The sequence below is a fragment of a genome, unplaced genomic scaffold (assembly GCF_019419815.1).
Source record: "Pyrus x bretschneideri cultivar Hongxiangsu unplaced genomic scaffold, Pyrus_bretschneideri_v1 Contig31, whole genome shotgun sequence".
NCBI classification, from domain to species: Eukaryota; Viridiplantae; Streptophyta; class Magnoliopsida; order Rosales; family Rosaceae; genus Pyrus; species Pyrus x bretschneideri.
This window is the reverse complement of record NW_025999624.1, coordinates 1160178-1232266: the sequence shown is the minus strand read 5'-3', so window position 1 is coordinate 1232266 and position 72089 is coordinate 1160178. Positions and strand designations below refer to the sequence as shown.

General features: G+C 37.4%; 1 protein-coding gene, 1 long non-coding RNA gene and 1 pseudogene across 3 annotated transcripts; 2 read left to right on the top strand and 1 right to left on the bottom strand.

Moving 5' to 3' along the window:
- Positions 1-40532: 40532 nt before the first annotated feature.
- Positions 40533-42629, top strand: LOC125480073. The gene is made up of 2 exons (XR_007260481.1): positions 40533-41124; positions 42310-42629. It is a non-coding gene; the product is annotated as an uncharacterized LOC125480073 (long non-coding RNA).
- A 2926-nt stretch (positions 42630-45555) lies between these two features.
- Positions 45556-48098, top strand: LOC103942225. Of its 2 annotated transcripts, none has more exons than XM_009352425.3 (7): positions 45556-45717; positions 45818-45949; positions 46180-46406; positions 46506-46649; positions 47033-47247; positions 47392-47650; positions 47790-48098. In XM_009352425.3, exons 1-7 carry the CDS (start codon positions 45642-45644, stop codon positions 47916-47918), a joined length of 1182 nt encoding a protein of 393 aa, XP_009350700.1. In that variant the 5' UTR covers positions 45556-45641; the 3' UTR covers positions 47919-48098. The 2 variants fall into 2 exon arrangements, with proteins under 2 accessions (XP_009350700.1, XP_009350701.1); XM_009352426.3 differs by having other exon boundaries at positions 47392-47690; positions 47790-47930.
- Positions 48099-48881: 783 nt separating this feature from the next.
- LOC108866840 lies at positions 48882-51418 on the bottom strand (annotated as a pseudogene).
- Between the last annotated feature and the right edge of the window lie 20671 nt (positions 51419-72089).

Below are 72089 nucleotides of genomic sequence, written 5' to 3'. Positions count from 1 at the left end.
TTGTTTTAAATTGATTAAATGAGAACTAGTAAGTAATGATTATGATTACGTATGTGCCTAAGCGTAAGGATGACTAAAATCTATGTGAGTAATGATCTTGAACATGTCATGTGCATTAAGAATCCCTGAGACCATTGTTGGAAGGTTTAGGTTTTGTTTTGTTTTTCCGTTTTGCTTGAGGACTAGCAAAAGCTAAGTGTGGGAGAATTTGATAGGAGCATATTTATGCGACTTAGTTTGCTTGTTTTTGTGTATTTATGTTATTAATTCTTAGTTATTTTAGTTCTTTAAGCTTTTTTTGTGTGTTTTCAGGTTCATAAGACGTATTTGGCGAAAGGATGCATTTTGGAGCCTCTTGAAGCACTTTTGGGCACAAATTGGATAGCTTATGCTTGGAGCAAAAGGAATGGACGAAATTGAAGAGTTGATGTCGCAAGGATTCCTACTACGACAAGGATTCCAATTACGAGAAGGCTTCCAAATTGAAGGAGGTTTCCCACTCACATGAGGATTCCTAGTTGGACGAGGATTCCTAATCACACAAGGATTCCTACTTGAAGTAGGAAAGTTAAGCCAAAGTTTCCTATTTTGGTTGACCTTTCCTAAATCAAGAACGCTCTAAGTTTTAGCAACTAAGATGGCTCCCGAGCACCCTTGGACAACAAACAAAGGTTCTTTGCAACTTTCCCTTCCTTGCCGTGCAAGGAAGGTTGTTTCCCTTTCTTTGTGTAAACTTCCCTATTTTCCATCTGTGTTAGGACCTTTCCCTTATTCTAATACCTCTTGCTTTGTGTCTTACCTTTCCCTAAACTATGTGCCGCACCCTTCCCTTGTGTTTCCTGATTTCAATTTCCTATTTCCTAGTTTAATTCACATTCCTAGTTCTAAAACTTTCCCTAAGTCCTAATTTCTGATTTCTTGCAAGGAATGGATTTTTCCTTCCTTCTTTTGCACCAATTTCGTACCTTACCTTAAATTCCCCTTCCTTGCTGTAAAAGAGGTTTAATTTCTGATTCCTTGTAAGGCAAGGACATTCCTTACTTGTTTTAAATTCGTGCATTCCACTTTTCTGATTTTATTTGGACTTTATTCACTTACCTTTTCTATTTAGACTAGGAAATCAGAATCATAACTCAATTAGGTATGTTATTAACTTCCCAAAACACTTATAATCATCCCTTGGCTGAACCCTAGAGATGGACCACCAAAAACTCGTCCATTCACTCCCACACACATCAAAACATCCCAAAACACCATTCTGCAACCCAGAAATACAACCAGCCGCTCCACCTTCTTCCACCACCATTGCCGAGTCTTCCACCACCTTCCAACCATCAAACCCTCATCCACACTCAACCTACATCCCTTGCCGTGCCTTTAAACACCCCAAAATCCATTCTACATCATCAAAACAACCCAGAAACCATAATCACCCAATCTGCAGCAAGCAAGGGAAAGGAGACAGATTCACTCAATTGTTTGGCTCTTCATTCTGAGTTGTTGAACAATTTTAGGTGTATTCTATCTTATATGTCAATGTCTAATTCATGTAATCTTTGTTTTGCTTTGAGTATGATTGGCTAACTTCGTTTTGGCTAAGGGTGTATTCGAAACCATGATTATATATGTGAAATAAGTTGATTACTTCCAGTTATCGTTGCATAAGTCGTGAATACAATTTGCTTAACCGTTTGATTTAGAACTTATTCTTGTATGTTGATTGAGGGTGCACGCTTAATTTCCATGCTTGAATTTGGTGCTAGGGTATAAGTTTGTTTCTCCTAATCGTTATGAATTTATATTCACAAGTAGTGAAGGTCGCTAGTCACGATCGCGTTAAGTAAATTCCTGGCAGGAGTATCATGCTTTTTATAGTTACAAATGCCTTGTCGATGCTTATGATTTCCAAAGAACGTAATGATTCTAACTTGTGTCTTTATCATGCTGTTCATATAGAGAACTTGTTAGGAATAATTTGGTTGCAATGCATATTCATCCAATTCAATGATTCTAGGGAAATCTGAAGGTTAATTTAAGCGGGCCTAATTAACTTGGAGTGTCGAGGTTATAACTTATTGAATTGATAACTGGAAATTGATTTACGTTGCATATATTTCATGTGTGGAGAAGAACCCCTTAGCTATTCCATTATCCATTGGTTCATCACAAATTGTTTACAATCTGTTTTTCTTTACAATCTGTCTATTTAATTTAATTTCGTCCAAACACAATCCCCCCATATTTTGTTAAGTCTTAGCCATTATAATCTGTCTTATTTTGTGTTTTTAAGTATTTTGAGTCACAAGCATGTTCAAATTCGTCCAAATCAAGTTTTAGTTTCTGTTAGAGTCAATTGGCAGTTTTGAGTGTTTCAAATCTGTTTTGAGTCATAGTAGTCTAGTTAGAGTCTTTAAGTTTAGTTTTTGTGTTTTTAAGTCAATTTATATTAGATTAGCACCCCTACTTAATCCCCGGTTAGAACGATCCCTACTTACATCATTACTACAATTGTCACAAATAGGGTTTAATTTGTGTGTCACATTCGTAACGCATCAATACACTTCTTCAGTTACTTACCAATTTATCTCAGGGGCAAGAAAATCAAAACAAAGCAATGCAAAATCAAGAAAAAGCCATGCAAAACCAAGACAAAAAGGTGGACCACTTGGAGAAGCAAATTGGGCAGATTGCGGAGTTTGTCGGACAATTCCGAGACCAAGGCAAGCTCCCTAGCTCAACCATTGTGAATCCAAAGGGAAGCTTTGAAACCGCCAAGGCTATTACGTTGAGAAGTGGTAAGGAGGTTGGAACCACCCCAAAACCATCCAAAACAAGTCAAAATGAGGAAAAGCTACTGCAAGAAGACGAAAAGGGAGCAAAGGCCACGGCAAGGGAATCCAAAACCTTGCCGCAACCCCTTAGTGCACCAAAACCATCCCAAACCACCAAGGTAAGTCCAAATTCGAATTTGTCTAGTTCTATTCCACTAAATGTGCCCTTTCCTAGCAGATTTATGCAAGTTAAGACAGAGGAAGATGAAAAAGACATCCTGGAGACGTTTAGGAAGGTGCATGTCAATATCCCGCTCATTGATGCAATAAAGCAAATTCCAAAGTACGCTAAGTTTTTGAAGAAGATTTTTACAACAAGGAAACGGATTCGGGAGAAAGAGGTGGTACATGTAAGTGAGAATGTCTCTACAATATTGCAAAGAAAGCTGCCACCTAAATGCAAAGATCCAGGTAGTTTCACTATCTCTTATATAGTTGGTAATACAAGGTTCGAACATGCTATGCTAGATTTAGGTGCATCAATTAATGTCATGTCATAGTCTGTTTATGCATCTATGAATCTAAGAGAGCTTAAAAATGATGGTGTTATTATTCAATTAGCCGATCGATCTAATGCATTCCCGAGAGGAGTTTTGGAAAATGTTTTGGTGCAGGTAGACCACTTGATTTTTCTTGCAGATTTCTATGTGCTTGACATGGAGGATTCAACCCACTCTCCACCATCGCCACTCTTACTTGGACGATCTTTCATGAAGACAGCCCACACCAAGATTGACGTGGCCAAATGAGCCTTAACTATGGAGTTTGGTGGTGATATGATTAACTTTAAAGTTTCTGAATCCATTGAGAATCCTAATGATGTTCGTTCTTGTTTTGCCATTGGTATAATTAAAAATATAGGGTAGGAACGTTCAACACTAATCAAGAAGGATGCATCTAGAACCACCATCAAGGAAGGAATTGGAGTGGAGCACAAGGAGCACGCCACTACCCTAAAAACACCCAATATGGTCGTGCCTAGTGATAAAATTGGCGAGATGATGGCTGCCCTAGGGGCATTGCCACAACATCCTAGTAAGTCTCCAATCCCAATTCCAATCCTCATTTCAACTAATAGGTTGTTACCTTCTTTGGTGCAAGTTCCAAATCGATTTCAAGGTGGTGGGAGCGTTTACATAGACTATAGGAACCAAAACACCACAATCAGGGAGGATCATTATCCCCTCCCATTCATTGAGCCATACTCTGAGAACTTTGAAGAGCGTGTCGTGGATGGTGCAAGCTTTCATGCCATGGGCCCAAATGAAGCTTAAGACGAAAGATCGTCCGACTGGAAGACATTAAAGCAAGCGCTTGTTGGGAGGCAACCCATGCATGCAAATAAAGAAGGCCTAGGAAGCTCCAACACTCCATAACCAGATTTGCGTTCCTAAACCCTACTCTTCATTGCTTTTATGTTGCCATGTTTGTCATGTTTGCTAGTTGTGTTATTTGGTTGTGTTTGTGAGTCTATGCTTAAAACATTGAGGACAATGTTTGGTTTAAGTGTGGGGGGGGTAAACAAAGTGTTTTTCATGCAAATTCGTGGGATTTTATCACCTATCATTTCTAAAGTTGTTTTTCACTGTTTTTAAGTGTTTTTAGTGTGTTTTGAAGTGTTTTTATGTGTCTTAAACAGAAAATCCGAAAATTTGAAAAACAAATCAAAAAAGAGTGTTTTGAAAACCCAAAAAGAGTTGTTTTTAGAGTCGTTTTGTTTTTGTGTTTGTTTGTGTCTTAGGGTGCCTTCCAACACAATGATGAGGATTTGGTTTTTAATTGCATGACTATTAAAGAAAGTTACAAACATGGATGGAAGTTTGATATGCTCTTTGGTTTATGCTTGGTTATAGTTGACATGTACAAATTCACATGTAATCACAAAGAAAAAAAAATCAGTTTTTGTAACATGCTTGAAGGAAGAAACTCAAACTAACGCTACAACCTTGAGAGATTTGAGCCTAAACATTCTTTGGAGAGTTACTAATCTTGATTTCTTGTTTTCTAAAGTCGTTGCATGTTCTCATCATTCTTTGCTTGGTTAATATTTAGAATGCGTTTCATCACTATAGTTCCAAATACTAGAACTCACGCCCATTTCATTCAAAGCATAAAATTGATTAGCATAACAAATAATAAGATGAAGTTGGTTAGTTTAAACCCAGAGCCAAAAAGCCTTACCCCTTTGCATATGTATTGTAGGTTTAACCCCTTTGAGCCTTATGTAGCCTATTTTCTTTGTTAACCATATAATCCTTACCTAGCCTAGATTAGGACTATCCAAACCCTTATTCTTAAAGGATAGTAAAGCATGACTTAGAGGGAATTCCTTTCGATCTAAAAATTGCAAAAAAACAAGTGTGGGGGAAGGGATTTTCGTAGGAATTTATGAAGTAGTATGTTTGTGTGCCAAAGAAAGAATAAGGCACGAAAAAAAAAAATCGTGAAAAGGAAGAAGAAAAAGAGGAAAAGGAGTTGAAAATAATTGAGAATAAACTCACAAGTATTGAATGTTGAAGAAAGGGTCCAAAAAGTTTGAATTTGACCCTAAGTTTTGTGTGAATCTTCCCTTGGTGTTCAAAGTTGATTTTTGCATTCAAAAGTGAATTCTAAGTGTTTATTTCATTACTTTGCTTACTATTGCTTTAAGAACATTTGTTTATCTTCCCTTTCTTTGTTAGCCAACACCTTAGCCCCGTTACAAACCCTTTGACTTCAATCTTGATTGTTATGTGTTTCAATATGTAGAGTTTAAAATTGGTTTGAGCATATGGTATCCCAAGTTCTCGCGTCTAAGTAGTGGTATTCCATTCATGAGATCATATACATGTTAATAATTCCGGAAATTGCCTTCTTTGTTATGACATATGTGAGTATTAGTTTACATGTTTACATGAATCCTCTCACATATACCTAGTGTAGGGAGTGTAGTCAGAAAATCTGTGTGAAAATAGAGTGTATCCAGTGAGGAATTGGGGGATTCTCTAAGGCATGTTACTACATTCAAAATCATGTTTTAATTGATTAAATGAGAGCTAGTGTGTGGTAACTATGGTTAAGTATACGCTTGAGGGTAGGGATAACTAAAATCTATGTATGTGGTCTTCTTTAATGTGTCATGTTCATTGGAAATCCCTGAGGTACATGTTGGAAGGTCTAGATTGTGTTTTGTTTATTTCGTTTTGCTTGAGGACTAGCAAAAGCTAAGTGTGGGGGAATTTGATTGGAGCATATTTATGCTACTTAATTATGTCGTTTCCTTGCATTTAGTGAGTTAATTACTATTTATTTTAGTCTTTTAAGCTATTTTCGTATGTTTTTAGGTCCTAATGGCAAAATGAGCAAGAAAGAGCATTTTGAAGCTAAATGGAGCAGTTTTGGGCATGGATTGGATAGCTCAACTATGGAGCATAGAGGATGGACGAAATTGAAGTCAAGAAGGGCTAGGAAAGGCTACAAATCTGGTGGATGAAGTCCTAATGCAAAGAAGATAAGCAAATAGCAAGAAATAAGGAACCTTATCCAACCTTATCTTATCCTATCCTAACCAACCTTATCCTTTCCTAACTCTAACATTGTCCTATCCTATCCTATCCAAATCAGGTTAGGACTTAAATCTAGCTAATTAAAGGGGATTAATTACACATTTAAACACCTGTTTCAGTTTCTAGAAGCCTTATCCATTTGTTTGCCGCATGTGGACCATTCCTTGTAGGTTTAGGAGTTGCAATCCTTCCTCTACACCTATATCATAAGTCCTTATCCATTTTGGTCCAGAAATCTACCCTTTATCCCTTCTAGAAGTCTAAATTTTGCCAAAAAATACCTAGTTTCTAGAAGCCCTTAATTTCTGGCGAAAATTCCCTATCCCTTCCCCTTTTGGTTTCTACAAAGACTTAACCCTTTTCCCATTGGATTGTACAATACTTTTCCTTCAGAAATTGTGCATAAATTAGCCTATAAATACAACCTTATGCCGCACTATTCAATCCATCCATTCACTCATTCATTCATTCATACTTTCAGCCATCAAACACCATAATTCACCCTACACCACCCTAGTGCCGCAAGCAAGGAAGGAAGGAGAAGAAGACTTGTGAAATCTGCCATCCAAGGAGGGTTCGAAATCTGCCATTGGAGTGTGGAGCGTTTCTAGGTGTATTCTATCCTTAGTTTTAGTTCAATGTTTATATTAATTTGGTTTTCAATTATAATGAACATGTGGAACTAATTTCTTTTTAGTTAGAGGTGAATTCGAAGCCATGATTATATGTTTTATATGAATTGATTACGTCCGGTTATTATTTCTTAAGGCATGAATGTGATTTGCTTATCTAAGTTATTAAAACTGGTTCATGTATGTGGGTTGGGGGTTAACACTTAATTTACATGCATGAATTTGATGCTAGAGTATAAGGGGGTTTCACGTAACAGTTATTCACTTATATTCACAAGGAGTGGAGGTTGCTAGTCACAATCGCGTTAAGTAAATCCTTGGTATGAGTCTCATGCGTTTCATAGTGATGAATGCCTTGTCAATGCTTATAGTTTTCACAAAACTTAATGACTTTTGATATGTATCTTTGTTATGCGTCTCATATAAAGAACTTGAAAAAAATAATTTGGTTTAGATGCGTATTCCATCTAATTCAATGAAATAAGGAAAACTTGAGGGTTAGTCGTGCGATGCAACTAATTTGGGGCGTTGTCATTCATCGTCTAAAGGAATAATAACTGGAAATTGGTTCGTATGCATATATCATGTGTGGAGAAGGACCCTCTAACTAGCCTTTCACCCATTTATTTCACCTAAATTCGTTTTTCAAAAGTGTTTTCTATAGAGTTTTTGTTTTAAGTTTGAAATTCGTCAAAAACAATCCCCATTTCACTTAGTCTTCATATTTGAGTCAAAACTTGTTTTCCTTGAGTCTTTTGAGTCAAGTCAAGTCCTATTTTCGTCCAAAACACTTATTGAGTCTAAAATTGAGTCTTTTTGATTATTGGTTGCTGTTTTAGGTGTCTAAAGTTAGTTTTGAGTCTATAGAGTCTAGTTTAGTATTTTTGAGTGTTATGTGTATAGATTAGCATCCCTAGTTAATTCCTGGTCTAGAACGATCCCTACTTACATATATACTACAATTGTCACAAATAGGGTTTAATTTATGTGTCAAGTTAATTTTCACATCAGCCTACATGTGAAGAAGAGGCCAAGATGATTGCTGCACTCGAGTTGTTGCCACAACACATTGGTAAGCCTCCAATCCCAATTTCAATTCTTGTTTCTACTAACAAGTTGTTACCTTCGGTGATTCAGGCACTCATTCTTGAGCTTAAACCATTGATGAATCATTTGAAGTATGTCTATTTGGGAGAAAAAGAGACATTGCCCGTCATTGTCTCTTCATTACTCATGGCAATGGAGGAGGAGAAATTGGTTCGGGTGTTCAAAGAGTACAAAACAGCCATTGGATGGACCTTGGCTGACATTAAGGAAATTAGCCCTACAATATACATGCATCGTATACTTCTAGAGGAGGGGGCTAAACCAACTCGAGAGGCTCAACGTCGACTCAACCTTCCAATGATGGAAGTTGTGAAAAAGGAGATTATCATGCTTCTTGATTGTGGAGTGATTTATCCAATTTCGGATAGTCGTTGGGTTTCACCGATTCAAGTTGTTCCAAAGAAATCTGGAGTCATTGTGGTAAAGAATGCAGAGAAAGAACTTGTGCCCACTCGTATCCAAATAGGTTGGAGAGTTTGCATTAACTATAGGAAGCTCAACGCCACCACAAGGCAAGATCACTTCCCCTTGCGGTTCATTGATCAAATGCTTGAAAGGTTAGTCGGTCATCCTTTTTATTGTTTTCTTAATGGTTATTCGAGATATAATCAGATTGTTATCGCTCCAAATGATCAAGAAAAAACCATTTTTAGTTGTATATTTGGTACTTTTGCTTATCGTCGAATGTCATTTGGTTTATGTAATGCACCAGCCACCTTTCAAAGATGCATGGTAAGTATCTTTTCAAATTTTGTTGAGAAGATTATTGAAGTTTTCATGGATGATTTTAGCGTATTTGGTGATTCGTTTAATGATTGTCTAGCTAATCTCACTTTGATCTTGAAACGATGCATTGAAACTAACCTTGTTTTAAATTGGAAAAAATGTCACTTTATGATAAAACAAGGCATAGTTTTAGGTCACATAGTTTCAGCCAAGGGAATTGAGGTTGATAAATCGAAAATAGATCTTGTACGCTACTTAAATGGCTTGTTCTCGTGCATTTACATTATGTTTCTTTAGTTATTTTAGTACTTTAAGCTATTTTCGTGTGTTTGTAGGTCCAAAGGGCTAAAGGAGCAAAAAGATGCATTTTGGAGACTTTTGGAGCATTTTTGGGCTAAGGATGGATAGCTTATGCTTGGAGCCAAAGTGTTGGACGAAATTGAAGACCTAATTGAAGACCAAAGTGTTGAAACCTTGTTCCCTTTAGTTTTAGGACATTTAAACCTTTCCTATATCCTTAGCCGTGCATAACATTCCAACATTCCACTCCTTCATTTCAGCCACACTCCCACATATCATTACTTATCATCACCACTTATCACTTATCATAATCACATATCATACACTTATCATCACCACTTATCACTTATCAAACCATTCACTTATCACTTATCAAACCATTCACTTATCACTTATCATAACCATAACCATACCTTCCTCCTTGCAATTCCACATGCATTCACACACCAACAACACAAAACAGCCCATCCTTGCAGTGCATTACCCATCAGATTTCCAACCTAATTCACCTTGCATTTTCAGATTATTCCTTCATCATTGCACCACACATGCAGCCACATTTCCACCCACTTCCTAGCTATCATGTTCCCTCTTATTTACCTATAAATAAGGATCCATTTCAGCCACAATGGATTCATTCACTCCACATCTCATTTTCATACACAACACACCACAAACACTTCCCTAGCCGTGAGTTTCTCTCCCTTACAATCCAAAAACCATCTTCCATTTCCATCACTCCCCACTCCATTCCACACTTCCATTCACACCATCAAACTATCCTTAGACCTTGTGCTACAACGAAGAGGAAGATAAGAGGGCCTAAACGTTCATACAATTCAAGTTTGAGTTGTTGGAATGTTTAGGTGTTTCTTTGATTTCAATGTTTAATTTCAATACTCTTTGTTTTGTACGAATGAGGAATGGAAGAGAAGATGGCCTAAACGTTCATACAATTCAAGTTTGAGTTGTTGGAATGTTTAGGTGTTTCTTTGATTCTCTTTGTTTTGTATCATGAGGAACTAAACCCCCCCTTGGCTAGGGGGGGATTTGAAATATATGTTTATGCTTGCATTTTGATTTGATTACTTCTAATTGCGTCTCATAAGTTGTGGATTCAATTTGTTTAACTGTTTGATTGATAACTTATTTATGTATGTTTATTGAGAGTGCACGCTTAATTTTCATGCATGAATATGACGCTAGAATATAAGTGAGTTTCACCTAATAGTTATGAACTTATATTCACAAGTAGTGGAGGTTGCTTATAAACAATCGCGTTAAATAAATTCTTGGCATAAGTTTCATGCAATCATAGTAACGAATGCCTCGTCAACACTTATAATTTTCATAGAGCGTAATGATTCTTGCTTGTATCTCTATTATGCAATCATGTAGGGGACTTGTGGGGAATGTTTTGGGTTGTCGTATGCAATCATCCAATTCAATAATGTTAGGAAGATTTGAAGGTTAATTTAAGCGGACCTAATTAACCCGGGGTGATGAGTTTCATAATTTATTGAAATGCAATTGGAAATCTTTTTATTATGCAAGTGTAACATGTATGGAGATGAACCCCTTAGCTAGCCATCCCATCCATTCTATTCCATCAAATTCGTTTTACAATTCTGCCTAGTTTATTAATTTGTTTTGTTATTTCAATTATCGTCAAATCAAAACCCCCCTTTACTTTCTTGTTCTTTAGTGCTTAGAATCAGTTTAGTTTATGTTTTAAAATGTTTTGAATCAAGCCATAATCTTAAATTCGTCCAAAATTAGGTTTAAGGTCAGAAACTGCCTAGTTAGTGTTTTTAGGCAGTTTTGGTGTTTTAAAGTTTAGTTTCGCATTCTTTGAGTCTAGTTTAGTGTTTTAAACTTTGTTTTTACGTTTTTGAGTCAGTTTCCAAGAGATTAACAATCCCTCCTAATTCCCGGTCCAGAACGATCCCTACTTATACCTATACTACAATTGTCAAAAAGAGGGTTTAATTTGTGTGCGTATAATTCTCGCATCAGAGAGGTTCGTTCTTTTCATGGACATGCAGGATTCTATAGACGATTCATCAAGGATTTCTCGAAGATCTCCACACCTCTATACCGACTTCTTCAAAAGGATGTGCCTTTTGTGTTCGATGAGGAATGTGAGAAGGCCTTCAAACACTTCAAGGAGATACTAACTTCGGCCCCCATCATAGTTCCACCAGATTAGAGTCTTCCTTTGGAGCTCATGTGCGATGCCTTAGATTATGCAATAGGAGCTGTTTTAGGCCAAAGGAAGAACAAGCAGACATGTCATCTATTATGCATCCCAGACCTTAAATGATGCTTAATTGAACTACTCCACCACTGAAAAACAACTCCTTGATGTTTTGTTTGCTTTAGATAAGTTTCGTTCCTATTTACTTGGCACTAAAGTTATCGTTTATTCTGACCATGTAGCGTTGAAGTACTTACTCACGAAGAAGGAGGCCAAACTAAGGCTTATTCGCTGGATGCTTCTTCTCCAAGAGTTTGATATTGAAATCGAGGACAAGAAAGGATGTGAGAACGTGGTGGCTGACCACTTAAGTCATTTGGTGCATGAGGAGGAGCTATTACCCATCCCAGAAACTTTCCCAGATAAGCAATTGTTGTCCATTGAGGTAAACGAACCATGGTATGCCGATTTAGTGAATTATTTGGTGTCTAAACAAGTTCCAAGCACCCTAAACAAGCACCATGATGTGTAAATTAACTTAACACACAAATTAACCCTCTTTTAACAATTGTAGCATATAAATAAGTAGGGATCGTTCTTACACCGGGGATTAGGAGGGATTGCTAAACACTCTAAACTGACTCAAATAAATAAAACTGACCTTTAAAACACTTGACTCACTTAAAAAGACTCAAACAAGTTCACAAGACTCAAAATAGGCTAAAAGCACTCAAAACTGCCTAAAAACACAAACTGGGCAGTTTTGAGCCTAAGCACAAACTTGGACGAAAATTGGTTCTACCTTGACTCAAAACTCTTAAAAACACAATCTAAAACATATTTGAACCAATTAGACACTTGATGTGAGAATTATACGCACACAAATTAAACCCTCTTTTTATCAATTGTAGTAAGTATGTAAGTAGGGATCGTTCTGGACCGGGGATTAGGAGGGATTGTTAATCACTTGGATTTGACTCAAAAACGTAAAAACAAGTTTAAAACACTATAATAGACTCAAAGAATGCAAAACTCAGAATAAGATAGATTAAGACTAAGACTAAACAAATATGGGGGGGGGGGGATTGAGGTTTGGACGAATTTAAACTAAAATGGATAGATTGTAAAGAAAACAAATTGGAAATACGAATTTGACGGAAATGAATGGATGGGAAGCTAGCTAAGGGGTTCATCTCCACACATGTTATACTTGCATACAAAATGATTTCTAATTGCTTTTCAATAAACCATGAATTCTCAACACCCCGGGTTAATTAGGTCCGCTTAAATTAACCGTCAAGTTTTCCTTAAGTTAATGAATTGGATGATTGCATACGACAACCCAAAGCATTCCCCACAAGTTCCCTACATGAATTGCATAATAGAGATACAAGCAAGAATCATTAAGTTCTTTGAAAACCATAAGTGTTGACGAGGCATTCGTTACTATGATTGCATGAAACTTATGCCAACAATTTACTTAACGCGATTGTTTATAAGCAACCTCCACTACTTGTGAATATAAGTTCATAACTATTAGGTGAAACTCACTTATATTCTAGCGTCATATTTATGCATGAAAATTAAGCGTGCACTCTCAATAAACATACATAAATAGGTTATCAATCAAATAGTTAAACAAATTGAATCCACAACTTATGAAACGCAATTAGAAGTAATCAAATCATATCGCAAGCATAAACATGTATTTCGAATCCCCCCCTAGCCAAGGGGGGTTTAGTTCCTCATACGTACAAGACAAAGAGAATTGAAATTAAACATTGAAATCGAGGAAAAGCAACACCTAAAAATTCCAACAACTCAAACTTGAATTGTATGAACGTTTAGGCACTCTTCTCCTCCTCTTCGTTGTAGCATAAGGTCTAAGGGATGTTATTGGTTTGGTGTTTGTATGGAGGAATGGTTGGGTAGTGTTTTGGAGGGATGGGGAGTGGTGGAAATGGAAGGGGGATGCTGGAAATGGGAGGAGAACCCACGGCACAAAGGAAATTTCAGGATGAATGGATGTGTTTTTGTGTTGGTTTGAGGTGTGTTGTGGTAATGGGAATGCAAGGGTTTTTATAGGAGGAATGGAGGTGTATATGGCTGTTTGTTTAGGATGCATGTGGCTAGTTAATGATGGAAAAATAGCTAGGAAAGCATGTGAAAGCTGGAATTGCATGTGGCAAGGTGTGTGTATGTGCTGGAATGGTGTGTGTATGCACGGGTTTGGGAAGTTTTTGATGATTTTCTGGCTACATGATGAAGAGTTAATAAATAATGCATGTAGGTGACTGCAATGATAAAGAGTGAGAGCTGGAAAGGGTATGAAATGCACGGCAAAGATGTTAATGGTGCTGAAAATGCATGTGAAAGCTGGAAATGGGATGGGTAGCCACGGCATTGAGTGTGGATGAGCTGGAAATGCATGTGAAGATGCTGGAATTGCATGTGAAGGGCACGGCAAAAGTGTTTTCTTGCTGGAAATGCATGTGAATGCATGGCATTTGAAGTGATTGTTGATTGGGCTAGAGGTTTTGCATGGCTCAAAGGATTGTTTGATTGGGCTAGGCCCTTTGTTTTATGTCCAAAGTGCATACAAGGCCTTCAAATTCGTCCAACACTTTGGCTCCAAGCATAAGCTTTCCATTCTAAGCCCAATTTTGCTCCAAAATGCTCCGACATGCACCTTTTTGCCTCCTTAGCCATATTAACCTAGAAACACACGAAAATGGCATAAAGGACTAAAATAACTAAAGAAACACAACGTAAATGCACGAGAACAAGCCAATTAAGTCGCATAAATATGCTCCTATCAACACTCTAAGACAATTGGGGATTTGGTTTTGGACGAAAATCAAAAAAACAAAACAAGAAATTAAACTATGCAGATTTGGATGAAATTGGTGGAATTAAGTGGATGGTGAGATGGCTAGGAGGTTTTTCTCCACAAATGGCATACTTGCATACAACACAATCTTCAGTTGCTTATTCAATGAATTATGAACCTCAACACCCCAAGTTAATTAGGTACGCTTAAATTAACTCGAAGATTTCCCTTAGGTCATTGAATTGAATGGAATTAGCGCATTGCAATCAAATTATTCCTTAAAAGTTTTCTATATGAAAGCGCATAGTAGAAAGACAATCAAAGATCATTAGGTTCTATGGAGATCATAGGTGTTGACGAGGCATTCGTAACTATAAAAGCGCATGATACTTATGCCAAGAATTTACTTAACATAATTGTGACCAACAATCTTAACTACTCATGAATATAAGTTCCCAACGATTAGGTGAAGTTTCCTTATACCCTAGCATCATATTTATGCATGCAAATTAAGTGTGCACTCTTAATTCATATACATAAACAAGTTTTAGTTAAAACAGATAAGTAAATTGAATTCATCATTCATGAAATCACAACTGAAAGTAATCAAATCATCATGCAAATATAACCATGGTTTCGAAATTAGGAGATTAGTTCCTCATGCTTGCACAACAAAAATTATTGAATTTAAACATTGAAATCATAAGAAAGATTACACCTAAACGTTTCAGCAATTCCAGGATGAATGGCATGCACGGCAAGGCTCATCTTCCTCCTCCTTGCTGCGGCACAAGGTGTGTGTGGTGGATTTGGGGGTTTTGGATGGTGTGCTCTTGTTGAGAGGGATGGAAGATGGCTAATTATGGTGGTAGGGGTGTGGCAGATGTGTATGGAGATGTATAGAGGTGTATGGAGATTGAAGAATGGCTGATAGGGGTTGCAGCACAAAGGCTCTGAATTGCATAGTGGGTGGTACGAATTTTTGGCTAATTTTAAGTTTATATAGTCCTAGGGTTAAGTAGATTAGGGTTACACTTAACAGATTTAGTGGACTAGGGCCCTAGGGTTCGGCTATGGGTGATGAAATCCACCAAGGAAGGGGTTTGTGTTGGAAATGTGCCCTAAAACCAATCATATGATGATACTTTACGGACATTTCAAACTAATGTAGTTTAAATGTAAAGGGCAAAGATTATTGTTTGAGCCGTCTCATATAAATGTTATATGCTTAAACGATAAGTCCAAGGAATATGTGATTGGAAGAATGCGATCTAAAGAAGTTAGATTCATGAGACCATTCTTTCGTTGACACATCCTAAACGTTCCTGATCATAGGATTGTCAATTGGGCATTGACAGTCCGTTAAGATCAGTACGTGCTATGTCTTCTCTCAGGGAGAGTGACTAGTCTCGAGTCATTGGTGTGTGTGACATCAAGACAAGTACGTAGGTGCTCAATAGAGAATGAGTTCACTGAACACGATCAACGAAGAGTTCTCATATTCATGTCACATGAGAACTCATGGTTGGGATAATGCAAATTAGTCTTTTGACCTGAGGCATCACAGTTGTCTTGTGGTTAGGTCCTTAATCTTTGATTATGTCAAAGTCACTCCATCAGGAGGGTGTCCACGGCATCGTTGGGGTTAAGCCACTTAGCCATGGAGGCAAGTGAATGCGCAACAAGGGATCTCTAACCTTCAAACTATTTGAGGGAGAATACTCTATGATATGATTAAGAATCTTTGGCCAAAGTATGAATGAGATTTAGGAATGTGTTCCAAATCACATTCAAGGTAATCATATAAGCACAAGACTCACATTGGATAGTAGACATGAATAAACTATCAAACCAAACAATGTGGTCAAGAGTATTGTATTAGAGAAAGACCGTATTGCATTTGTAATCCTAAAACTGAATAGGTTATCCACCTCTTCTGATTAGCTTGGGTAACCATGACATGCTGCTAGGCGTCAACCATGGTTTGTGAAAGCCCTAAAAGTGTATTATCACTAACAGGAGAATTGAAAGTAAGTTTCAATTCACAATCGATTTGAAAGAGTTTGAATCGCCCACTGCCTCGCTAAAAGGAACCTAATGGATCGTACACCGTGTAAGGTAGAGATTGATGATTCAACAGAGATGAGTAAGAATAATTAAATGGTTTAATTGTTTATGGCAAGGATTAATTAATATGATTATTAATCAAACGAATAAGTTCGTTAAAAGACCTCGGGATAGTTTTGGACCTTAAGGCCCAATGGGCTTCGAACGTCAAGTCCATTGACTTAAGTTGTATGACAACTTAATGAATAATGATTCACAAAGGCCCAAATAGCCCAATAAATCCCATATGGCCGGCCATTTAAGAGGAGGGTAGTGAACTTGGCTTAATTGCAAGTTTGCCACTCCATTGTGAGGTGGTATAAAGACATCTTTATAGCCATTTCATCCTAAGGGTTTTCTTAGGAGTAAAGATGAGAACACAAACCTCCCTTTGCTCTAAAAGAGGCCGGCCACCCTTGAGGAAAACATCTAGCAATCTTACTTCCTCCAGGTCACTCATTTCTTCTACAATATGCCTTGGTGTGGAGACTTAGAGGTTCTCAATTTTGGGAACTTGGAGAAACCTTTTCATCCATCCAAATCCATGGATCTAAGATGCAAGGAATGAAGGCCCTCTCTTTGGGTGATTAGCCTTTGCTTATGCAAAGAGGAATCTACAAAGGTATTGATTTCTCAACTCACTTTGTTTTGAGTTGAGTCTTGGTTCACCTATCTACTAGGCTTTGAAGTTCATGGGTTAAGTTTTGTTTTTGAGTGCATATAAACATGATTTCGCCTTTTAATTGTTAATTGCATGTTATTGATGTTGCTCAAATGAACTTGTTTTTCACAAATCTTCCTTCAAGTGGTATCAGAGCCTAGGCCTAGTTTATGGTGGATCCTTTTGGGTTTTGTGATTTTTCATATTTTGTGATTTAAGTGTTGTAAATGTTACAAGCTTTGTTCTTGCTTTGAATATAAATTTTGCTTGAAAATTTAGCATCTCAAAGGTTGTAGATGTATTTCATTAAAGCATGAATATTGGAACTAAAAGTTGGTGCCAAGTGTTTTGGGATTTTCGGCCAAATCCAAAGGGTGATTTTTTGGGTTCTTGTTAGTCTTGTTAAAATGGTTTTAAAGTGCTTTATGGAACCCCTAAGTACCCTAGGATATTAACCCTCTTTTGAGTTGTGAAAATTTGAGTTTTTGGTGAAAGAAAACATCCATGGAGCTATTATGAATTTTCATGTATGTTCTTCATATTTCTTGAAGTTCTTGCCAAGAACAAAAAGGTTTTGAAGTTTTGATTCAAAAGTTTTATGTTTTTCATAAAGTTTTGTTTTTCAAATGGTGGGTGATAGTTATTGGTGAGATGTGACTAAAAGAATTTTAAAGTTCTATAAAAAACATTTTCTTACAAACCATCAAAGTCACCTTTGTCTCACCTACCAAAAACCACTTTCAAAACTTTAGATTTTTTCAATTTTTCAACACTATGGCCGGCCACCTTTGGTAAAAGGTGTTGGAGGGACTTTTGTGCAATTATATAAAGTTTTGATACTTTTGTGTATTTGCATTTTGACCCCAAAAGTTTTTGTTTTAACATAGTGACCCAAATTGTTGTGGTCATTGTTTTTGGCCCAAAACAAAATGAGAACAAAAATTGTTTTGTCTCTTTAATGAGAATTTGATTTTCATTATATTTAGTTCCATTTAAATCAATTCTATGGATCCAAAAACCAAATGATAATTGTTGCATTCAATTTAATTAGTTAAAGTGTTAATTAATTAAAGGGTGATTATGAACCCAAGCCTACTATAATTGAGCTATGTGAAAGGCCGTTTCAAATTTGTTTGAACCATGGGAATGTGTAGATTAAATTTTGGTTGTAATTTGATATGATCAATTGTTGTAAAAGAGCATAAGCTCTTCTTTACTTTAAAGTAATTTGATTTGATCAATTGTTGTAAAAGAGCATAAGCTCTTATTTACTTTGAAGTACTCCTTTCTTGTTTTATTCGATATGCATGAAATTGGAGTAGTTGGGTCCAACGCCCAATAAGACAACACGCCTTAATGTGATTAAACGCGTAACTAAAATCAATCACCATCCCTAGACCGAGATTCAACACTAGGCTCGTGTTGAATCGAATCAAAGGTTCATAGTCATCCTAAGGCCCTAAGGCAATTATATAGTCCATCAATGAATGCAAATCTTATGTTAGTAGTACCATATAGTCTTGCTTTAAAAACCGTTTTAAAAGCATAGTGGGAGTATTATATACTACTAAATCAATCATATGGACCAATAGTTGTAATAGGACCAAAATGTTTTAATTGGATTAAAATGTATGTTTATATGTGATGAGACCTAAAAACCCTCAACCAAATCAATATTAAGTTGATAAGCGTGGGAGTGCTTTGAACACTCTTTCGTGGCCTTCCACCGTGGTGGGCTCCAATCGTTTGTGACTCATGCACCGGCTTCACCCTATAATGGGGAAGTACAAAGTATGTGCTTACATCCAGGAGGAGTCCATAAACATATGATGAGGTGAGTGTAGACAATGAGTATGACCAACATGATATAATTCTGAGGTTGTGCTTGAACCTCTACATAAACTAAGCATGGTGGGAATAACTTAACTAAGTGCAATGGTGCCAACATGATATAATTCTGAGGCATTCATTCTCTAGAGGCCAAACTAGATGGGTAATTACAAGAGTTGTAAATGACTAAAGTGTTATTCTCTCATCATTATTTTTGCTAACCAAAATGATATAATTCTGAGGTGGGCTTGGTAATGGTGAGTCTCCCATACCCTGCTAAGAGTTCAACAAAACTCTCGAATTCTGATGAGGGATATGGAATTTGCCAAAAATAGTGGGTGGTGCTATTTGATTTAAAGACCCGAATCAAATGGCTTAAAATCAATCAATTTATATTCGTTATGTATTTGTTTACCAATATATTTGCAAACGCTATCCAAAACTTGACAAAGAAAAACCGAACGCTTTAGTTTCCGAACTTGGTACCACAATCCCATAGATTGTCTTGAATGGATTGTAAAAGTACCTAAGTAGTCTCATCCTCACAATCTTCCTATTGATAATGTATCAATGGAAGAACATGTTAGATAAGTCTACCATGAAGAGGACAATGCAAACTCTAGTGCTTATCTCTTTGTTACACGAACAAGGAACTTGAGAAGTAAGCACAAGGGCATGGACACTTTATGTGCCATGATTCTTCACTTACAAATTGTTGTATGAAGAAATGAGAGTTGCCTTGAACAACTCTTGAATGTTTGTTATTATGTTTAGAACATAATGGTTGGTTGACAAAAATAGTCCATTTATATGGACTTATGATGATTTTGAATCATTGAGTGTTGAAGTGTTAAACCACTTAACGAGACGGAAACTAGGCAAGGACTTCACCTTTGTGTCCCTATCCTAATGGTTCACTAAGTTTATTGTAAACTATATAGTGAACAATAACCGTACGCTCTCCAAATCATTTGATGTGTATAACACATTTGAAATAAGTTTCAAGAGAGATAGTGGGAGTTTAGGGACCATGACTATTGTAGTCAAAAGGGAAGTCAAATGAAGAAGGCAAAATAACTCCAAGGGAACAAACTTTCTTTATGAAAGAATGGACATTGGAAGGGGTATTTGCAAGAAATGTCTTGCAAGTGTCAAAGAACACACCTTTCGAAGGTGTTATAAAATGTTCTTGAATAATTCAAAACAGTTGGTTCTTCTACTTGAATACATGATTCTGTATTAGCAACTATGTTTTACAATTGTTGTAAAAGTGTGCTAATAAAAGGTAGAAGATTAATGAGAGAAGAGAAAGTACTTCACATTTGGAAAGTGAATAAAATATAGATCTCTGCGAAAGCGGATTGTACTTACTTCCTCATATGAACTACCAAAGAAATTGGAAAATATTAAAGATTGTCTTTACATTCCAATTTTAAGGAACTTAAATCCGTCACTATAGTAGAGATGGATGAATGTTTTGTTTGACAAAACATTGTTCTTTATTAATCAATAATTAGATTATTGTAATTTAATTGGTTGTCTCTATAGTAGAGATGATGTGGTAGTTTTACTGTTTAAAATACGATGATGCTTAAAACCCAAAAGGTTGCAAGGTAGTGACTAATCCCAACTGAGTTGTGATACCTCTAAAACATAAGTTACGAGTTGGTCATAGATGGATGCTTTGGATCGTTAGATCCGGATCCAATACCTTCTTGTTAAAATTGTATAGAGGCGAAATGTTCGAATCTTTATTCTTTTGGAAAGAAGAAAGAATCACAAAGTTGTTGAGGTTAATTCACTTAGATGTTAGTGGCACTTGTCCACAACATAATACTACTCATGTTGTATGACATTCACCGAAGATCACTCTCGGTTGGACTATAGTTTATTTTGAATAAACACAAGTCCGAATACTTTGCAAAAGGTTTCAAAGAATTCAAGAAATGTAAGTAGATGAGTAAGACGTCTAAAGTATTTACCTCCTTAGATTTGATCCAAGGAAAAAGTAACACTTTAGATTAATTTCCTTGAAAAATATCAAGGAAAGTAGCATCGTAAGATAATGAATTTCTCCATTAGGAGAAGAATGAACATGAATAAGATTTAGTTTGTTGGACATTATCAATTACCCATATATATATATATATACTTCTAAGACAACCTAGTTCCTATACCACAAGCTCCAAGGTAGTCCAGAAGGATTTATAAACCGTCTCAGTTGAATGGTTTGGACATAATATGGGTTTCCGAAACCATTATTAAGATAGTCTTGATAATATATGTCTAAAACTATAAATCACAAGACAGGTTAGTTGTAGAGATCCATCCATCATGGATCTTAGCAAGCTAGTGGGAGCTATAAGCGTCTTATGAGAAAAGATCAATTGTTTGATTTCTCATAAAGATGTAAATGAATCTTTTGTTTACTAGGTTTACAAAAGATTAGTGGGAGTTGATCATATTCCTAAATTTGAATATATATACATGATATATATTAATTTTGAAAATGAAAGGAATTCTTCATCGTTAAAGTTATGACTTTAAACATTCTATAATGATAGAATGTATATGGGAGACATAGTCTATATACATGGGATGGAAATCTATAATGATAGATTTCAAGATATAATTGGATTATATCAATCCCTAAAATAGACAATGAGATGCTAGGAAGTTTCTCATATGATGATAAACTTCAATTAGAATGACAATTCTAGTGAGACTAGGAAGTTGTTCTTCTCAAAGGGAATGTACCCTTTGACTCCCAAAGAAATAATGCGTAAATAGAATCCTTTATGCATACGCAGAAAGGTGATTTATGTATTACATATTGTATGAAAACATTGATATAAGTTGTACCTAGAACGGTACAAGATGATATCAGTGCAAGCCCAGGATCAGAACCATGGCAACTGTCAAGTGAATCCTTAGGTATTTAAGAAATACTAAGGATGGATTCCTCAAGAATGAGGAAGAATTAGAGTAACGTAATGGAAGTGTAAATGTATTAGATTATGAATCTAATCCATCATAGAATATCTCTTCATTATGAATGAAGTGATAATGAGATATCTCTTTATTATGACTAAAGAGATATTTTGGTGGAAACGTTAAAAGTAAATGACTTTAATGTGTTCCATCATGTATGCAAAATATATTGCCATATAGAAGCTTACAACATTGTTGTTTGGATGGGAAAGTTCATTCATGAACTCTCCATTCGGTTCCAACCAGAAAGTGTATGACACTAATGGGGCGATAGCTCAAGCCAGGGAATCAAGGTCTCATCAAGGTCCGAACTCAAATGAGAGACTGAACCACATGATTGAGAATCATGTATAATGGTGACGTCGTTATTCTCAAGGTTGCTTCTATGGATAACATATAGATATCCATTGTTTAGGCCTACTACTCAGCCATTTATGAAATGAATTACAGAAGAGGTATCATCAATGATGACTAAGCTGATTGGCTCTAGTGCAAGTGGGAGATTGTTGGAAATGTGCCCTAAAACCAATCATATGATGATACTTTACGGACATTTCAAACTAATGTAGTTTAAATGTAAAGGGCAAAGATTATTGTTTGAGCCGTCTCATATAAATGTTATATGCTTAAACGATAAGTCCAAGGAATATGTGATTGGAAGAATGCGATCTAAAGAAGTTAGATTCATGAGACCATTCTTTCGTTGACACATCCTAAACGTTCCTGATCATAGGATTGTCAATTGGGCATTGACAGTCTGTTAAGATCAGTACGTGCTATGTCTTCTCTCAGGGAGAGTGACTAGTCTCGAGTCATTGGTGTGTGTGACATCAAGACAAGTACGTAGGTGCTCAATAGAGAATGAGTTCACTGAACACGATCAATGAAGAGTTCTAATATTCATGTCACATGAGAACTCATGGTTGGGATAATGCAAATTAGTCTTTTGACCTGAGGCATCACAGTTGTCTTGTGGTTAGGTCCTTAATCTTTGATTATGTCAAAGTCACTCCATCAGGAGGGTGTCCACGGCATCGTTGGGGTTAAGCCACTTAGCCATGGAGGCAAGTGAATGCACAACAAGGGATCTCTAACCTTCAAACTGTTTGAGGGAGAATACTCTATGATATGATTAAGAATCTTTGGCCAAAGTATGAATGAGATTTAGGAATGTGTTCCAAATCACATTCAAGGTAATCATATAAGCACAAGACTCACATTGGATAGTAGACATGAATAAACTATCAAATCAAACAATGTGGTCAAGAGTATTGTATTAGAGAAAGACCGTATTGCATTTGTAATCCTAAAACTGAATAGGTTCTCCACCTCTTCTGATTAGCTTGGGTAACCATGACATGCTGCTAAGCGTCAACCATGGTTTGTGGAAGCCCTAAAAGTGTATTATCACTAACGAGAGAATTGAAAGTAAGTTTCAATTCACAATCGATTTGAAAGAGTTTGAATCGCCCACTGCCTCGCTAAAAGGAACCTAATGGATCGTACACCGTGTAAGGTAGAGATTGAAGATTCAACGGAGATGAGTAAGAATAATTAAATGGTTTAATTGTTTATGGCAAGGATTAATTAATATGATTATTAATCAAACGAATAAGTTCGTTAAAAGACCTCGGGATAGTTTTGGACCTTAAGGCCCAATGGGCTTCGAACGTCAAGTCCATTGACTTAAGTTGTATGACAACTTAATGAATAATGATTCACAAAGGCCCAAATAGCCCAATAAATCCCATATGGCCGGCCATTTAAGAGGAGGGTAGTGAACTTGGCTTAATTGCAAGTTTGCCACTCCATTGTGAGGTGGTATAAGGACATCTTTATAGCCATTTCATCCTAAGGGTTTTCTTAGGAGTAAAGATGAGAACACAAACCTCCCTTTGCTCTAAAAGAGGCCGGCCACCCTTGAGGAAAACATCTAGCAATCTTACTTCCTCAAGGTCACTCATTTCTTCTACAATATGCCTTGGTGTGGAGACTTAGAGGTTCTCAATTTTGGGAACTTGGAGAAACCTTTTCATCCATCCAAATCCATGGATCTAAGATGCAAGGAATGAAGGCCCTCTCTTTGGGTGATTAGCCTTTGCTTATGCAAAGAGGAATCTAGAAAGGTATTGATTTCTCAACTCACTTTGTTTTGAGTTGAGTCTTGGTTCACCTATCTACTAGGCTTTGAACTTCATGGGTTAAGTTTTGTTTTTGAGTGCATATAAACATGATTCCGTCTTTTAATTGTTAATTGCATGTTGTTGATGTTGCTCAAATGAACTTGTTTTTCACAAATCTTCCTTCAGTTTGGCCCACTTAGTTTCATAATAGGCTTGTGTAACCCAAATCCAAAGGCGATTAGGCCCCAGAAATCATAATCCAAAGGGAATTAGGCCTAAGGAGGTGCGGCACAAGTGAGCGAAAGGGTGGATTGGCTTGCAAGGCAAGGCAAGGCCTTCTAGAAGGGTTTGATGTGCCACTTTTATAGGGTTTCTAGAAAGAATGGGTTTTGTGGCTGATTTGGGCCCTTCTAGAAGGGTATGCTTCTAGAAATAGGTTCTAGAATTATCTATTTAGGTCCCCTTGCAATTAGGATTAAGACATGATAAGGTTTGGATAGGATAAGATGAGATAAGGTTTGGATAATGTTTTGGATAATGTTGGATAAGGTTTTAGATAAGGTTTTGGATAGGTTTCCTCTTTTGAGCTACTTCCTTATCCACTTTGTCTTTAGCTTAGTTCCTTCCTCTTCTTATCACATTTTTAACCTCTTGAAGTCCAAATTCGTCCATCCATGTTGGCTCATATGCAAGCTATCCACATAGTGTCCAAAATTGCTCCAAAATGCACCAAAATGCACTTTCTTGATACTTTAACCCATAGGACCTACAAACACACGAAATTGAGTTGTAATACGACATTAACTAGGAAATAATAGCACAAATGCACAAGAATAAGCTAGCTAAGTCGCCTAAATATGCTCCTATCACACCAACGTGATAAACTTAAAAAGAATGCACTGTTTTATGTGTGGGATGACCCATACTTGTGGAAATATTGCCCTGATCAGATTCTACATAGGTGTGTGCATGAATCGGAGTTTAATTCAATTTTAACTTTCTGTCACACTTATGCATGTGGGGATCATTTTGGCACTCAAAGAACAGTACTTAAAGTTCTAGATTGTGGATTTTATTGGCCTACTATATTTAAGGATGCTAGAACTTTTTGTATGACTTGTGATCGTTGTCAAAGAACGAGCAATATAGGTGCAAAAGATCAAATGCCGCAAACCCTTATCTTTTCTGTCGAAACTTTTGATGTTTGGGGTATTGATTTCATGGGTCCTTTTCCTTTCTCCCATGGTTTTAATTATATTTCACTTGCAGTTGATTATGTATCGAAATGGGTAGGAGCAAAAGCCACCCGTACTAATGATTCTAAAGTGGTTGCTGGTTGCAGATAGTGTCAAAACTAACATCTTTTCCAGATTGGGATACCGAAAGTGCTCATAAGTGATGGGGGTTCCCACTTTTGTAATCAAACCATTGAGGCGTTGCTCAAGAAGTATAATGTCACACATAAGGTTTCAACACTTTATCATCCTCAAACAAGTAAGCAAGCCAACGTTTCTAATCGAGAAATCAAGCAGATTTTGGAGAGAATCGTTGGACCAACTCGGAAAGATTGGAGTTTGTGTTTGAATATTTATGCGACTTAGTTAGCTTGTTTTCTTGCAATTACATAGTTAGTTTCTATTTATTATAGTGATTTAAGCTATTTTCGCGTGTTTATAGGTTTAAATGGCAAAAAAGGCAAGAAAGTGTATTTTGGTGCATTTTAGAGAAATTTTGGGCTGGAATGGATAGCTTGCATATAGAGCAAGGTGGATGGGCGAATTTGAAGTTCAAGAGAGGCTAAGAATGTGCTTAGTATCTGGAGAAACAAATTTGGAAGCTTGGAAGATAAGGAATCAGCTAAGAAGAAGGAAACATTATCCAAACTACCTTATCTTATCTAAACCTTATCCAACCTTATCTTATCTTATCCTAACCTAATCTTATTCTACCTTAATTCCAGCTGAAAGGAGGACATCTAAATGACATTAGGATATCTGCAAATCAAGTTTCTAGAAGCCCTATCCTTCTCCTACATTAGTGCCCCCTATCCCTCGTTCTTCTAGAAACCTGCCACCATTTCCTTTCTAGAAGCCTAGTTTCTGCCGACTTACCCTAGTCTTTTTCCTTCTCAACTTGTGCCACATGCCATCCTTGTCCTCCAAGGCTTTGTACCGTGAAACCCTAGGCCTATATATACATATTTCTGCTGCATAATTCACAAGACACACATGAGAGAAATTCAGAAAAATACAAAGAGTGTGCCACAAGTTTCTAAGAGTTTTTAGAGACTTGTGCCATGCAAGGAAGGAAGGAGAGGAAGAGTGTTGTGCTTGCCACCATCCAAGGGAGTGTTGGAGCGTTTCTGGGTTCTTTCTATCCTTAGTTTTAGTTTGATGTTTATTTTAATTTGGTTTTCAATTATGATGAACATGAGGAACTAAATTCTGTTTAGTTAGAGGTAAATTCAAAGCCATGGACATATGTTTTATATGAATTAATTTCCTCCAGTTATTGTTTCGTAAAACATGAATGTGATTTACTTATCTGTTTGATTGATAACTTATTCTAGTATGTAGATTAAGGATGCATACTTAGTTTGCATGCATGAATTTGATGGTAAAATATAAGGAATTTTCACCTAATCGTTATGAACTTATATTTATAAGTAGTAAAAATCACTAGTCATGATTGTGTTAAGTAAATCCATGGTAGGAGTATCATGCAATTCATAGTTACGAATGCCTTGTTAATGCTTATGATTTTCATAGAACTTAATGATCTTTGATATGTATCTCTATCATGCAGTTCATATAGGGAACTTGATAAGAATAATTTCATTGCGTCACTGAGTCCAATTCAATGAATTTAGAAAAATCTGAAAATTAATTTGTGCTTCTTGATAGGAGCATATTTACGCACCTTAGTTAGCTTGTTCTTGTGCATTTATAGTGTTTTTCCTTAGTAAAGTAGTCTTTTAAGCTAGTTCTATGTGTTTTCAGGTTTTAAGGGAAAAGTATGCAAAAGGATGCATTTTGGAGCCTTTTGGAGCAAATTAGAGCTTGGAATGGACATCATATGCTTGGAGCCAAGAGGATGGACGAAATTGAAGATTTGAAGATGATGTTTCCTACTTGAACAAGGTTTTAGTGTCAAAGTATGCAAAAAGAAGCAATTTGGAGCATTCTAGAGCATTTTTGGGCCAAGATTGGATAGTGCAAGCATGGAGGCATGAGGATGGACGAATTTGAAGGCTTGAATTCAGTTAGGGAGCTGAAAGGGGGCCTAAAAACCTTATTTCTAGAAGGCTTTATCTATTCACACATGGTGCCTAATTTCTGCCTAATTTCTGTATTGGAAGAACAAGCCGTCCTACCTTGTCTCCTAGCCGTCCTACCTTGTCTCCTAGCCGTCCTAGCTTGTCACAAGCCGTCCTACCTTGTCTCCTAGCCATCCTACCTTGTCTCCTAGCCGTCCTAGCTTGTCACAAGCCGTCCTACCTTGTCTCCTAGCCGTCCTAGCTTGTCTCCTAGCCGTCCTACCTTGTCTCCTAGCCGTCCTAGCTTGTCACAAGTCGTCCTACCTTGTCTCCTAGCCGTCCTAGCTTGTCACAAGCCGTCCTACCTTATCTCCTTACCTGCCGCACATAGGAAGCATTATCCCTTTTTATTTTGATTTCTAAGCCTATTTCCTGGTGGATTTGGGTTATTCAAGTCCATATCTGATTACCCTAGGGTTTTAAGTGCCTATATATACTCATATTAACCCCTAGATCAGAGGAGGACCTCTCATACACATTCATTCATTCCAGAAATTCGTCCAACCCTCTCCACACCCTTGCCGCAGCCACCAAACACCTTTCTCCTTAGTTTTAAGCTTTACCGCACCATCCCCTTCCCCTAAACACTACTACATCCCTCCACAATCATGCATCCATACACCTAAGGCCCTAAACCTGTCCCTAGACCTTTGCCGCACCAAGGAGGAGGAGAAGGAAGCTCGGAAGTTCATGCAATTCGAGTTCGCGTCGCTGGAATTTCTAGGTGTTTCTTTTCCTTTGATTTCAATGTTTAATTTCAATTCTCTTTGTTTTGTGCGTATGAGGAACTAAACCCCCCCTTGGCTAGGGGGGGATTCGAAATACATGTTTATGCTTGCAATATGATTTGATTACTTCCAATTGCGTTTCATAAGTTGTGAATTCAATTTACTTATCTATGTGAATTACATTGATTTGTGTGTGTTGGTTGAGAGTGCACGCTTAATTATCATGCATAAATTGGATGCTAGGATATAAGGAAATTTCACCTAATCGTTATGGAATTATATTCACAAGTAGTAAAGGTTGATGATCTCAATTACGTTAAGTAAATTCTTGGCATAAGTTTCATGCAATCATAGTAACAAGTGCTTCGTCAACGCTTATGGTTTTCATAGAACTTAATGATTCTTGCTTGTATCTCTATTATGCAATCATGTAGGGGACTTGTGGGGAATGTTTTGGGTTGTCGTATGCAATCATCCAATTCAATAACGTTAGGAAAATCTGAGGGTTAATTAGTGCAATTCACGGTTAATCTGGGGCGTTGAGAATTCATGGTTTATTGAAAAGCAATTAGAAATCGTTTTGTGTGCAAGTGTGACATGTGTGGAGAAGAACCCTCTAGCTAGCATTTCATCCATATTTTCATCAAATTCATCTTTACAATCTGTTTGAATTACATTCTGTGCATTTTATTTAATTTCGTCAAAAACTCAATCCCCCTTTGCTTTAGTGTCCAACTTAGTTAGAAAGTGTCTTAGTTTGTGTTTTTAAGTGTTTTGATTCATTTTATTACCCAATTTCGTCCAAAGTAGTCAAAGTGCTCAAAACTGCCCAGAAAGTGTTTTTAAGGCTGTTTTGAGTGTTTTGGGTGCTGTTTGAGTCTTTTGGTTTGTTTTAGTGTTTTAAGTGTTTAGTTTTGCATTCTTTGAGTCTAGTTCAGTGTTTTAAACTTTATTTTACATTTTTGAGTCAGTTTCCAAGTGATTTTGCAATCCCTCCTAATCCCCGGTTAAGAACGATCCCTACTTATACTTATACTACAATTGTCACAAGAGGGTTTTAATTTGTGTGCGTATAAATCTCACATCAAATTTTTGGCGCCGTTGCCGGGGATTAGCAACTTTGCTAATCCCTTGGATTATTACTTCCTGTTTAGTTTTATTTTATTTCTGTATATATTTTAGTTTTGTTTTGTTGATTTTAGGTACTAGAGAAGCAAGACATGGCACTTGATAGTGCTTCTCTTTTGTCACAACTCATGGAAAGGTCCCAAATGCAAAGAGTTGGTACATTTGATCATAATCAATCAAGGAATGACGTGTTTTCCAATACTTATAATTCAGATTGGAGTGATCATTCAAACTCTATGTGGTGGGAACCTCAACATATTCAACAAGAAGGATATTGGCAGCCATATGAGGAGTTCTATTCAACGTCTATGCATCCACCACAACCTCATATACAATATGCCCAACCAAACTCAGGTTTGTCAATAGATTATAATCAAGTTCTTAATGAATTAATTTCTTCGGTGCAGGGCTCACAAAACCAAGTCAAGGAGGCTTAACAAGGAGAATATTGGCAACCATATGAGGAGTTCTATACAACACCTATGCAGCCACCACAACCTGCCCAAAGCAATGTACGTAATTCAAGTGATAATGATAAGATTTTTCAATTACTTACTACTTTGACGCAGGAAGTCCAAACTCAAAGCAAAGAGAGGCAAATCCAAGACAAGAAGGTGGACAACTTGGAGAAGCAAGTGGGACAAATTGCCGAGTTCATGGGGCAATTTCGTGAGCAAGGAAGGTTGCCTAGCTCAACGGTGGTCAATCCAAAGGGTGGCTTTGAAACCGCCAATGCAATCACCTTAAGAAGTGGCAAGGAAGTTGGAACCACCTCGGAACCACCAAAATCAAGCCAAGACAAGGAGGAAAAGCTGTTGCAAGAGGAAGAGAGGAAAGGCAAAGCCACGGAAAGGGTGGAGCAACCCTTGCCGCAACCACTTCAAGCTCCGAGGCCGTCCAACAAATGTAAGGTTGTTCCAAATTTAATTATTTCTAACCCCGTTCCACCATATGTCCCTATTCCTTGCAGAATCATGCAATCCAAGGAAGAAGAGGGTGAGAAAGGCATCTTCGAATCCTTTCCAAAGAATCAAGAGCAAGATGTGACTGGGGAATGTCTAGAATTCATCAAAGAGGATATACTGAAGGAAAATTTATGTCCTTACTAAGAATATGTAAAGAACATTTGAATACATAGGCAAACTATTAACAAATTAAAGTAGGCATGCATCCAAAAACAATTCATAAAACCCATGACTTTCAAAGCCTAGTATATGGTGAACCATAACTCTTTAACAACATTAAAGAGAAGAAAGGATTTAGAGAATCATTACCCTTGTAGCTCATCCTTGATTACACAAGGGATTCATCCAAGTGGAGGGCCTTCAAGTCACCTCCTTTGCTTCCTTGAGGATTTGAGGATATGTTCTCTAAAACACCAAAAGCTTGATGTCTCCAAGTCTCTACACCAAAGATTAATTGTGAAGATAAAAGTGGATGACTTAGGGGAGAGGAAATTGCTAGATATCCCTCCCTAAGTGGCCGGCCTCCCTTGTTGAAATAGAGAGAATAATTTCATCAAGAAAAACCCTTAACAAAATAAAGTTATAATTTTGAATTTATACTTCATTTCTTGTGAGTGGCAAACTTGTAATTAACACAAGTTTGGTATCCCTCACTATCCATGGCCGGCCTCTCTAAGTGTTTGGGCTAATTGCCCATTTTGTTTTAGTTGTCTGATGCGAGAATTATACGCACACAAATTAAACCCTCTTTTTATCAATTGTAGTAAGTATGTAAGTAGGGATCGTTCTGGACCGGGGATTAGGAGGGATTGTTAATCACTTGGATTTGACTCAAAAACGTAAAAACAAGTTTAAAACACTATAATAGACTCAAAGAATGCAAAACTCAGAATAAGATAGATTAAGACTAAGACTAAACAAATATGGGGGGCGGGGGGATTGAGGTTTGGACGAATTTAAACTAAAATGGATAGATTGTAAAGAAAACAAATTGTAAATACGAATTTGACGGAAATGAATGGATGGGAAGCTAGCTAAGGGGTTCATCTCCACACATGTTATACTTGCATACAAAATGATTTCTAATTGCTTTTCAATAAACCATGAATTCTCAACACCTCGGGTTAATTAGGTCCGTTTAAATTAACCGTCAAGTTTTCCTTAAGTTAATGAATTGGATGATTGCATACGACAACCTAAAGCATTCCCCACAAGTTCCCTACATGAATTGCATAATAGAGATACAATCAAGAATCATTAAGTTCTTTGAAAACCATAAGTGTTGACGAGGCATTCGTTACTATGATTGCATGAAACTTATGCCAAGAATTTACTTAACGCGATTGTTTATAAGCAACCTCCACTACTTGTGAATATAAGTTCATAACTATTAGGTGAAACTCACTTATATTCTAGCGTCATATTCATGCATGAAAATTAAGCGTGCACTCTCAATAAACATACATAAATAGGTTATCAATCAAATAGTTAAACAAATTGAATCCACAACTTATGAAACGCAATTAGAAGTAATCAAATCATATCGCAAGCATAAACATGTATTTCGAATCCCCCCCTAGCCAAGGGGGGTTTAGTTCCTCATACGTACAAGACAAAGAGAATTGAAATTAAACATTGAAATCGAGGAAAAGCAACACCTAAAAATTCCAACAACTCAAACTTGAATTGTATGAACGTTTAGGCACTCTTCTCCTCCTCTTCGTTGTGGCACAAGGTCTAAGGATATGTTGATGGTTGGATAGTGTTTTAGAGGGATAGGAAGTGATGGAAATGGAAGAGAAGATGCAGGAAATGGAAGTGGATGCACGGCAAGACTTGTGTGATGGTGTGTTTGTGGTGTGTTGTGTATGAAATGAGGTGTGTTTAGGTAATGGGAATGCAAGGGTTTTTATAGGAGGAATGGAGGTGTATATGGCTGTTTGTTTAAGCATGCATGTGGCTGGAATGTGTTGGAAAAACAGCTAGGAAAGTTGGTGGAAAGCTGGAAAGCATGTGGCAAGGTGTGTGTATGCACGGCAATGCTTCTTTGGTGCTGAAATGGGTGCTGTTTTGCATGCCAAGGGATGTGTGATGAATGATGAAGAGTTGCATGTGCTTAATGATTAAAGGGTGAGGGGATGCAGCTGCAATAATGCAATGGGAAGGCTGGAAGTTTGAATGGGGAATGCACGGCACAAGGGAGAATGGGAGAGTGTGGTTAAATGATGAAGTTTTTAATGGGAGTGACAGCTAGGGAAAGTGTGCAGCTGCAATATGTAAAAGAATGACTAAATAATGTATGTAGGGTGCAGCTAGGTTGCTTGGTGATGAATGCATGTGAGTTAAAGAGTGAAATGTGGCTGCAATGATGAAAAGGGGGAGCTGGAAATGAAAGGGAAAGCTGGAAAGGCATGTGAAGATGCTGGAATTGCATGTGAAGGCCACGGCATGGGTGTTTTCTTGCTGGAAATGCATGTGAATGCATGGCATTTGAAGTGATTGTTGTTGGAAATGAATGTGAAGGCATGTGAGTGGCATCTAGGATGATTGGTGGCTGCAATGATGAAGTGGGATGGCTGAAAATGCAAGGGAACTCATGGCTAGGATGTTGTTTGTGTGAAGTGTGTGTGAATGATGGTTTTGCATGGCTTGGATGGATTGTTTGATTGGGCTAGAGGTTTTGCATGGCTTTGATGGATTGTTTAATTGGGCTAGGCCCTTTGTTTTATGTCCAAAGTGCATACAAGGCCTTCAAATTCGTCCAACACTTTGGCTCCAAGCATAAGCTTTCCATTCTAACCCCAATTTTGCTCCAAAATGCTCCGACATGCACCTTTTTGCCTCCTTAGCCATATTAACCTAGAAACACACGAAAATGGCATAAAGGACTAAATTAACTAAAGAAACACAACGTAAATGCACGAGAACAAGCCAATTAAGTCGCATAAATATGCTCCTATCATTGTCATACAACTTAACATAATGGGCCTTGTGGACCAAAACACTTTTGGACCCCTAAACCCAAAACCAACTTAGAAGTCCAATACGAACGTTTCGTATAATTAATTAACTAATTAATTAACTTTGACCATACTTCAATTAACCATTTAATTGCTTATCCATTTCATTTAATTACCTCACTTTCATCCTTACTCGGTGTACGATCCATTAGGTTCCAATTAGCGAGGCAGTGGGCGATGTTACTCTTAACTATCGATTGTGAATTTAAAACATATTTCAATTCTCCCTTAAGATTAGTGTTTGCTAATCTTTAGGGCTTCCACAAACCATAAGTGACACCTAGCAGCATGTCATGGTTACCCAAGCTAAGTAGAAGTGGTTGGAGAACCTATCCAGTTACAACTACAATGCAATACGGTCCTTCTCTAATACAATACTCTTAATCACATTGTTGAAGTGATAGTTTGTTTCATGTCTACTATCCAATGTGATACTTCCCTATATGATTTGCTTGAATAAGATTTGGAACAAACTTCCTAAGTCATATTCATATGCTTTGGCCAAAGACTCTCGAATCATATCTTAGAGTATTCTCCTTCCACCATGGAAGGTTAGAGATCCCTTGTTGTGCATTCATATGCCTACATGACTAGATAGCTTGACCCCAACCATGCCGTGGACACTCCAAAGGAATGCCATTTGACATGATCAAAGATCAAGGACCTAACCATTAGACATCTATGATGCCTCAGGTCAAAGGACTACTTTGCATATTGTAACCATCGAGTTCTTACATGACATGTATGTTTGAACTCTCTTTTGATCATAGTTCAGTGTACTCGATTACTCTTTCGAGCACCTATGTGTTTGTCTTAGTGTCCAACACTAAATGACTTGAGACTTGTCATATCCATACTTGAGTCGACATAACACATACTAACCTTAGCGGATTGTCAATGCCCAATTGGCAACCCTATGGCTAGGAACGTTTTAGGAATGAACATAAGAGAAAGGTCTCGAAAATCTAACTTACTTAGATCACTTATCTCTTAGATCAAATACATTCCTTGGATTCCCTTATTGCTTAAACACAAGATACAATAAATAGTGATTAACAATAATCTTTGCCCTCCATTAAACATATAAAAGTTTAATACATTAAGTATTCCAAAAAACTATTACATCAAATGAGTGGCTTTATGGGCATACTTCCAACATATACTTGAGACAACAATTCGCAAAGAAATTGGATTTTATGACACAGGACAAGTCACAACTCTCAAAACACCAAATCTAGCTGAATTTTCTAGTCCTACAACTTTCAAAGGGGTGTTTATTCTTGAGTTTATGTCGGAGCACACAGGTAAGCCACCTCCCCGAACTTCAATTTTGTTTTATACTAATATGTTGTTAATGATTCAGGCGCCCACTCTAGAATTTAAACCATTACCGGATCATCTCAAGTATCATCCCCCATTCAAAGATCAATTCCATGTCGTGGGTCCTAAGTGAGAAAAGAAGGTCTCGTCCGGCTGTACGACGTTAAAGCAAGCGCTACTTGGGAGGCAACCCATGCATTCAACAAAGGAAGACCGAGAAAGCATTCCAATTCCAGATTTGCGTTCCTAAACTCTTCTCTTTGTTGTTGATTTTGTTTCTGCCATGTTAGGTTGTTAGATGTTGTTTTGTTTGTTTGTTTGTTATTTGTGTGAGTCTATGCTTGAAACATTGAAGACAATGTTTGATTTAAGTGTGGGGGGGGGGGGGGGCCAAAGTGTTTTGATGCAAATTCGTAGGGTTTTGTCACCCATAATTTCAAATGTTGTTTCTTGCTGTTTTTAGGTGTTTTTAGGCTGTTTTGGTGTGTTTTAGTATTTGTTGTTCTAAAAATCCGAAAATCCCAGAAAAAAATTGAAAAAATTGTTTTGAAAACCCAAAAAGAGTTCTTTTTAAGTTGTTTTTGTGTGTTTGTTTGTGTCTTAGGGTACCTTCCAACACAATGATGAGCATTCGGTTTGTAATTGCATGACTATTAAAGAGAATGATTAACATGGATAAAAGTTTGATTTACTCTTTGTTTATGCTTGGTTGTGGTTATAACTTATGACTTCACATGTACTCAAAAAGAAAAAAAAAAATTAGTTTTTTGTAACATGCTTGAAGGAAGGAACTCAAACAAATGCTACAACCTTGTGACACTTGAGCCTAAATGTTTATTTGGAGAGTTCAAATCTGTGCATTCTTGTTTTCTAAAGTCGTTGCATGATCTCATTATTCTTTGCTTGGTTACTACTTAGAAGGCGTTTCATCATTTAGTTCCAAATACTAGAACTCATGCCAATTTCATTCAAAACATGTTATTGATTTGCATAACACATATTCAAGATGAAGTTAGTAGTTACCACCATAGCCAAAAAGCCATCATTCCATGCATGTGTTTTTGTAGGTTTAACCCCGTTGAGCCTCGTTTAGCCTATGTTGTTTGTTAACCCACATTATCCTCACCTAGCCTAGATTAGGATTATCCATACCCTTGTTCTTAGAACGTAGTTAAGCATGACTCATGATGAATTCCTTTGGATCATGGTATTGCAGAAAGCTAAGTGTGGGGGAAGGATTCTTGATATGGGTATGTGCCCAAACTCATATTGAGGCACGGGTTAGGAGAAAAGAACAAAAAAAAAAAAAAAAAAAAAAAAAAAATATTCGTGCAAAAAAAAAATAGAAAGAAAAAAAAAGAAAAAGTTGTGAAAAGTTTGAAAAGGAGTTGGAAGAGCATAAAATGAGCTCTAAGTTGTTGGTTAGTGAAGAAAGGGTCCAAAACGTTGCATTTGACCCTAAGTATGCATGTGTATTCCCCTTTGTGTTTAAAGTTATTTTCTGCACTCTAAAGTGAATTCTAAGTATCAAGTTCATTGCTTTGCTTACTATTGTTTAAAGAACGTTTGTTTTATCCTTTACCTTTCTTTGTTAGCCAATACCCCTAGCCCCGTTACAACCCTTGACTTTAATCTTGAGTGTTATGTGTTTCAATTTGTGGAGTTTAAAATTGGTACGAGCATATGGTGTCACTGGTTCTCGCATCTAAGTAGTAGCATTCCATTCATGAGATCATTGAAGGAAAAATTTTGTCCTAGCTAAGAACATGTAAGAACATTTGAATACATATGCAAACTAATAACACTTTAAAGTAGGCATGCATTCAAAAACAATTCATAAAACCCATGACTTTCAAAGCCTAGTATATGGTGAACCATAACTCTTTAACAACATTAAAGAGAAGAAAGGATTTAGAGAATCATTACCCTTGTAGCTCATCCTTGATTACACAAGGGATTCACCCAAGTGGAGGGCCTTCAAGTCACCTCCTTTGCTTCCTTGAGGATTTGAGGATATGTTCTCCAAAACACCAAAAGCTTGATGTCTCCAAGTCTCTACACCAAAGATTAATTGTGAAGATGAAATGGATGACTTAGGGAAGAAAAGATTGCTAGATGTTCCTCCCCTAAGTGGCCGGCCTCTATGTAGAAAAATGAGAGAAAATGTTTCACCCAAATTCTATTAGAAAACCCTAATTTGAAACAAAGCTATAATGTTGATTTTATACTTCATTTCATGTGAGTGGCAAACTTGTAATTAATACAAGTTTGCTACCCCTCACCCTTATGGCCGGCCATATGTTGTTATTGGGCTTAATTGCCCATTTTGTTTTAGTTGTCATACAACTTAAACATAATGGGCCTTGTGGACCAAAACGTTTTTTGTGCCCCGAAGCCCAAAACTAACTTAAACGCCCAATACGAATGTTTCGTATAATTAATTAACTATTTAATTAATCTTGACCATTCTTCAATTAAACTATTTAATTGCTTATCCATTTCATATAATTTCTTCACTTATATCCTTACTCGGTGTACGATCCATTAGGTTCCAATTAGCGAGGTAGTGGGCGATGTTACTCTTAACGATCGATTGTGAATTGAAACCACATTTCAATTCTCCCTTAAAATTAGTGTTTGCTAATCTTTAGGGCTTCCACAAACCATGGGTAACGCCTAGCAGCATGTCATGGTTACCTAAGCTAAGTAGAAGTGGTTGGAGAACCTATCCAGTTACAACTACAATGCAATACGGTCCTTCTCTAATACAATACTCTTAATCACATTGTTTAAGTGATAGTTTGTTTCATGTCTACTATCCAATGTGATACTTCTCTATATGATTCAATTGAATAAGATTTGGAACAAGCTTCCTTAGTCATATTCATATGCTTTGGCCAAAGACTCTCGAATCATATCTTAGAGTATTCTCCTTCCACCATGGAAGGTTAGAGATCCCTTGTTGTGCATTCATATGCCTACATGACTAGATAGCTTGACCCCAACAATGCCGTGGACACTCCAATGGAATGTCGTTGACATAATCAAAGATCAAGGACCTAACCATTAGACATCAATGATGCCTCAGGTCAAAGGACTACTTTGCATATTGCAACTATCGAGTTCTCACATGACATGTATGTTCGAACTCTCGTTTGATCGTTGTTCAGTGTACTTGATTACTCTTTCGAGCACCTATGTGTTTGTCTTAGTGTCCAACACTAAATGACTTGAGACTTGTCATATCCATACTTGAGTCGACATAACACATACTAACCTTAGCGGATTGTCAATGCCCAATTGGCAACCCTATGGCTAGGAACGTTTTAGGAATGAACATAAGAGAAAGGTCTCGAAAATCTAACTTACTTAGATCACTTATCTCTTAGATCAAGTACATTCCTTGGATTCCCTTATTGCTTAAACACAAGATACAATAAATAGTGATTAACAATAAGCTTTGCCCTCCATTAAACATATAAAAGTTTAATACATTAAGTATTCCAAAAAGCTATTACATTAAATGAGTGGCTTTGTGGGCATACTTCCAACAGATCGGCATGCTACGGACAGAGCATACGAGGTTGGAGATTGGGTATTTCTGAAGCTTTCACTGTGGAGAGGTGTTGTGAGATTTGGGAAGAAAGGCAAGTTGAGTCCCAGGTACATCGGACCATACATGGTCACAGAGCGAGTTGGTGAGGTAGCTTACAGGTTGGAGTTGCCTCCGGAGTTGCCTAGAGTGCATAACGTTTTTCACGTGTCCATGCTTCGACATTACGTTGCTGATCCATCTCATGTGATACCTCCACAACCCTTGGAGATTAATCCAGATTTGACTTATGATGAGGAACCAATGACGATACTAGATTGGAAGGAAAAGGTTCTAAGGAACAAGACGGTGAACTTAGTGAAAGTTTTGTGGAGGAATCAATCCGTCGAAGAAGCTACGTGGGAGACAGAAGATAGGATGAGGGATCTGTACCCTAGGTTGTTCTTTGGTCACTAGGGGTTGTTATGTGGTTGTTTTGAATTTCGGGACGAAATTCTTGTAAGGTGGGTAGGTTGTAACAGCCCGTCCCGAAAATATCAAAAACGTACGCGTGAAAAGACAGTTTTGCCCCTACTTTGTTTTCTTTACGTTTGTTGGTTGTTTTTGTGTGGTGTTGGCATGTTTTGGGCCACACACACACTCCCCACACACCACAGCCCTTCTGTCCCTTTCCCTGTCTCTGTCCCAAGTCCTTTTCCTTCCCTTTTTCTTCGAAAACGTACGGACACACACACAAGCACACTAAACCTCCACAGATCGAAGGAACTGAGTACATATTCGAGCTCGTGAGACTCGTACGAGTCCAACCATACCATTTCCAGGTAAGAACTCCAACGTTTTCACGTCGATTTCACAATGTCCGATTTGGAGTACTATTCATGCACACGCGATTTCTCACGTTTTAGGAAAAATGAAGCTTGTAGATAGCTTGGTGAGGTCCCAAGGAGGCTCGGAGTAGTTCGTTTGAAGGAATTGGACGTCGGGATCGTTGGTTTTGAAGTTGGCCAGAGTTGGTTCGATTTTGCAGGTGAGATTTCGTGGTTTTTAGCCCTTAAAAGTTGTTCGGTTGTGTTCTTCTAGTTCTAGCTTCAATTTGGTACCTAAATCGTGGAATTTGGTTGAGAAACGATGGAGATATCGAAGTTTAAAGTTTTCACGATTTTTCGGCGCCGGCGACGTCGCCGGAGTCTCGCCGGGGAAGAAGACGGAATATTCCGTCAAGTCTGACGGAATATTCCTGATGCCGTTGACGGAATCTGTCAAAACTGACAGAATATTCCTAACGGCGTCAGTTGACGCCGTCAGCGTGCCAGGCACGTGTGGCCGTGCCTTGGCCGGGGCGTGGGGGCGCGTGCGGCGGTGAAAAATTTTTCTAAAAATTTGTGGATGTTCGTGAGGTTGAGTAGATCACGTTGGTGTATTCATACACCCCATTTGAGCAATGTATGAGAAGTTATTTCGAAAGTTTGGTTATGTGTTTTAAAATTAACGTTTTTATAGTTGTTTCGCATATGGGTGAGACATATCCCGAGGAGGAGCGTGGTCACTCGAGGCAGGGGGGCTACGACCCTTCCACCTATCAGTGAGTAGGCTTTTGGTTTTCCGTATATACCTATATACTTATATTTTCCCAGAAATTGAATTAAATGTTTATTAGTTATATGCCATGCATTATATTATCGTCATTTATGCATTATTGGTTGCATTATTGGGCGTATATATTTATATACACATGCATATTTAGTGCTGTGGACGCACAGGTAAGTGCCAGGTAAGCGTTATTCATGTTTACTTTTAAATGGTGATTCGAGATACTTAGAGAGCTCATAACCTGCACCCCCGGTGTTAGTGCTCCCGCCCAGAGTAGGGCACAGTCCTTCACGTGTTGTTCACCTCCCACACCACACGCTCAGCTTGGATCCAAGTTAGGTGCACACTCTTGTCGTACAGACCACTTTAGGTGGTTCCGACTCGTAGGTGACCCGCGATTATTCGCCCAGCCTTCACGTGATCGTAGCACTAGAGCGTTTATATGTATTACACCAGGCCTCTCGTACAGAGCACTTTAGGTGGTTCCGACTCGTGGGCAGGTTCAGTTATAGTGATTGAGATCTGAGCTCTAGAAGCAGCCGTACAGGTCACGTTAGATGACTCCAGCTGCCAGATTATATGTTATTGATGTGATTTATACCTGAGCACATGCATTTCATTTTGAGGTTCCGACATGGCGTATTCTTGAGCATGATTAGCATATCTATATATACGTACATATGTTTATTTTCTGGGAAGTATACAGGTTTTACGGCGAGGGGTTAGAATCTTGTTTTTGAAATGGTTTTCGAAAAGCTTTGTTTTTGCCCACTCACGCTTTTGTTTTGCGCCCCTCCAGGTTCTAGCTACCTAGCAGGTTCGATGGTTTCCCAGAGGGCTTTCCCAGCATTTCTGACAGACGATCACCAGCGTAGGGCCACCTTCGGGTGTACTGTTGTAGCGTCATTTTAGTTTGGACTGCTTTAGGCTTTCTGCTCTGAACTTGTGTCTCACTTGCTAGCACTTATTACTTCTACCTTATGTATGCTAGTTTTATTTATTCATACCTTTACGTTACTACTTTATTAGCTTCCGCACTGTGCACATGGCTGCGTCACTTCCACGTGACGGCCAGCACGCCCTGGCCTCAGTTGGGGTGTGTCATAAAATTTTACATAAGGCTTCAGATTGCCACACAGTAATCAATTGCAATTTGATTCTAATAATTTGACATTTTCATTAGAGTAGAAGTTCTAGGGGTTTAGGCATGATCTCTTAAAGTAAAAAAAAAAAAAAAAAAACACTATTAGTTAAATCCAAATCTATTAAGCTTGTATTTGAAAACATCGCTAAAGATAAAGAATTTTAATAAATTTAAAAGAAAATTGATAGTGTTTTTAACTTTTTTAGGCTCTAAAAATCAGACATTTAATTCAATCTATACTTAGCTGAAAATACACTGTGTTACTGTTCATAAGAACAATGTACTTTCGAAAATGCCCCTGTCTTAATTGTGTAATTTCAATTACTCCAATGCAAATCTAATTGGATCTGGACCGTCCATTTATTTGGGGCATTGTGATAAGAAACCCCCACCCCATGCACGAACCCAAATACACCAAAAACCATCATCCAGTCTCATCCGTTCTCAATTGGATTTCCCGGTGTAAACCCAGAAACTAAGGGTAAGAAAATTCAATTTTTTTTTCGGTTTTTTATTTACTTTCAGTGTTAATTTTTTAGCAGATTATTATTTTTGATAAACCCACTTAGAATCTGATCTGAGGTTTCCTTGGATTCTAAAGTAAAAACCTTGAAACTTAAAGGTAGGAAGATTTCAAATTTTTTTTATTTATTTTATTTATTTACAGTGTTAATGTCTGATTAATACTATTTTTCATAAACCCACTTAGAATCTGATATGGGTTTTTCTTAACTTCATCTTGGGGTTTTTTAATTTTGAGTTTTATAATTTTCTGGTGCACCTGTGATTAAATATTCAGATTAATTTAACGTAATGGGTTTTTTTTTAATTGCTGTAGTTTATACAAAGAGCAACTTACAAAGAGGTGAAGAAAAAAAAGTATGTCAAACCATTGCTCATCACTTCAAGTACCTTTTGACCTTTTGCATGTCAAGATATGCTTCAATTTTGTTACGTATTATTCGGATTTTAGTAAATTTTTCATGATTTCGTAGAATTACGTTTAAAGTTCTGAGTTTTGTAGAATTCTTCATTAAATTGGTGGGTTTTTTTTATTTTTTATTTTTATTTTTTATGTCATTTTATTTCCTGGATGCTTCTATATTTTAAGTATATTTGTCATGTGTTTGCCTCTTTTCATCGTGTTGCAAATGTAGTATTCTCTCCACTGAGTTTCTACATGAATGAGAACATGTGTTTTTCTCGCTAATTTGATTAGATTATAAACTGCTGCAATGATGGTCGTAGCATACACTCTCATAGAACAGTTAATAGTTGAAGTAACAGTAGCTTCACCGTGACAGTTAAGGGTGATAGAGATTTATAGAATTCAGTAGGGTTTGCAACGTGCTGAATTACCTCGAGTAAAATCATTAATTTAAAACCAAATTAGAATAAACTAGAGCAGTTTGTAAACACTGAAGTGAGAGAATCATACAGGTAGTTTGTAAATTCTTAAAACCATACCTCCAAACTGAACACAGCACCAAAATTCTTCTGCTCCTCAACTGGCTCTTCTTTTCTTCTTCTTCTTCCCTTATCGACATCCTCAACTGAATGCTTCCTTCTTTTTCTTTGTTGGTTAGGGTTGCAATAATCTTCCCATACATAGTGTTGCCATACCCCAATGAGCTTGCCAAAGATACTAACTGGTTACTGATTGTAGGTTAAAGTACAAATGTTACTGGCGGGTCAAGTTCCATAAGGAGGTGGAAGCAGAAGAAGAATTAGCGTCACACTTCAGTTTTTCAACAAAAAGGAGTTAATCATTATAAATTATGCATACAAGCTTCTCTGTTTTTTATATCTGAAATTTGAGTTCTTTGACCAAAACTATGAATAGTGATTGGTAAATATTTCGCATTTTTTTTTCTATGGTCCATTTGTGTTCTTTTGGGGTTGTATTTTGCTAGAACATTATTAAATAATTAAATTACATAAATGGACACAATAGATTATTAATAGTATCCCCAATTTTTCTCTAAACTCGAAGCTAAAAATTGAAGAAATACAGCAGACTTTGAGTCATGTAATTCAAATTGCAAACAAAGGGTTAAAGAAGATAATTCCAGTATACAAACTTTCACTAAAGGGTACCAAAATTTTCATCTTGAAACATCACAATCCCAAAATGAAACCCTAAAAGTTGGCATGCACAATGAAGATGTAAGTACATATACGACATCGATATATATATATATATATATATATATATTTGTCATTGTCAAGAGCATCAAGAATAATTGGTTCCCACTAAGTATATGCTAAAGTTATATATTGATATAGACTGATGTTCATGATATGAGGAATACATGCATGTACAATTTCTATTGGCATGAAGTTTTGAAGATCACAAATTGCGTGAAAATTGAAATTGAAACTACATTGTAGAATGTTAAATATTTACTCCAAATTTGAAGACTGAAAATAAAATAACTTAAAAGCTAAATTGAGTAAAATTAAATTTTTAGCCTCAAATATCCTTAGGCGAACACAAAAGTTTGACCCCAACATCCAATTTTTTTAATTCAATTTTGATAAATGATTGAGAGTTTTTCAATGATTGTATTATTGTGTTTGATTAATGATTAAGAAGTTGGATATATTTTCTTACTTAAGTTTTTCTTAGGTGTACACTAAATTGGATGTTGGTTTGATTATTTCCGAGCTTTCACGACTTTCAATTACCCAATAAAGTACGAAAACCTTAACTTTAATTTTGCGCATGTTTTGGTGCCTGCAAATGAAATCTGGCATAGTGAAATCTTGCATAGTGAAATTATGAAAACTTGCCCTTCATCTCTAGATTTTCATTCAATTCAATTCATAATGAAATTTAGGGTGATTCAATTCACGAGTGATCAAATTTTTTTTCTACATTGTATAGTTGTAAACATAAAACACTTCATGAGATAGAGCCATAGTTTTTGAAAAACAATCCTTTAGGATGGCATACCAACATCCCCAATTTTTGTAGTATAATATGCATACCAACATCTCTTTTGCCACTTAGTACTACAGTTTACTGTTATTCCTCTTCATTTGTAAGTGAAAGGTCTTAGGTTTGATTCTCGCCAAAGGTGAATTTGAACCACATAATGCTAGCCCATTGTGAGGCTAAGCCTACACTCTCCCCCTTAGTATAGATAATAGCGTTTGTTAAAAAAATATAGCATATATATTTTTCGAGACCTTTTACATTTTCAACAGTGTTTCAAACCTAGCAGCAAAGCGCGGGTACACTTGCTGGTCTATACTAAAACCCAAAACACCACTCTAAAACACTGTTCATAAGCAAGTGTGCTTCCTGTTTTACCCCTGCTAAGTTTGCATTATTACATTTTTACACTGACAAAAATACCCCGCACTCATCTCTTTCCTCCTGATTTCTTTCCAATTAAAAATCTTGTGTGATTTCTCCTCACCAAGCAACGACTTTGCTCCAGATATTTCAAATTGAAATTTCTCTCCTTTCTTTGCATGTTGAATTTCACATCAACAACATCTCCCTATAACCTCGGAGCTTTGTTCGAATTCAAGTTTTCTGACAGTAATTGGACGATTCCTCCAATGCCCGCCATCAAGGTTTGTCTGAAACGATTCCTACCTTATTGACCTATTGCATGTCAAAATTTGCTTCAAATTTGTGATTTAATATAAAGGAAAACTAATGAAAAGAGCTTGAAAATTTTGAGTTTTAACGATAAGGACAAAATAAAGAGTAAAGTGAATAGTACCAGGATTGATTTTTTAGTGTAAAAATATGATTTTTTTTGTTAAAGTGATCAATACAGAGAACTTTTCGTTAAAGTTCCCTTTATATAATTGGGCTTTAGAAAAAAATTTCATGATTTTGTCTAATCCAATTTGAGGATTAGAAATTTTGCCTGGGGAATGCAATTTCATATGCTCCAAACAAATAAATTCTTTTTAATCTGAATTTAGAAAATTATATTTGAATTTGTTTTACATCTGATTCAGTTGGATTTAGGTTTGTGTTTGTGTTTCCTGGCCTGAGTTGTATATAAAGAAAAAAGAGTGATTTTTTTGTTTCCTAAAGAGTTCGTCATGATCATAGACACAAGTCTAATATTATCTAGTAAGATGCTGAGTCCTCTTGCATTCATATAATTACATTTGTGAGCTGCTTTTCTGGGTTTTTGTTGATTTGTTTACTTATCTGGTATATACAAGAAGAGTGACATAGCCACAAACATTATCAATTTATACATGAAAAATGTAGTAGTTGGGCCAATCTAACCATTTATTTTGAGCACATTACATTAGCAAATAATAAAACATATGATAGCGGGGTTTTTTCAAGTCAATTTTTGTTGGCATTTTGTTGTTCATGTAAGTGTTGGTTTGATAAATGCGAGTGTTTTTGCCATTTTATGACAAAGAAGAAAAAGAATAGTATGTATCCTATAACATTATGAGTCTAAGAACTTATGTGACATTTTTTGCTAAAAAGATTGTGTGACTTTTTGATATATCCGTGATTATGAAACAAGGAAGAATAGGAAGAAAGTGTAATATATGATCTCTAACTATTCGACTTTGTTCCAAGCAATATTGTTTGGTGAAATAGTTGTGTTAGGATATTGGAGAAAATTAAAAATATTTAAAATTCATTTTGAGGAGGTTCTCATTCTACGAGAAATGTTTAGTTATGACAGAAATACGGATGGTACACTACGTGTTTTTATGCAAGTGGTGGAAAATTTTAATTTTTAAGTTATTAACTTTTTAACACACATATCCCACAATTTATATAAAAATACGTGATGTACCACCTCGTGTGACGATCACACTGAAAAATCTCTTCTCATTCTACAGGTGAAATCCGGATATATATTCGATTATTGGTGCTTGTCTCCTAAAATTTCTAATTTCTAATGATTTATAAGTCTTTTAAAAGCTGAAGAGAGAGAAAACGGGCAGATCTCTTTCTGATCTGATGCAGTATGTGTGCGGAGTGAAGAAATTGGTAAGGCGATGAGAGTGTGCAGCGGGTGGCGCCGTTTCTGCATCTTTCTACCTCTTATTTTCATTCTTCCTCACTTCTTCTCCGGTGAGTGAGTCACTCCCTCATTTTATTCTTTTTATTAAAAAAATAATTTTCTTTTGTATTACAAATTCGTAATTTACATCTGGGTTGGTTCATCTCTTAGTTAAGGAATTGCATCATAACTCAGCTGTGGAAGATTTGCCCAGGAAGAAAGAAAGCAACAAATCCAAATCCAACCACTTGGTTCTTGGCCCTGCTGCTGGCCAAGGCTTGAGCAATCGCCTCCAATGTCATGGTACCAATCAAATTTCAACCAATTCAAATTCAATCAAATTTGGGTTTTGGTGGTAGTATTTTTTTATTTTTTTATATGACCGATATTTTATATGACGGGGACGGGGGGAGGGGAAGTGTTTGAGGCGATACACAGTGGGTTGAAGAGGAAGACCAACAAGCGCGGCAATCCACCACTTTATTATTTGTTTGTTTCATCTATGTTCATGTTTTACTTTTTTATATGGGCAGGATCTGGCAATGGCATCAAAGCTCTCAACCACACCACCCATTCTTCCCGTGCCTCCGCTGCGGTTGATAGCATTGCTGTTGTCACTGTCTTCACCATATACAATTCTTCCACCTCCAATAGGCACGTCGAAGATCAATTCTCAAACTCGGTTACAGTTGGGAATGCTTCTTATACTAAATTCGAGAGATCCATGGCCGTCTTGAATGTCTTTATTAACTTCATTCAGGTAATCTTCTGATATATTGTACAGTAGAATTGTGTTCAACTTCCTCACTTTCGTTCGAGACATAATGATTTACTCTATCATATGATTGATACATTGCAGCTGGCTATGCCCCGGAGCGGTGTAGTCATTCTAACAGACCCGGCAGCTGATCTTTCAATACGCAGAAACAAGGTCACTGTATATCCAATTCAAGGTGAATATTCACGAGACAAGTTGATGCTTCAGAGAATCAGGTCTTACATTGTAAGAGCACATTGTATTAATGATAACAAATAGAAATATCCTTTGTTTATCAGTAGCTATGCTTCTCACCAGTATCACCTAGTTTATTTCATTTTTTTTTTTTTTTTTTATGTTTGTACTCATCAATCCCTGAAATTGCTATAGGTTTCCCTTTTGACTGATTTCCGCTTATTCAAAATACACATATATAGTGTTTCCCAATTTCCTGCACGTATGGAAAACAAAATGTTAGCTTAAGACTTCTCCTTTTTAAGTTAGCGGTGCTCCTAAAGTATAATTAATTGTTCCCAAATATAAGTGTATTTAGTATCATTGGAAACCAATAGAGAAATACTTACTAGCAATGTTCTAATCTAATGTTGCATTGAATTTCTGTCATTCAGGCCTTCCTAGAATCTAGGATGGAGGAGCTTCCTCAGAATCAGAAGCATACTCATTACATCTTCACCGACTCAGATATCACTGTTGTTGATGATCTAGGACACATATTTAGTGAATATCCGAATTTTCATCTGGCACTTACGTTTCGCAATAACAAAGCACAACCTCTGAATTCAGGATTTATAGCAGTGAGGGGCACCGCTGAGGGAATTTTAAGGTGCGTTATCACTTTATCTGTTTACTCAAAGTTAAGTATGTTATTTAATCCTAATAGTTATGATCTGTTTTGTGGTTATTGTTGACCAGAAAACAGAGATGTAATGTTACCCATTTTTACATTTCACATACTGCAATGATGCAGGGCAAAGATTTTTCTACAAAAAGTACTAAAAGTTTATCAAACAAGGTACATGAGGGCTTCTAGAATGCTTGGGGATCAATTAGCTCTTGCCTGGGTAGTGACGTCGCACCCATCTTTCGATGCAAAGAAATTTACAAAAGCCAAAGCTTTCGTAGATGATATTCGCGGTGCTTCCGTGTTGTTTTTACCCTGTGCTGTGTACAACTGGACACCACCAGAAGGCGCTGGCCAATTTCATGGCATGCCCTTGGATGTAAAGGTATATTGCTGATGTGGAAAACACAAAACCTGTTAACAAGGTTGTTGATTTTATATGAGTTTTTTTGTTTTGTTTTCGCTGCTAAATTGAAACAAATATGGTGCTGAATTGTGGATTATGTGATATATTCTGGATATAGGTTGTTCATTTCAAAGGATCAAGGAAACGCCTGATGCTCGAGTCTTGGAACTTCTACAGTTCCGTTTCCAACATTCCAGATATGTTGTGCCTGATATTAAAGAGTGGGAGAACAAAGTACGACTTTTGAATAACTCAAGCTGGTTTAGCTTAGCATATGAATTCGTATTACAAATTTGATTAGGGAGCTGCTGATTTCATGGCATTGAAAACTTACCCTGGATGGTTATCTCTGTAATGCTGTTTTCTTTGAATTTGTTACTTCTTTACGGTGTTTAGGGTAATTTGATGTCGGAACTCTGTTAGTTTCCTTGTTCCACACTGGCCAAACCTAACCGTGATACGTTATGATTACTTTTCGAAGTGATTTATTTTAAGCTCGGCATGCCACATGGTGTTCTAACACAATAACAGCCCTTTTTCAGAGCTCTTAGTCTCAACTCTCAAAGTTATGAATAGAGACTCAAACTAAGCGGTAGCATCTACGTTTTAACCCATCTGAAAACAATGTTGTAAACAAACCAACTAATGAAACTTGAAACAAAAAAATTGATCATTCCTTCATCACGAAAAATCTACGTTAAAAACGAGTGTCCAGCAGCTTGTGTGTGAAGTAAATTCTCTACAAATCATACTTGATTCTGTTTTACTCAACAAAGGTTTTGTTACTTACCGTTGTAATACTTCAACAAAATGTTATAATGAACTACATATTTCGCCACAGCTAGAGACGAATGCCGAACACCATACTTAGGTTTCTCCAAACTATTACCGGGTAGCATCCGTTCTACTCCACGATATGATTCTCGTACTCGAATCTGTCCTTGCAACATACTGGAATCAATGTGAGAGAAAGCTGGGAATAAATCACCGGTTGCACCAAGAGTTTGCCCTAGTGTAGGATTTATGAAACTTTATGCATAGAACATATCAACAACGAACTTATTTTTCTCTAAACTATAACTACGGTTTGTCAATTACAGGACCATTTCGACAAAAAAACCATTAGAAAATAAAGAGAGCAAGAAAAGTGACTTATGGTGTTAGTATCAAGAACTCTATAGTTCAAGCATTTATCCTACTTTGTGCTCCTTTAATTCACTATTTTTGCAGTGTCTTGGAACACAGTTTTAATGTCGGGTCTTTCGGATGCTGGATGGATACATCTTAGAGCGACCTGTAGCATACCGTCAAGAACTCTTGGGGGGTTGTTTACGCTTGGCCTTTCCAGAATCAATCTGTCAAGGCATTCAAAACAACGGTTTTCTTCCGCCAATTGTCTCACCAAGGCTGTCTTATTAACCACACCCGGTATCCCAGAGACAATCTCCCCGGAACTCTTTCCAGTCGGGAGCTTCAACAATATCACCCCAAATGCATAGACACCTGCATTCAAAGCTTGCTCAGTAGTCTTAGACGGAGTCAAAATTCGGTGGACACTACAATCTGGAAGAAGTGCATTCAGAGTAGGAGTTTCAAATAAAATATTGGTGGATTTGAGGTTGCCATGGAGAATTGCCTTCTCATTATGCAGGAAGTTGGGACATCGGGCAACGTCTACAGAGATCCTAAGTCGTTCCTCAAGTGACAGGGGAGAGAGTTTTCTTGGCCCTGCCTCTGTAGAGTCAGAAAGATTCAGCAACCTCATGTCAGATGCAGGGATGACGAGAGAGAAATTCGAAAACCTATAATAAATATTGTTTGAAGACTTTAAGACATTTGAAAACAACTCTAAAGAATCCACACAATGCCTTCATTTAAGGAAACTAACCTAGCAGTCTATAAACCAAAGTAATATATCACAAGGTAAAACTCACCGATGTCAGCCAAATAAAAACTAGGTACGCTAAGATCTACGTTATTTTCTTCATGGACAATTTTCAGTGTTTTATCACGGAAATGGAATGCCAACGATTGTGCATTGACGTAAATTGATATAATCAGTTTCTCATGTTCTTTAGGGCCCCAGTTGCAGGAGTTTTGAGACTCCTATTGTCCCACATCGGGAAAAAACAATTTGTCAAAGGCCTTTATATAGGTCTAGCCTTTTAACTAGCACTTAGGATTTAGACCATTTGGAATGGAGATTGAGGTTTGGGCCGCTAATTGTGTGGATTAGGCTTGATGATTAATCAAGACAGGGGCCTAAGAATTATAACTAATCTGATCAATTAGTTTTAATTTCAAATTAAGTTTTTAATTAAAATTAATTACAAACGTTTTGATTAATAGACACAACTCTTTGGAAAGAGTTGTATAGCTTCAGATACATTCAAAAGGTATTTGAAGAGGTATGAAAGAGCCTATATAATTTGAGTCCTCAGTTCCATTAAAAATCATCTTTTATTCCTTCTTTTTCTTTCATACAAATTCCCAGAGAGTAAACACACAAAACAATTCGCTAGAATTCTATAATCCAGTGCGGGTTGTAGAATTAGGTAGTTGTATCCTGGTCAAGCAAACGTTGTAGAACCATAAGCACAAGAGTGGGACAGAAATGCTGTTCGAAGGATATAGCGTTTGCGATAGCCTCTACCTTTGATTCATTCAAGTTAGTATCATTTTAATTCATATATTTATTGTTTAATTTCATTCTGTATTGCAAGTATATTTGAATAATAAAATATAAGTATTTTGAGTTCTGTATTTCTATTATTTTTGTTTCTAAATTGTTCTCCAACACCAGTAATAACCCAGCATAGTTTCTTCACTTGACTTGCAAATTCTTTCCTTCCTTTGGCTATTCCCTCCCGTAGCCATTTGACAGCCAATACTTGACCGGAGTCGCTTTGTACATTGTTCCATGACAACTCCTTCCAATAGCTTATGCTGGAGCAGAGGAAAGTTCTTCTGTGAACGCCAACGAGCCATAAAACAGATGCAAATCACCAGCCAATATATCTGGAGAATAAACTGTGAGCATAGCAGAACTCTCAAGTGGCTGTTGCGTTTTAGAGGGCGATGGATTTAATGATGATAAGAGAGACATAGGAGAAGATGTCCCTCACCCTTTTCTTTTGATTCGGGATGACCCAAATTCTTAGGATTCTTTACAACTGATGAAGTATCACGGGCATCATAAGCAGATCCTATGCCGGTTGATGGTGAAAGCTTTGGAAGGAAATCACAAGAAGATTTTGAGCAGTCTACATTTTTGTCCGATGCTGATTGATGAGAAAGGGCAGAACCTCCTAGCACGACATCTTTCTTTCCAGAACTTGCTTTCGAGCTGCCCTTTCTACATCTGTGCCAGTGGGAATTGTAATAGATCATCAGGCATGAAAGAGCTAAAAAAGCAGCTCCATCAACACCAAACCTACAATGAGGGAGATCCTAATAGCTGCTTTCATAAGAGGCCTGTGTACACTAAAAGTCATGTTTGGGACACCCTCCGGTGATGATGGGGAAAGAGGAAAAATCAGCAACGAGTTCCCTGGATAAAATGCGGAATCAGGGAACTGCCGCAAGTTTTCAGGTATGACGCTCGAAAGATGATTGAAAGAAACATTGAACCCTTTCATGACAGCTGGAAGTTCCTCAGGAATGCTGCCTTCAAAGTCGTTATTAGATAGATTGAGAGAGAACAAGTTAAGGAGCTTACTGATCTCTGGGTAAATGACCAGCCAATGAGTGTTAAACACACACTCGTTTGTTTTTATTAATGTCAAAAACAGTCCAAAAGCACTTTAAATAGAAAAAAATGTGTACTTTTGACAACCAATAAGCTTTTGATTTTTTGAGTACTCATTCTTATGGTCCAAGCAGCGCATTATATGTGTTGATTTGCCTAATTTCCAATGGGTGACAAATGCACGCTCGTTTGTTTTTATTAATGCTGAAAACAGTTCAAATGCACTCCAACTAAAAAATTTTGTACTTTTCACACCCAATAAGTTTTTGATCTTTTGCGTACTCATTCTTATGGTCCAAGTAGTGCATTATATGTGTTTATTTGGTAAGTTCCAATGGGTATCAAATGCACGGTTGTTTGTTTTATTAATGCCGAAAACAGTCCAAATGAACTCCAAATAGAAAGTTGTGCACTATTGACACCCAATAAGCTTATGATCATTTGAGTACACATTTTTATGGTCCTAGTAGCACATTATATGTGTTAGTTTGCTTAAGTTCCAGTGGGTGTGAAACGCACGCTAGTTTGTTTTTATTAATGCCGAAAATAGTCTTAATGCACTCCAAACAGAAAAACTATGTACTTTCGACGTCCAATAAGCTTTTGATCTTTTGAGTACTCATTCTTATGGTCCTAGTAGCTCATTATATTTGTTTATTTGCTTAAGTTCCAATGGCTGTCAAATGCATGCCCATTTGTTTTTATTAATGCCTAAAACATTCTAAATGCACTCATGTGCGTTTGACACCCAATAAAATTTTGATCTTTTGAGTTCTCATTCTTATGGTCCTAGTAGCGCATTATATGCGTTTGTTTGCTTAAGTTTGAATGGGAATCAAATGCACACTTGTTTGCTTTATTAATGCTGCAAATAGTCCAGATTCACTCTAAATAGAAAAACTATGTCCTTTTGGCACCCAATAAGATTTTTATCCCCTGAGTACTCATTCTTAAGTTCTTAGTAATGCATCATATGTGTTTATTTGCTTAAATTCAAATGGGTGTCAAACGCAAGCTCGTTCGTTTTTATTAATGCCGGAACCATATAAGCTTTTGATCTTTTGAGTACTCATTCTTATGGTCCAAGCAGCGCATTATATATATTTATTTTCTTAAGTTCCAATGGGTGTCAAATGTAGTGCATTATATATACGTTTGTTATTATTAATACCGAAAATAGTCCAAACACACTCCAAATAGAAAAACTATGTATTTTTGACACCCAATAAGCTTTTGATCTTTTGAGTACTCATTCTGTTGGACCCAGTAGCGCATTATATTTGTTAATTTGCTTGAGTTCCAATGGGTGTTAAACGCACGCTCGTTTGTTTTTATTAATGCCGAACATAGTCCAAATGCACTCGAAATTGAAAAACTATGTACTTTTGATAGGCAATAAGATTTTTATCTATTGAGTGCTCATTCTTATGATCCTAGTAGCGTATTGTAAGTGTTTATTTGGAGAAGTTCCAATGGGTCATGCACTCTCATTTGGTTTTATTAATGCCGAAAATAGTCCCAATGCACTCCAAATAGAAAAACTATTTACTTTTGAAACCCAATGGTCCAAGTAATGCATTATATTTATTTATTTGCTTAAGTTCCATTGGGTGTCAAATGCTCACTCGTTTGTTTATATTAATGATGTGATATAAAATAGCACACAAACTTAAACCCTTTTTATGTAGTTGTAGTATGAATAAGTAGGAATCGTTATAGGCCGGGGATTAGAAGGGATACTAATCTCTCAATTTTAAACTCTAAAACACTAAACTAGACTCAAAAACAAAAAACTAGACTCTAATGACTCAAAACAAACTAGAATGACTCAAAACAGCATAAAACAAGCAAATCAACTCAAAACAGAAACTAAGGGTGATTTTGGACGAATTTTGATTTAACTTGACTCAAAACACTAATAGAAACAAATTTAAACATGTTCTAAATAAGTAAACACAAAGTATTAAAAGGGGGATTGGTTTTGACGAATTTAAAACTTGAACAAACAAATTACAGAAACTAAATTAAGGGTACGAATTTGGAGTGAATTGATGGGTGATAGGCTAGCTAGAGGGTCCTTCTCCACACTTGACACATATGCATACAAATCGATTTCCAATTATTATTCCAATAAACCATGAATGACAATGCCCCAAATTAATTGTGAATTGCACAAATTAACTCTCAGATTTTCCTAATTTCATTGAATTAGACTTAGCGACGCAATCAAATTATTCTTATCAAGTTCCCTATATGAATAGCATGATAGAGATACATATCAAAGATCATTAAGTTCTATGAAAATCATAAGCATTGACAAGGCATTCGTAACTATGAAAAACATGATACTCCTGCCATGGATTTACTTAACACAAATGACTAGTGACTTCCACTACTTATAAATATAAGTTCATAACGATTGGGTGAAATTTCCTTATATTTTAGCATCAAATTCATGCATGCAAACTAAGTATGCATCCTTAATCAACATACAAGAATAAGTTATCAATCAAACATATAAGTAAATCACATTTATGTTTTACGAAACAATAATTGGATGAAATCAATTCATATCACATATATGTTCATGGCTTTGAATTCGCCTCTAGCCAAAATGAGTTTAGCTCCTCATGTTCACAATTAACCAAGTATAATTAAATTTAAACATTGAAAACAAAAGATTGAATACACCTAGAAACGCTCCAATAATCCAAAAAGTCTTGAATGGCAGATACGACTCCAAGCTATCCTTTCCTTCCTTGCAAAGTTTGCGGCACAAAGGTGTTTTTCTCTGAAATTGGATTATTGTGAAAGATGGATGATTGGTGCGAATTGTGGTGTGATATGGATGACAGGTTCTCCCTTTTGGTGCGGCAGAAACATAAAAATAAAGGAAGAAAGGCATGGCTTAATTAATTTTTTTGGGAAAGATTTGCACTCTAAATCCACAAGAAAAAAGGCTAATTAAAATCAGAATCCAAGAGGGAAAAGGGAAAGAAAGATGCGGCAAGATCTTGGAAGGAAAGGGGATGGAGTGTATGGCAAGGCATGGGTTTCCTAGAAGGAAAAGGTGCGGCACCCTTGTAGAATTAGGATTAAGCCTTCTAGAATCATATATTTAGGTGTCCTAATATAATTAGGGATCCCCATGGCAGCTGGAACTTAAGTAGTGTAGGATTAGGATTGGGCTAAGACAAAATAAGGTAGTTTGGCTCATGTTCCTTCTTTCTTTGTTGAACTCCATATCTTCTTTGTCTTGAATTAATTCTTCCATCTCTTTAGCATATTCTTAGCCCTTCTTGAACTTCAAATTCGTCCATCCATCTTGCTTCATGCATGTGCTATCCATTCCAAGGCCAAAACTGCTCTAAAATGCTCCAAATTGCCTTTTCTTGCCACTTTAGCCAATTGAACCAACAAACACACGAAAATAGCTTAAATCACTATAATAAATAGAAACTAACTCACTAAATGCAAGGAAATAATCTAACAAAGTCACATAAATATGCTCCTACCAAATTCCCTCACACTTAGTTTTTGCTAGTCCCCAAGCAAAACAAAACAAACAAAACAAACAAAACACAATCTAGACCTTCCAACATTTGCCTTAGGGATTTTCAATGCAACATGACATAATAAAAATCACTACTCCCACAGATTTTTTGCTCTCTTTACTCTCGAGCATACACTTTAACCGGAGTCACAACTTACTAGCTTGCATTTAATCAATTAAAACAACATTTTGAAAGTAGTAACATGCCTATGAGAATTCCCTTAATTCCTCACCGGATATACTCTCTATTTTGACACAGATTTTCTAACTACACTCCCTACACTAGGTATATGTGAGAAGATTGATGTAAACATGTAGACTAGCACTCACATATATTATAAGAAAGAAAGCATTTTCTGGAATTATTAATATGAACATGTATATGATCTTGAAGGAATGCCACTACTTAGAAGCGAGAACCAGGGATTCCATATGCTCATACCAATTTCAAACTCCACATATTGAAACACATAACAATCAAGATAGAAGTCTAAGGGTCGTAACAGGGCTAAGGTATTGGCTAACAAAGAAAGGTAAAGGATAAGCATGGGTTCTTAAAGTAATAGTAAGCAAAGGAATGAAATAAACACTTAGAAATCACTTTTGAATGCAGAAATCAACTTTAAACACCCATGGGAGATTCACACAACACTTAGGGCCAGATTCAAACTTTTGGACCCTTTCTTCAACAACCAATACTTGTGAGTTCATTCTCACTTATTTCTCAACTCTTTTTCTTTCTTTTTCACGTTTTTTTTTTCATAGATTTCCAACAAAAAACCTTCCCCCACACTTGTTTTTCTACATCATGTTGATCAAAAGGAATTCCCTCTAAGTCATGCTTCACTATCCTTTAAGAGCAAGGGTATGGATAGTTCTATTCTAGGCTAGGTAAGGATAATGTGGCTAACAAAGAAAATAGGCTAAATAAGTCTCAAAGGGGGTCAAACCTACAATACATATGCAAAGGGTAAGGCTTTTTGGCTCTGGTTATGCACTCAATTTTATGCTTTGAATGAAACGGTATGAGTTCTAGTATATGGAACTATAATGAAGAAAACGCATTCTAAGTAGCAACCAAGCAAAGAAACAATGAGATCATGCAACGACTTTAGAAAACAAAAACATCACAGATTAATAACTCTCCAAACAACGTTTAGGCTCAAGTTTCTCAGGGTTGTAGCGTTAGTTTGAATTCCTTCCTTCAAGCATGTTACAAAAAACTGATTTTTTTCCTTTGTGATTACATGCGAATTCGTAAACGACAACTACAACTAAGCATAAACCAAAAAGCATATCAAACTTCCATCCATGTTTGTAACTTTCTTTAACAGTCATACAATTAAAAACCAATTCCTCATCATTGTATTGGAAGTACCCTAAGACACAAACAAACATAAAAAATGACTCTAAAAAAACTCTTTTTGGGTTTTTCAAAGCTTTTTTGAATTTTTTTTTCAAAATTTTCGGATTTTTTTGTTATAAGACACATTAAAACACTTCAAAACACAATAAAAACACTTAAAAACAATGAGTAACAACTTTTAGAAGTGATAGGTGATAAAATTCGAAAATAAGTCATGAAAAGCATCTATTTACCCCCCCCCCCCCGAACACTTAAACCAAACATTGTCCTCAATGTTTCAAACATAGACTCACACACAAACAATCAAACAACACAACTAACAAACATGACAATTATGGCAAAGTAAAAGCAATAAAGAGTAGGGTTAAGGAACGCAAATCTGGTTGTGGAGTCGGAGATTCCTAGGTGTTCTTTATTTGAACGCATGGGTTGCCTCCCAATAAGCACTTGCTTGAATGTCGTCCAGCCAGACGATACATCCATTTAAGCTTTACTAGGGCCAACGGCATGGAGGGGTACATCCTCCAAGACATGCTTCTCAAAATACTCATAGTAAGGCTTCAAACAGTGTCCGTTCACTTTGAATTCTTGTCCTGTCTTTAAACTTTGAATTTGGACTGCACCATTGATGCGTGAATTATACGCACACAAATTAAACCCTCTTTTTGACAATTGTAGTATAGATATAAGTAGGGATCGTTCTTAACCGGGGATTAGGAGGGATTGCTAAACACTTGGAAACTGACTTAAAAACTCAAAAACAAAGTTTAAAACACTACACTTGACTCAAAGAATGCAAAACTAAAAGTTAAAACACTTAAACAAACCTAAAACCCAAAACAGCAACTAGAAGACTCAAAACTGCCTAAAAACCACTTTCTGGGCAGTTTTGAGCACCTACACTAATTTGGACGAAATTGGATGAAAACTTGAATCAAAATACTTAGAAACACAAATCAAAACACTTTCTAACTAATTTGGACAATACAAAGACTCAAAGGACTCAAAACAAGTTCAAAAGACTCAAAACTGCCTAAAAACACTAACTAGGCAGTTTCTGACCTTAAACACAAATTTGGACGAATTTAAGATTATAGGTGGATTCAAAACACTTTAAAACACAAATTAAACAGATTCTAAACACTATAGAACAAGAAAGTAAAGGGGGGTTTTGTTTTGACGAAAATTGAAATAACAAAACAAAGTAACAAACTAGACAGAATGTAAATATGAAATTGATGAAATGGAATGAATGGATGCTAGCCAAGGGGTTCATCTCCACACATGTTACACTTGCTTAATAAAAAGATTTCCAATTTCATTTCAATAAATTATGAAATCTCATCACCCCGGGTTAATTAGGTCCGCTTAAATTAACCTTCAAATCTTCCTAACGTTATTGAATTGGATGATTGCATACGACAACCCAAAACATTTCCCACAAGTCCCCTACATGATTGCATAATAGAGATACAAGCAAGAATCATTACGCTCTATGAAAATTATAAGTGTTGACGAGGCATTCGTTACTATAATTGCATGAAACTTATGCCAAGAATTCGTTTAACGCGATTGTTTATAAGCAACCTCCACTACTTGTGAATATAAGTTCGTAACTATTAGGTGAAACTCACTTATATTCTAGCGTCATGTTCATGCATGAAAATTAAGCGTGCACTCTCAATAAACATACATAAATAAGTTATCAATCAAACAGTTAAACAAATTGAATCCACGACTTATGAAATGCAATTAGAAGTAATCAAATCAAAACGCAAGCATAAACATATATTTCGAATCCCCCCCTAGCCAAGGGGGGTTTAGTTCCTCATGATACAAAACAAAGAGAATCAAAGAAACACCTAAACATTCCAACAACTCAAACTTGAATTGTATGAACGTTTAGGCCCTCTTCTCTTCCATTCCTCATTCGTACAAAACAAAGAGTATTGAAATTAAACATTGAAATCAAAGAAACACCTAAACATTCCAACAACTCAAACTTGAATTGTATGAACGTTTAGGCCCTCTTATCTTCCTCTTCGTTGTAGCACAAGGTCTAATGGATAGTTTGATGGTGTGAATGGTTTGGGGAGTGGTGAAAATGGAAGGAGGAGGCCACGGCAATGGGATGATTTCTGGTGTGGTGTTTGGATTATTAGGGAGAGAGCATGGCACAAGGGAATGGTTGGTGTTTGTGACTGAAATGTGTATGGAAGAATGAATGAATTGAATGAATGCAATGCATGGTTTTATAGGGAGAGAAGGGATGGGAGAACATGTGAATGGCAGCTAGGAATGATTAAAGAAGGGAATGCATGTGTAATGACAACTAGATTGGTTGGTGGAAATCTGAAAATGGATGGGAGAGGGAACATGACAGCTAGGTAAAGTGAATGTGGCTGCATGTTTGAATGATTAAATGATGCATGTGGGTTGGAAATGCATGTGCAATGATTCTTTGGTGCTGAAAATGCATGTGTAAGCATGTGTTGGCTGAATTAAAGAATGTGAGGGAATGATGAAAGGGGAAACATGACAGCTAGGTTGAATTATGAAGAGTGAATGCATGTGGCTGATTTATGTGAATGATTATGGGTGATTATGATAAGTGATAAGTGGTGATGATAAGTGTATGATATGTGATTATGATAAGTGATAAGTGGTGATGATAAGTAATGATTTATGATAAGTGATAAGTGGTGATGATAAGTAATGATATGTGATTATGATAAGTGATAAGTGGTGATGATAAGTAATGATATGTGGGAGTGTGGCTGAAATGAAGGAGTGGAATGTTGGAATGTTATGCACGGCTAAGGATATAGGAAAGGTTTAAATGTCCTAAAACTAAAGGGAACAAGGTTCCAACACTTTGGTCTTCAATTAGGTCTTCAATTTCGTCCAACACTTTGGCTCCAAGCATAGGCTATCCATCCTTAGCCCAAAAGTGCTCCAAAAGTCTCCAAAATGCATCTTTTTGCTCCTTTAGCCCTTTGGACCTACAAACACACGAAAATAGCTTAAAGTACTAAAATAACTAAAGAAACATAACGTAAATGCACGAGAACAAGCCATTTAAGTCGCATGAATATGCTCCTATCAACCATAAGGAAAAACATTAGTAACAACAAAATGACCAATCCATTTAGAACGTAACTTACCGGGAAACAATCGAAGGCGGGAGTTGAAAAGTAACGCTTTCTGCCCTTTGGAGAATGTCTTGCTACGAATCATCTTGTCATGGAATGCCTTCGTTTTCTCCTTGTAAATACGAGCGTTCTCATAAGCCTCATTCCTAATCTCCTCAAGCTCATTCAATTGAAGCTTCTTATGAAGTCCAACCGCATCTATGTCCATATTGAACGTTTTGACTGCCCAATGTGCTTTATGCTCTAATTCCACGGGGAGATGGCATGGTTTCCCATAGATGAGCCGAAATGGAAACATCCCAATTGGTGTTTTGTAGGCTGTACGATATGCCTATAATGCATCATTCAAACGTAAACTCCAATCCTTTCGAGTTGGCCCAACTGTCTTTTCCAAAATCCGCTTGATTTCTCGATTCGAAACCTCGGCATGCCTATTTGTTTAAGGATGATAAGGTGTTGAAACCTTATGCGTGATGTTATACTTCTTGAGCAGCACCTTAATGGTTCGATTACAAAAATGGGAACCCCCATCACTTATAAGAACTCTTGGCATTCCAAATCTGGTAAATATGTTAATTTTGACAAAATCTGCAACAACTTTGGAATCATTAGTACTAGTGGCTTTTGCTTCCACCCATTTCGATACATAATCAACCCCAAGTAAAATATAATTAAAACCATGAGATGAAGGAAAATAATCCATGAAATCGATGCCCCAAACATCAAAAATCTCAACAGAAAAGATAGGGTTTTGCGGCATCTGATATTTTGCACTTATATTGCCTGTTCTTTGACAACGATCACAAGTTATACAAAAAGTTCTAGCATCCTTAAAGATAGTAGGCCAATAAAATCCACATTCTAACACTTTAAGGGTTGTGTGTTGTGTGCCAAAGTGATCCCCATATGCATAAGTATAACAGAAAGTTAAATTCGAACTAAACTTAGAATCATACACGCTCCTACGAAGAATCTGATCAGGGCTATATTTCCACAAGTATGGGTCATCCCACACATAAAACTGTGCATTCTTTCTGAGTTTAACACGTTGGTGCTTATTTAGGGTGCTCGGAACTTGTTTAGTCACTAAATAATTCACCAAATCAGCATACCATGGTTCACTTACCTCGATGGTCAGCAATTGCTTATCTGGGAACGTCTCTCGGATAGGTAGTGACTCCTCATTGTGCACCAAATGGCTCAAGTGGTCAGCCACCACGTTTTCACTTCCTTTCTTATCCCGAATTTCGATATCAAACTCTTAGAGGAGAAACATCCAATGAATTAGCCTTGGCTTGGCCTCTTTCTTTGTGAATAAGTACTTCAACGCTGCATGGTCAGAATAAACAATAACTTTAGTGCCAAGTAAATAAGATCGAAACTTATCTAAAGCAAACACAACAAGAAGAAGTTCTTTTTCAGTGATGGAGTAGTTCAATTGAGCGTCATTCAAGGTCTGGGATGCATAATAGATAACATGTGGCTGCTTGTTCTTTCTTTGGCCTAAAACAGCTCCAATTGCATAATCAGAGGCATCGCACATGAGCTCAAAAGGAAGACTCCAATCTGGTGGAACTATGATGGGGGCCGAAGTTAGCATCTCCTTGAGGTGATTGAAGGCCTTCTCACATTCTTCATTGAACACAAATGGCACATCCTTTTGGAGGAGTCGACATAGGGGTGTGGAGATCTTCGAGAAGCTTTTGATGAACCGTCTATAAAATCTTGCATGTCTAAGAAAAGAACAAACCTCTCTCACCGAAGTGGGAGAGGGTAAGTAACGTACAAGATCTATTTTCGATTTATCAACCTCAATTCCCTTTTCTGAAATTATGTGATCCAAAACTATGCCTTGTTTTACCATAAAGTGACATTTTTTCCAATTTAAAACAAGGTTAGTTTCAATGCTTCGTTTCAAGATTAAAGTGAGATTAGCTAAGTAATCATCAAACGAATCACCAAAAACACTAAAATCATCCATGAAAACGTCAATAATTTTTTTAGCAAAATCTGAAAAGATACTTACCATGCATCTTTGAAAGGTGGCTGGTGCATTACATAAATCAAATGGCATTCGACGATAAGCAAAAATACCAAATTGACAAGTAAAAGTGGTATTTTCTTGATCATCTGGAGCTATAACAATTTGATTATATCCCGAATAACCATCAAGAAAACAATAAAAAGAATGATTGACTAACCTTTCAAGCATTGATCAATGAACGGCAAAGGGAAGTAATCTTTCCTTGTGGTGGCATTGATCTTCCTATAGTTAATGCAAACTTTCCAACTTGTTTGGATACGGGTGGGCACAAGCTCATTATCTTCGTTCTTTACCACAGTGACTCCAGATTTCTTTGGAACAACTTGAACCGGTGAAACCCAACGACTATTCGAAATTGGATAAATCACTCCACAATCAAGAAGTTTGATAATCTCCTTCTTCACAACTTCCATCATTGAAAGGTTGAGTCAACGTTGAGCCTTTCTAGTTGGTTTAGCCCCCTCCTCTAGAAGTATGCGATGCATGCATGTTGTAGGACTTATCCCCTTAATATCGGCCAAGGTCCATACAATGGCTGTTTTGTACTCTTTCAACACCCGAACTAGTTTTTCCTCCTTCAATGTCGTGAGTGATGAAGAGATTATGACCAACAAAGTCTCTTGGTCTCCTAAGAAAACGTACTTCAAATGATTTGGTAATGGTTTAAGCTCGAGGGAGGGTGCCTGAATCACTGAGGGTAATAACTTATTTGTAGAAATGGGAATTGGAATTGGGATTGGAAACTTACCAATATGTTGTGGCAAGGATGATGCGTGAATTATACGCACACAAATTAAACCCTATTTTTATCAATTGTAGTAAGTATGTAAGTAGGGATCGTTCTTAACCGGGGATTAGGAGGGATTGCAAATCACTTGGAAACTGACTCAAAAACGTAAAATAAAGTTTAAAACACTAAACTAGACTCAAAGAATGCGAAACTAAACGCTTAAAACACTAAAACAAACCAAAAGACTCAAACATCACCCAAAACACTCAAAACTGCCTTAAAAACACTTTCTGGGCAGTTTTGAGCACCTTGGTGAATTTGGACGAATTTGTGCAACAAATTGAATCAAAACACTTATAAACACAAACTAAGACACTTTCTAACTAATTTGGACAATAAAGTAAAGGGGGATTGGTTTTGGATGAATTTGAAATTAAAACAGAAACTTGGAAACAAAACAGATTGTAAAACGAATTTGATGGAATAGAATGGATGGGATGGCTAGCTAAGGGGTTCATCTCCACACATGTTACACTTGCATATAAAACGATTTCCAATTGCTTTTCAATAAACCATGATGCTCAACACCCCAAGTTAACCGTGATGCACTAATTAACTCTCAAATTTTCCTTATGTTATTGAATTGGATGATGCATGCGACAATTCAAATCATTCTCCAATGGTTCTCAACATGAATGCATAGAAGAGATACAATGAGAGATCATTATGCTCTATGAAAATTATAAGTGTTGACGAGGCAATTGTAACTATGAATGCATGATACTCTTGCCAAGAATTCATTTAACGCGATTGTTTATAAGCAACCTCCACTACTTGTGAATATAAGTTCATAACTATTAGGTGAAACTCACTTATATTCTAGCGTCATATTCATGCATGAAAATTAAGCGTGCACTCTCAATAAACATACATAAATAAGTTATCAATCAAACAGTGAAACAAATTGAATTCACAACTTATGAAACGTAATTAGAAGTAATCAAATCATATTGCAAGCATAAACATATATTTCGAATCCCCCCCTAGCCAAGGGGGGGGTTTAGTTCCTCATACGTACAAAACAAAGAGAATTGAAATTAAACATTGAAATCAAAGGAAAAGAAACACCTAAACATTCCAACAACTCAAACTTGAATTGTATGAACGTTTAGGCCCTCTTCTCTTCCTCTTTGTTGCTGCACAAGGTTTAAGGAATGGTTGTGTGATGGTGTGAATGGTTTGGGGAGTGGTGGAAATGGAAGGATGGTGTTTGGATTGTAAGGGAGACACGGCAATGAATTTCTGGTGTGTGAATTGTGTATGAATCCCCGGAATGGTGGAAATGGGCACAGCCAAAGGGGGATGTTTTTGATGGTGTTTGGATTAGTAGGGAATGGTGACTCAAGGCACGGCACCAAGGGTTCTTTTTGGTGAATTTCTGAATATGGAAGAGTGAATGCGAATCCCCCCTTTGTGGCTGCAATGGATGCTTATTTATAGGTAGATGAATGATTAAACAAGGGAACATGACAACTAGGTTGAATGATTAAAGGGGTGTTGCTAGGTTGGAAATGCATGTGGAATTGCAAGGAATTGTAAGGGTTATGCACGGCATTGAGTGTGGATGAGCTGGAAATGCATGTGAAGATGCTGGAATTGTAAGGGTTATGCACAACATTGAGTGTGGATGAGCTGGAAATGCATGTGAAAGCTGGAAATGCATGTGAAGATGCTGGAATTGTAAGGGTTATGCACGGCAAAGGCTTGTTTGGGTGCATGTGATGATTTATGTGGTGGGTTATGCATGGCAAGGCTGGAATGTGGTGTAATGATGAAAGGCAAAGTGCATGTGGCTGATTTGTGGTGCAATGATGAAAGAATAATGTCTTGGTGGCTGGAATGATGAAGTGGGATGGCTGAAATTACAAGGGGAATGCATGTGGAATGGCTGGAATGTGTTGATGTGCACGGCTAGCTTGTGATTGTTGTTGTAATAATGTTATGGTGGCTGCTAGGGTGAATTGGGGTGAAATAAAATATGAATGAAAGTAAATAAATCATAATAGGGTTGCAAAGGTTAAAGGGCTAGGGTTTAAGTGCATAAAATGGACCCAAAATGCTCCCCCTTGCATGGCAAAGGAAGGGAAATAGGGTTAAGCCCACGACAAGGTAGTGCAATTAGGCTAAGGCCGTTGTTTTGTGACTTAGGATAGGTAGGAGTCCTTGATATTGCTCAAACATAAGATCTTTAGGTCTTCAATTTCGTCCATTCCTTTTGCTCCAAGCATATGCTATCCATTCCAAGCCCAATTTTGCTCCAAAATGCTCCAAAATGCACCTTTTTGCTTCCTTAGCCATATGAACCTAGAAACACACGAAAATGGCATAAAGGACTAAAATAACTAAAGAAACACAACGTAAATGCATGAGAACAAGCCAATTAAGTCGCATAAATATGCTCCTATCAAAGGACTCAAGGGCAGCCACCATCTCCACTTCTTCACAATTGGGCACGACAATGACCTCCTTATGTATGTTGTGAGTGTGCATAGGTTTTATCCCTTGGTCTTTGAGTCCCATTCCTTTTGTAATGGTAATTTCAAGAGCGTCCTCATGTAGGTCTTCAAGATATTCTTACGCTAATGAATCGAGTATATCAATAGAAAAATAAGAATGATCATCATAGGATACCTTATGGCTTCAGAAATATTGAAATCAATAATGTTGCCATCAAATGCCATTGCCATCCCTTTGAACACATCAATCTTGGTGCGGCTGTTTTCATGAATGGTTTTCCAAGTAGGATCGAGAATGGAGGAGAATAGGTCGAATCTTCCATTTCAAGCACATAGAAATCAGTCGGAAAGATTAAAAGATTAGCCTGCACCAAAACATCTTCCAAAACTCCTTTCGGATATGCATTAGAACGATCTGCTAATTGAATAATGATGCGTTACGAATGTGACACACAAATTAAACCCTATTTGTGACAATTGTAGTAATGATGTAAGTAGGGATCGTTCTAACCGGGGATTAACTAGGGGTGCTAATTTAATATAAATTGACTTAAGAACACAAAAACAACTCAGAATGAAGAGCCAAACAATTGCGTGAAACTGTCTCATTTCCCTTGCTTGCGGCAGATTGGATGGGATGATTTCTGGGCTGTTTTGATGATGTAGAATGGATTTTGGGGGGTATAGAGGCACGACAAGGGGTGTAGGTTGAGTGTGGATAAGTGTGTGATGGTTGGAAGGTGGTGGAAGACTCGGCAAAGGTGGTGGAAGAAGGTGGAGCGGCTGGTTGTATTTCTGGGCTGCAGAATGGTGTTTTGGGGTGTTTGGCTGCGTGTGGGAGTGAATGGACGAATTTCTGTGGTGAATGATACCCTAGGGTTCGGCCAAGGGCTGAATATATGTGTTTTGGGAAGTTAATAACATACCTAATTGAGTTATGATTCAGATTTCCTAGTCTAAATAGAAAAGGTAAGTGAATAAAGTCCAAATAAAATCAGAAAAAAGGGATGCACGAATTTAAACAAGTAAGGAATGTCCTTGCCTTGCAAGGAATCAGAAATTAAACCCCTTGCACAGCAAGGAAAGGGAATTTAAGGTAAGGTACAAAATTGGTGCAAAAGAAGGAAGGAAAAGTCAATTCCTTGCAAGAAATCAGAAATTAGGACTTTAGGGAAAATTTTAGAACTAGGAAAGTGAATTAAACTAGGAAATAAGAAATTGAAATCTGGAAACACAAGGGGAGGTGCGGCATAAAGTTTAGGGAAAGGTAAGGCACAAAACAAAAGGTATTAGAATAAGGGAAAGGTCCTAATGATAGGAGCATATTTAGGCGACTTACTTAGCTTGTTTTCGTGCATCTATGTTGTTAATTCATAGTTGTTTTAGTAGTTTAAGCCATTTTCGTGTGTTTTTAGGTTCATATGGCTAAGGAAGCAAAAAGATGCATTTTGGAGCATTTTGGAGCAAAATTGGGCTTGGAATGGATAGCATATGATTGGAGCCAAAGTGTTGGACGAATTTGAAGGCCTTGTATTCATTTTGGACATAAAACAAAGGGCCTAGCCCATTCTCTCTTAAACCAACCCCAAGGCCATGCATTTCCTTCTAATTCCAAAGCCCACAATCACTTCAAAAGCCATGCAAAGAACCATCCATTCCATCAAAAACAATACATCAATTCACATGCAAAACCACCATTAACACACATGCACCCAAACAAAGCCAACCTAGCTAACCCTACATGCATTCTTTATGCAACTCTTCATCATTCCACCATTCATTCTTTATTCCACAAACAAGTCACATGCATTTCCACCTTCCTACTTCATCATTTCACCACATTCTCCCTCTTTAACTCATTTCATTATTCATTCACTTTGCATTCATTCAATTCCACCCCACATGCACCCTTTATTCTTCATCATTGCAACCATGGCACATTTACACCAACAAAACAACTCCCATGCCGTGGCCTACTTATATTCCCATTTCCTTTCCAACATCTCACATGCATTTCCACCTTCCTACTTCATCATTTCACCACATTCTCCCTCTTTAACTCACATGCATTCATCATAATACACAAACACATTAAACAAATAGCCATATACACCTCCACTCCTCCTATAAATACCCTTGCATTCATTCATTCAAGGATCATCTCATTTCATACACAACACACCACAAACACTTCCATCTTCTCCCTAGCCGTGAGTTTCTCTCCATTTCCCTTCCATTTCTCCTCCATTTCTTCCATTTCCATAATCCCCCAATCCATTCAACACACCAACAACATCCCTTAGTCCTTGTGCCACAATAAAGAGGAAGATAAGAGGGCCTAAACGTTCATACAATTCACGTTTGAGTTGTTGGAATGTTTACGCGTTTCTTTGATTTCAATGTTTAAATTCAATTCTCTTTGTTTTGTAATATGAGGAATGGAAGAGAAGAGTGCCTAAACGTTCATACAATTCAAGTTTGAGTTGTTGGAATGTTTAGGTGTTTCTTTGATTTCAAAGTTATGAGGAACTAAACCCTTTTTGGCTAGGGGTGATTTCAATACCATGATTATTTATGTAATATGAATTGATGAATTCCGGTTATGAACTCTTGATTCGTGAATGCAATTGGCTTAACTATTTGATGATTAACTTATTTGTGTTTGTTGATTGAGGGTCGACACTTAATTAGCATGCATGAATATGTGGCTAAAGTTTAAGAAGGTTTCACATAATCGTTACTAACTTATACTTGAAAGTAGTGAAGGTCGCTTGCCACGATCGCGTTAAGTTTAATTCTTAGCATGAGTAACATGATGTCATAGTTGCAAATGCTTTGTCAATGCTTATGGTTTTCATTATTCTTAATGATCTTCGATTGTATCTCTATTATGATGACATGTAGGGAACTTTTGAGAATATTTTGGGTTGTCGAATGATGCCATCCAATCCAATAATATAAGGAAAATCTGAGGGTTAACTAGTGATGTCACGGTTAATTTGGGGCATTGTCGTTCATAATTCAATGAAGGAATAACTGGAAATTGATTCATATGCATAAATATCATGTGTGGAGAAAGAACCTCTAGCTAATTTACCAACCATCTTATTTCATCAATTACATTCTGTCTAGTTATTAACTTGTTTCGTTATTTCAATTTTCGTCAAACCTCAATCCCCCTTTTGCTTTAATGTTCAATATAGTTAGAAATCAATTTAGTTTGTGTTTTTAAAGCATTTTGATTCTTTTGGTTTGTCTTAGTGTTTTAACGTTTAGTTTCACATTCTTTGAGTCTAGTTTAGTGTTTTATATTGTTTTTACGTTTTTAAGTCAATTTAGAAGGTTTTAGCAAGCCCTCCTAATCCCCGGTTTAGAACGATCCCTCACTTATCCATTCTACTACAATTGTCAAACGAGGGTTTAATTTGAGTGTCAAGTAATTCTCGCATCAAATTTTGGCGCCGTTGCCGGGGATTAGCAACTTTGCTAATCCCTTGTCTTTATTTTTATTTTTATTTTTTTGTTTTTCGTGCATTCTTATTTCAGATTCTTAGTTTGTTTGTTTTCTTGTTTTTCAGGTACTGTGTATGACTCGTAGCTCTCGGCCTATTATAGAGAACATTTCCGACTTTGACGGTGATTTTGAACGCACTTTGAGGAGAACGAGGAGTCAACAAGAGCCACCACAACCTCCACCACAACCTGGGCTTGAAGAAGACGAAGTAGGTGTAGAAGAAAAGCCCACGGATCAGATTTTTGAAGAAGAACAAGCCATGGCAGCAGATAATAGAACCATCAAGGAGCTTTCGGCCTCGGGTTTGGATAATGCATTGCCTCTTTGTATCCAATACCCCACGGCTGCAGAGGGGAAGACTGAGGTGTTTGAACTCAAATCCAGTTTGTTACACCATATTCCGAAGTTCCATGGCTTGTCTATGGAAGACCCCAACAAACACTTGAAGGAGTTCGAGGTGGTTTGTTCGAGCATGACCCCCGTCACTGTGGATGGGAGTATATTGAAGATGAAGGCCTTTCCATTTTCACTTATGGACAAGGCCAAAGATTGGCTCTACGAACTAGCCCCGGGAACTGTGACTTCGTGGGAGAGTATGAAGCGTGCTTTCTTGGAGAAATTCTTCCCTACTTCGAGAGTGATTCTCCTACGGAAGAAAATTAGTGGTATTCAACAGAATCATGGTGAGACATTCCCGGCTTATTATGAGCACTTCAAGGGCCTTGTAGCTTCATGTCCTCAACATCAAATGAAGGAGGAACTTCTCCTTCAATATTTCTATGAGGGCCTCCTTCCTATCGAACGTCAAATGCTTGATGCATCAGCGGGAGGAGCATTGGTGGACAAAACACCAAGGGATGCCAAGATTCTCATAGCCAACCGAGCGCTCAACGCTCAACAATATGAAGGAGTGGGCCAAAGGGAAGCCCCACGGCAACAAAGTGTAAATGAGGTGAGTGCTATTTCTGAAATTCAATCACAACTTGCTAATCTTACTTCTCTTGTTTCTCAGGTTGTGATTGGTCCAAAAGCATAAGAACACCAAGTTTGTGGCGTGTGCTCAATTCAAGGGCATCCATCCGACAAGTGCCCTCAACTAATCGAGAATGGTGGGTGGGAATCTGCCAATGCAATTGGTTTCCAAGGACAAAATCAAAACAACCCATACTCGAACACTTACAATGCCGGATGGAGGGACCATCCAAACTTCAAATGGAGGGAGCCACAACAAGCTGCCCAACAAGGAGGATTTAGGCCAAACCCCCCTGGTTTTTATTCCAAGCCGTATGCACCCCAACAATCCCAACAACCTTCGGCATCATCTCATTCAGGTACGTCCTTGGAAAGTAATCAAGCTATGCAATTACTAACCTCTATTTCGCAGGGGTTGCAAAATCAAAACAACCGGATAGAAAATAACGAGAAGGAGATGATGGATATGAAGAAACAAATAGGGCAGATTTCTGAGTTCCTTGGACAGATTAGAGAGCAAGGAAAGCTTCCTAGCTCAACCACAGTCAATCCAAAGGGAGGATTCGAATCCGCCAAGGCCATCACCCTAAGGAGTGGAAAAGAAGTTGGGACCGAGCCAAACAATCCCAAATCTGCCCAGAAAGTAGATGAAGAGACGACACAACCTGAGGAAGTGTCTAGCTCAACCACGGAAAGGGTGAAAAACCCAATGCCGCAGGTCCCCAATCACCCTAACTCGGCCAAATCAGGTAATTTAAGTTCAAATTCATGTACTTCACGTCCTAATCTGCCCAATATACCTTTTCCTCGCAGGTTCATGCAAGAAAAAAAGGAAGAAAGCGAGAAGGACATTCTTGAAACGTTCCGGAAGGTGCAAGTGAACATACCGCTTCTCGATGCAATCAAACAGGTTCCAAAGTATGCTAAATTCCTCAAGGACCTATGCAATACAAAGAGAAGAAGGGCAAACAAAGAGGTAGTGAAGGTAAGCGAGAATGTGTCTGCTGTTTTGCAACGTAAACTGCCTACCAAGTGCAAAGACCCCGGTAGTTTCACGATTCCTTGTGTGATTGGACATAATCGTTTTGAACATGCCATGCTTGATTTAGGTGCATCCATAAATGTCATGCCTTATTCTATTTATGCATCTATGAATTTGGGTGAATTAAAACAAGATGGTGTAATTATACAACTGGCCGATCGTTCTAACGCGTATCCAAAAGGAGTTTTGGAAGATGTGCTTGTGCAGGTGAACCATTTAATTTTTCCGGCTGATTTCTACGTCCTAGACATGGAAGATTCAGCACACTCTCCATCATCACCACTCTTACTTGGACGACCTTTCATGAAAACAGCTCAAACCAAGATTGATGTGGCCAAGGGAGCAGTCACTATGACCTTTGGTGATGATATGATTAACTTTAAGATTCCTGAATCGATTGAGAATACTAATGATGTTCGTTCTTGTTGTGCCATTAATGTAATTGAACACATAGGGACGGAGTATTCAACAAAGATCAAGAAGGATGTTTCTCGAACTACCACCGAGAAGGAACTTGGAGTAGAGCACAAGGAATGCACAGCTCCAACCTTGAAAGCACCACGATTGGCCATGAACAACCCTTGTGCATCCGTCCATTGTGCTACCACTTCTTTGCCGTACAAAGGTAAGCCACCTATTCCAAATTCGATTCCCATTTTAACTAATAGGTTGTTACCTCGTGTGGTGCAGGTACCTAATCGAATTCAACGTCGTGGGAGAATTCGTGTTGATGTAGAAAAGCAAAACACGACAATAAGAAAGGATCATTATCCCACTCCATTCAAGGACCCAAAGCATGAAGTGGTTCGTCAGACAGATTGTATTTGCACCCCTCCATGCCGTGGGGTTCCATAAACCTTCAAGGGAGCATCGTCCGGCTGTACGACGTTAAAGCAAGCGCTACTTGGGAGGCAACCCAATACAGTAAATAAAACTTTTGCTTATTCATTGATTTTTTTTCGATAAATTACAATTGTATCTAAACATGGCAGAAAGATGGAGCCTTTACAAAGGTTGTGTACGTGAGGCCCCACTACGTGGCAACACTCTCGGAGCAAGAGGCATCGGAGCATGAGGCATCGGAGCAGGAGGCATCGGAGCAGGAGGCATAGGAGCGGGAGGCACCGAAGATAGATCATTCAAGGCCCCAAACCTTGGTGGAACGCTGGATGACCCAGGAAAGAGGTGCATCTGGAAGAAAGCTGCAAACCGTTGACGGTCATCAAGCTCATCAAGCTTCCTCTTCATGCCTGTCGAATAATTGTTGGCAAGCACGTGCAAACTTCGGTTCTCGTACTTAAGCTGTTTGATCTCCTGCTTAAGACTCTCCACCTCCGCCATCAAGGATTCAACCTGACGGGAGCGAGCAAGAAGGCGTTGGCCCATGTTGGACACAGAGCCAGCGCACCGAACACTCAGAGCCAGGGATTCTTGAACGGCCAACTCATCGGACCGTCCTGAAAGCAGCTGACTGTCTTTGGGAGTGAGGAGGTTCCGAGCCACTATCGTAGCCGTTGTGGGATCCGTCATCACAGAGTCCTCATCTGTAAGAGGGCCATGGGAAGATAAGAAAGACGGGCACCATACCTTACCCTGACGAGGCGCGACCGGATCACTGCTTAGACTCAAATCTAAGCAAAGGTTCGATGGGTTGGATGAGCTAGCCATTGTTCACGAAGTTAGAAGAGAAGGGTTGGATGGAGGGAAATCTCGACAAGCCGAAGATGATTTTTGGGAAGTCTTCAAAGTGTGCAGATAGAGGTGATCGATCACCTCTATTA

Bases quoted from the DNA above. Each gene is read 5' to 3' on its own strand.
- LOC103942225 (XM_009352425.3), top strand. From the start codon at position 45,642: ATGAGAGTGTGCAGCGGGTGGCGCCGTTTCTGCATCTTTCTACCTCTT. The intron at 45,718-45,817 runs GTGAGTGAGTCA...TTCATCTCTTAG, and splicing joins TCTTCCTCACTTCTTCTCCG to TTAAGGAATTGCATCATAAC. The intron at 47,651-47,789 runs GTATATTGCTGA...TTCTGGATATAG, and splicing joins GCATGCCCTTGGATGTAAAG to GTTGTTCATTTCAAAGGATC.